The sequence below is a fragment of the Macaca mulatta genome, chromosome 9 (assembly GCF_049350105.2).
Source record: "Macaca mulatta isolate MMU2019108-1 chromosome 9, T2T-MMU8v2.0, whole genome shotgun sequence".
In the NCBI taxonomy this organism is placed as follows: Eukaryota; Metazoa; Chordata; class Mammalia; order Primates; family Cercopithecidae; genus Macaca; species Macaca mulatta.
The window spans coordinates 130,523,475-130,595,563 of record NC_133414.1 but is presented as its reverse complement, the minus strand read 5'-3'; positions in this window follow the sequence as shown (position 1 = coordinate 130,595,563).

The window sequence follows — 72,089 nt, the reverse complement described above, 5'->3', positions numbered from 1 at the left end:
CGTGCAGCCCAGGGCTGATCAGAAGTTTAATTTCCCATTGCTCCATCTGCAGTCTTCCCCTCCACTTTCTTCTCCTCTTCACCACCCCTTATTTCTCATTTCTTACATCTTATTTCTTTCCTGACTGGAGCTAAGTTGGAAATGGAACCTGTCGTGGTGTACAATTAGACAGTAAATCCCCTTGGCTTATGTGCCACTCGATCCTTCACTTGCGATTTTGCTTTCTGTGAGTTACTATGTGTGAATTACATATGCGCTGGATGTGAAAATCCAGCCCGATCAAATGCAGACCTTTCCTGCTCACTGCCCCACCCCCTTTGCTCCCTTGCTTTTATTCATTGCTGTTCTCCCGTCTCCCCCCCAGGTTTGACAAAAGCAGATTCTTCAAAATTATCCTTCTGGGACTGTCTATTTCATTTTGAACTTGATGCAAAATTACTATTTTTGACAGCTGAACTTTTCAGCATGCTTGATAAAAATATTTTAATATCCTGTTACCTGAGCTGAGGGAGAGATAAAGTTTTACACCAGACACCTACAATGGCAAGGGAATACGTTTTCTGGTGACTGATTTAAAGGTACAGTAATAGCAAAATGGTTAATGAGCTAACCATGCTTGGTAGGGCGAAGGTCAACAGGGAAAGTAAACCCTGTAACTCAGCCAGCACTCTGGGACTCACGTGAACAAGGAGATGCTGCCTGTAAGACAGTGCAATAGTTTCACCCCAAGTGCATTCCCAAGAGACTAGAACAAAAAAAATCAGTTGCCATTGAGGATATCTCTTGACTTACCCCAAGGGTTGGAAGGTAGGTGGGAAGATGTGAGAGTAGCCAGGGTGACAAGCAAAGAAGGCTCATGAGTGCTGGTGTGTGGGATGAGATGGAATGACAATTTTTGTCATTGAGGAAGTGTGGTGGCGGTCATCTGGGTACAAGAATAGATATCAAAATATTGGAATAATCTCAAGTCCATATGCTCAGCAAACCAGAAAGCGATGGGGTGGCAGGCCTGGGAAGGGAGTAATGGTGGCAGAGCTGAGTCCCTCAGGAACCAGAACTGACTCAAGTGGCCTCAGAAGCATCTAGAGCAGCCCTGGCTGATAGAATTTTCTGGAATGGTGGAAATTTTCTCTTTTACACCAGTTTGGTAGCCACTAGCTATAGTGGTTACTGAGCACTTGGAATGTAGATAGTATGTCTGAGGAACTGAGTTTTTAGCTATATTTAATTTTAATTAATTTACCTTTAAATGTAATAACTTTACATGGCCAGTGTTACTGTACTGGCAGCAGAGCTCTGAATCCTGGGAACCTGAGAAGCAGTCCTTGATGCTGGCTCAAGCCTCCACTGCAGATGGAGCTTGGCTTCTTACAGGTGTCTTTCTGTCTGTCAACTGCTGTCTTCACCTTCTACTCTGTGATTCTCTTTTTCTACCTTAAGTTCCTGCTCCCTCCTACTTTCTGTACCTTCCTGATTCTGACTTATGTGGACTAACAGTATTATTGCTGCATGAACTTAGTAGCTAAAAATAACACACATTTGTTATCTCACAATTTCGACGAGTCAGGAGTCTTGTGGGCCAGGCTTAACCATGCCATATACTGTAGGGTCTCACAAAGTTGCAGTCAAAATGTCATCTGTGACTGGTCTCATTTCAGGTTTGGTTGGGGAAGGGTCTCCTTCCCAGCTTCTGTGCTTGTTAGAAGGAACTGGTTCCTTGTAGGCTGCTGGGCAGAGAACCTCAGTTCTTGCTGGCTGTTGGCTGCCCTCAGCTACTGTCCCATGGGCCTTCCCAACAGGGCTGCTTACTTCTTTAAAGTCAGCAAGAAAGTCTTCTCCCAAGATGGGCAGTGCAGTCTTACACAACCTAATCACAACTCTGTAATCACATACATGTAACCCCACAGATTCTATCGTCTTTGATCAGAAGCAAGTCGCCCACCCTGCCCATGCTCAATGGGAGGGAACTACACAGAGGCATGGACACCAGGAGGCAGGGTGTGTGTAGGGGTTCTTTTTTTTTTTTTTTTTTTTTTTTTGAGACGGAGTCTCGCTCTGTCGCCCAGGCTGGAGTGCAGTGGCGCGATCTCGGCTCACTGCAAGCTCCGCCTCCCGGGTTCCCGCCATTCTCCTGCCTCAGCCTCCCGAGTAGCTGGGACTACAGGCGCCCACAACCGCGCCCGGCTAATTTTTTTTTGTATTTTTAGTACAGACGGGGTTTCACTGTGGTCTCGATCTCCTGACCTTGTGATCCGCCCGCCTCGGCCTCCCAAAGTGCTGGGATTACAGGCGTGAGCCACCGCGCCCGGCCGTTTAGGGGTTCTTGAAGTTGGTCCTCCACACCAACATTTCCAGCCTATAGGCTTACACCACCATTGACACTGAGGATACCAACTTTCGGGTATTTCTGTGTTCAAATTCCAGAAAGAAAAATAATTGACCCAGCTACGCATTTGCACCTGGCTGCTTCATACATCCTGACCTTGGGTCATGTGGGCCACCTCTCTGGGTTGATCAGCCTCAGCCAGGGATGGGGCCACATGGGGCAGCATGGCTGGGTCAGGCAGTGACGGACTCCCTTGCACACAGAGGCAAATGGGGTCAGGCCAAGCAATGTTGGCCTGTGGTAAGGTCCTGCCCTGCACACATAGAAAGCGTAAGAAATTCTACTCCCAACTCCTGGAAGAGGCAAAGACATTTTCTTTATTCTCCTTCCTTTGCTCATAGTTTTTATCAGAGGCCCCCAGAGAAGAGGAGAACTAGAAGGAAGGAGCCCTTTGAAACAGCATCCAGTTACATTTTAGACAAATTGAAGGAAATGTTACTTCACAGAGTAGAAAGTAACCTTAGTGAATGCTTCATTCCAAAAGCAAAGAAAGCTAGGAATATACATGGATTAAAAAAAAATAAATGACATAGTCATAAATTATGTCTATGAAAATAATTCAAATGATTAGCGGTATGGGAACAGTTAAACAAATGATGGTAAATTAACATCATTAAATGTTATACAGCTCTTAAGAATGATTATTTGAAAACCAAAACAATGGAAAAGTAATTTTGATCCAAAGGTGCAAGAAAAAAATTCCTCAAAATACGAACACTTAAATATGAAAAGATTGCAACTTTGTAAAATTATATAGGCATGGAATGGAACATGGAAAATGTTTGATTAGGAAAGTATGAGTAATTTTTTCTTTGAAAGTTCTTTATTATTATTATAAAACTTCTTATGCAAAGAACATAAAAAGTAAAAACAAATGACTGAAAATAACAGCTTAGATTATTTGAGTGGCTTGCTGCACAGCTGACCCTATGATAAATGCTTTCTATGCTTTCACCAGGGTGGTCCTGGCTATTATCTTTAATTTGCAGATGAGGAAACCAAGGCTCTAAGAGTTCAAATAACTTGCTCAACCAGATAGAGGGCTGTGAACCCAGGATGTCTGTCTCTTACTGTAGGGTTCTTTCAGTCATTTTTAGGCACTCTAGGCAAAGTACATGGGGCCTGCAAGCTCCACAAGGACTTGAGGAAAATTGGAAACCTAAAAAACGAAAAAAAAGCCCACAATGCTTTCAGTTCAAAGTCAACCGTGATAAATGTAGGATGAGATGCCCATAGAATGTGACATTACATTAACTGTATTGTCAAGTTTAGCATTAGCAACAATTCAAGTTTCTCATTTCGCAAGAATTCCTGATTGCCTATGGTGATTTTTGCAAAATCATGGCCAAGTATAAGCCAAATGGGTTCGTTTTAGACAAATAATCTCACCAGTAACCCTGGAAAAATCATCCCAAATATTTTTGTAACACAAATAGTCTACAAAATGGGTGCAATTAAAATATTTGATGTGGTATGGGGTCTAAAGACTCTAGAAATCTTCAAATAGCCCTACCCAGAACTTATCAATTTCAGCTGATATCTATGCTACCTCTTTCCTGCGAAGAGACGATGTTGTACCTCAGTAGGGCACAGGCCTTTGGGGCAGTAGCATGAAAGCAAGAAAGAGAGCAGGGGTGAGAGGAGAGGCAGACAGGGGAAGAGGGGACTGCGGGAGAAGTGGGGGGCTCTGCCATAGGACAGTGGACTCCATGGGTCATGAAGCTGACCCTGTGTGGTCTAATATCTGAGTTCCTGATCCTATGGTCTTGTGAGGGTATATGCTCTGTGTGTGTGTGTGTATGTGTGTACACACACATGTACACCCACACATGCACGTAAGACATATAGGGGTGTTGCGCAGTGGCTGCGTTTGTGGTAGAAACACTCTGGTTGGTATGATGCCCTTACCTTTTTGTAACATTACAACTTTATGGGTCCATGTTTTTCAACAGGTTGCAAACCCAAACTGTAGCCATCTCCAGAACCAATCCTATGCTTAGGGCCACCTGAATTGTGGAATGTTTTAAAATAATGAGGTAGCGATTGTTAAATGGTGAACTCAGGCAGCTTTCCTAAGGTGAATATTTACTAAATTACAGGAGTTGCTTTATTCTTTTCAGGTTTTCATACTCATTTAAAATAAAGTTTTAACCTAGGCTGCTCTCTGTATGGAAGTCACTCTCTGGGAATTTTAGGGGTCCATCCCACAAGCACCCTCAGTTTTGGGGGCATCGATCAGGTCAATTATGATGTTTCCTGAAGCAAGTGAACCAGAATGTTTTGAATGTTGAGTTGCTTGAAATTTCATTATTGGCTTTCCTGTCCTCCCTCCATCCTGCCCCCAGCTCTCTTCTCTATCAAAAGATCCTTCTCAATTTACAGGTGGATTTTAAATATAACCTTTGATTAAGTTACTCAAGACAAATTTATGAGAGGAGGCCTCTGTACACCAACTGTGAGGCAATTATGAGATAGGAGGCTAAGATAACATCTTGGGACTGGAACCTCTTACATTTCTAGCCTTGCAAACTCATTTTTGATGACACCCTTTAAATAACATTTCTGGCCTTTTTTCCTCCATCCTGACCAAGTACTGGGATCTCATTGTGATCACTACGGGCTGTATGTTACTTGATCGGTGTAATGTAGAATAATTACCGTCCCATTGCACTTCATTACACCACTGTAATCGGTGGTGGGTCAGTGTTTCAGCTACAGCTGCTCTGAAAATTGAGCTGACATGGATACTGTGATAGGAATGATAGTATGGGGCCCCCCATGCAAATGACAGAAATTAGCATCCAGTCAATGGGTTCTGAAATGCAATATTCAACTCAGCCCAGGACACCTGCTTTGGGTCTCTCATTTTCTCTCAGATACAATGTGATGATCATGACATAAATGAATCTTTCCACTTGTGTTGTGCCTCATAAAAGGTCACGGAAATGCCAAAGAATGTTAAATACCACGGAAATGTTTGGAGAATAACATTCCTTAGCATATCATCTAATTGTTTCTAATGGTCAGTTTCACCCATGCAGCTGACACCCTGCATCAGTCCAGATCCAATCTGTAGCTAGCTTTTATAACATTTGCACATTACAAAGCAATGATAAATGGTCCAGAGTTGTAAAAGGGCTATGAGACAATCATATAATTTATCATTCAAAATAAGACACTTCTGAGAGTAAAAGGGAACAATGTTAATAATTACACTGGGTCAAGGGACATAAACCAGGACTGTTCCTGGCTAAATGGAAGAGATGGCACCCGAGTCATAAGGCACAGCTATGATCTTTGTTCTCTATCCTTCTCCTTGCAGTCAATGCTAGCATCATCTGAAGATGACAAAGGTCATGAGCTTGGCCCTTCCCCCACAAATCAGGTGAAATGCATTCCACTGGCCCTCTTAGTCCAGAAGGAGATGTTAACACAGACCTGGAGCTTCTGAGAGGAATCTAGGACAAATATAGAGGTTAGGAGTTGTCCCTGCATATCCTGTATATGTATGTATTTATGGGAAAGCCTCACCTTGGAAAATACCATTTTGGAAACCACGGGCAGAAGAGGGGGAGTATGGAAGCAGGACAAGGAAGAGTCTACAGGGAGCAGGAGGAGAACTTGGAGAATGCAGTGTCCTCTAGAGTGAGAGAAGGACTGACAGACATCTGGCAATGGAAGGTGTGGCAGCCAGTCTCCCAGACAGCTCCCACTGGTCCTGCCCCTTCGTAGCCATACCCTGTGTGGTCACATCAACAGGGCTGAGTTGGTGTATTAGTCTCTTTTCATGCTGCTCATAAACACATACCTGAGACTGGGCAATTTACAAAAGAAGGAGGTTTAATGGACTTACAGTTCCACGTGGCTGGAGAGGCCTCACAGTCATGAAAGGCACATTTCACATCGTGGCAAACAAGAGAAGAGAGCTTGTGCAGGGAAACTCCCCCTTATAAAACTGTCAAATCTCATGAAACTTCTTCACTATCATGAGAACAACATAGGAAAGATCTACCTCCATGATTCAATTACCTCCTACTGAGTCCCTCCCACAACACATGGGAATTCAAGATGAGATTTGGGTGGGGACACAGCCAAATCATATCATTCCACCCCTGACCCCTCCCAAATCTTATGTCCTCACATTTCAAAACCAATCATGTCTTCCCAGCAGTCCCCCAAAGTCTTAACTCATTTCAGCATTAACTTAAAAGTCCGCAGTCCAAAGTCTCATCTGAGACAAGGCAAGTCCCTTCTGCCTATGAGCCTGTAAAATCAAAAGTAAGTTACTTCCTAGATATAATGGGGGTACAGGTATTGGGTAAATACAGCCATTCCAAATAGATACATTGGCCAAAACAAAGGGGCTATGGGCCCCATGCAAGTCTGAAATCCAGTGGGGCAGTCTAATCTTAAAGCTCCAAAATGATCTTTGACTCCGTGTCTCACATCCAGGTCACGCTGATCCAAGAGGTGGGTTCCTATGGTCTTGGGCAGCTCTGCCCCTATGGCTTTCCAGGGCACAGCCTTCCTCGTGGCTGCTTTCACAGGCTGGTATTGGGTGTCTGCGGCTTTTCCAGGTGCACAGTGCAAGCTGTCAGTGGATCTACCATTCTGGGGTGGAGGATAGTGGCCCTCTTCACACAGCTCCACTAGGCAGTGCCCCAGCAGGGACTCTGTGTGGGGGCTCCCACCCCACATTTTCCTTCTGAGCTGCCCTAGCATAGGTTTTCCATAGGAACAGCATAGGAAAGATCTGCCTCCATGATTCAATTACCTCCTACTGGGTCCCTCCCACAACACATGGGAATTCAAGATGAGATTTGGGTTTGGACACAGCCAAACCATATCAGCTGAGTAATCAATAGGACATTGAGGAAATGATAGAGTGTGCCTTTTGAAGCTAGGTTATGAATGACATTGTGGCTTCCACTGTGCTCTCCCTTTGCTGACTCATGCTGGGGGAAGATGGCAGCCATGACAGGAAGACACTTAAGCAGCCCAATGGAGAGGGCCATGCAGTGAAGACCTGAGGCCTCCTGCCAAAAACTGTGGGAGTGAGCCATCTTGGAAATAACGTGTTAACAAAGAATATATTCCTTTTAGGCTTCCCACAAGAAATGTTCACTAGATTTTCAAGGGAAGTGATACTATCAGATGTGACAAAAAATATGATTTAAGGCACTATATGCAAACCCCTGCCTTATTACTTTATGGCTACACTTTTTGTTTTCCAGGGAAATAGTCTGAATCTCTTATTATTGTATTTTTATTATAGGTAAAATTTTATGACATAGGGTAACCCACATAAAATGGATCCATAATAATTTTTCTAAGTGGGCCAACTTACAGTACAGGCCACTTGGAATTGCTGGATTACGTCCAAATGGTATAATCATTTTCCTGAAAGATAACTACACTGGCATTTGAATGCCTCTGATTGAAAAAAAATGGAGATGTGGCCACATGGCCCTGCTGGAGTTTACTGACATTCACTTCCTTGTGAAACTCAAACTGCATGTGGCATTTGCAGGGTGAGCTGAGTTTTCTCTATTAGTTTCATCCAGACCCACACCCTCCTTTGCCTGTACTTCCCCAACTAAATCACATCCCTTGATATACTCTAAGTCATGAATTAGTAAAGAACCAACCAACTGCCCTATCTGGAGAAGCACGTTTAATCTTTCATGGCCAGCTCCAGGAAGGATGCCCTTTCAATGACTGTCTTTCTTTTTTTTTCCCCATGCCCCTCAAGAGCTGACCAAGACAAATGCTCTCTTGATTTTGTCAGGTAATTTTTTAAAAAAATACTTGAGCTCACAAAATGAGGAAGGAAGAAAGTCAACATCTAAGGCTGCCATGAACAGCTGTAGAGACTGTGCACTTCACAAGGCATGCAGCAAAGAAGGGGAGAGCGGCTGAAATTCAGACCACTTGCCCAAATGCGGGCTCTGGCCTGGTGGAGGATGTGATATGGGAGGGGGTCAGGGAAGTACTGGGTAGAGAAGAGCAGGGTCCCTGGCAAAGGCCCCATCCTCAAGCCTGAAGACCTGCTGCCCTAAATGAGGACAGGCATTTCTGTTTTCACACCCACAAAGTTGCCTTTTGGCCTGCCACGCCCCCATGTTGCCTCCATATAAACCCAAGACCTTAGTGGGCGCACAAGCAGCTGAATGTTGAGACCAACAGACCAACGGACCAGCAGACCAGCGACAGCGGAACAACGTGGCAGAGAAAGAGAGATGAGGAGAGATGTCTGGATACTGAGGGGAGTTCGGCTGGGGGTGCTCAGAGAAGAGCCCGGCCACTGGGTGGCCTGACTCCAAAGAAAGACCACCTTCCAACTCCATCCCCACTTCAGGCTTCCTGTTCATCTTGCAGAGAGTCACTTCCACCACTCAATAAAACCTTGCGCTCATCCTTTGAGCCCACATTTGATCTGATTCTTTTGGGGCACTGGGCAAGAGCTTAGGATACAGAAGGCCGTCACACAGGCCCTCTGCCTTTGCGATAAGGCAGAGGGTCCCTTGAGCTGATTAGCACACAAGCCAGCTGCAGATGGCAAATCTGAAACAGTTTGGTAACATATGCCCACTTGGGCTTTGAGAGTCGCAGACACCCACGCCTAGATGCTGCCGTGGGGTGGGAGTCCAAAAGTGCGTGCGCTGGTCTCTGCACCTGCCCGTCTGCATGCTCCCCTTAGGGGTTTGAGCTGCAGGCTGATCAAGCAGGCGAGCCACACCCCTGTAGCATGTCCTGCTAGGGGCATCAAGGAACTTTCCCATTTCACAGGGACCATTTTCTGATTCACACAAAGGGCCCTGTCTCAGCCAACACTGTTCCTGCCAACGTTGTTTCTTTCCTTCGTCTTGTCTTTTTCTTCCCTTCTCTTTTCACTTTAACAAAAAACCTACGTAAAATCTCCTGTAATTTGTTTTCCTTCTCCAGGAAAGGTTAATTCTTGTATCTGTAACTCATTTGCAGGAAATTAGACCCAGGAGCAGTTGGACACTCAAGATAATTTGAAAAGCCCCTTTGAAGCTGTTTTCCTTCAGGTTCAGTTAAATAGGCTCCTTCCCCATCCTGAATTCCCAATGGGGTTCAGTGTCCTGAGGAGGGGTTGAATGGGGGTGTCTAGGGGAAACGAGACTGGGCTGGGGTATAGAACTGACTGGACTGTTCCCCAACATTCCCTAGTCTTCCCCTCCTCAAACACTTCCTTCCAAGGTTTTCATCAAGCTTTTCAATGTTTGTATCAATTCGAGACAATGGGCCTTTCTCTGTATCCATACATAATCCCTACCTTTGGTTTATCTGTCACAACAGAGTCAGAGGACTGAAAGCCACAGATAATTCAGAAACACCTGATGAAGGAAAGTTTTAATCTTCTCTTCCTTCTAAATCTTTTAGCCAGGGAGAGCATGAGTGATTGAAATGACAGATTCGAGTTTTGTCCTAGACTGCTCCCATCTCCTGGAATGGTGAGCTCCAAGGACTTATTCATAAAATTTGTTGGATTTTATTGTCTTCCTGGCACTATTTTTTCTTCTACTAAGGGCAGTGTTGTGTAGAATGATCTGAAGTCAATTCCTGGCTCTGCCACTCTAGGCTGGGTGACCTTGGGCCAATTATTTCATCTCAATAAGACACAGCTTCCTCTTTCACAGGATGGGTTTATGGAGTCAAACAACAGGTAAATAATATGTATGTGTATGTGTGCGTGTGTGTGAGAGAATGAGTGTGTGAATGTTTGTGAGAGTGTGTAGTGTGAGAGTACATGTGTGTATGTGACTGTTAGTGTGTGAGTGTGTATGTGTGTGTGAACGAGTGTGTGTGAATGTGTGCATGTGCATGTGAGTGTGTGGTGTGTGCGTGTGTGTGTGGTGTGTGAGTGCATGTGTGTACGGGAGTATTAGTGTGTGTGTGTGAGAGTGTATGAGAACGAGTGTGTGTGAGAGTGTGCATGTGTGAGTGTGGTGTGTGATTGTGTGTGTGCAGCGTGAGTGTGTGTGCCTGTGGTGTGTATTGTGTAAGTGTGTGTGTGACCAGTACAAGTGTGTGTGAGTGTGAGAGTGTGTGTGAGAGTGTGTGTGGTGTGTATGAGTTTGTGTGTGAGAGAGTGTGTGTGAGTGTGTGTGGTGTGTATGAGTTGCGTGTGTGACAGTGTGTGTGAGAGTGTGTGTGAGTGTGTATGAGAGTGTGTGTGGTGTGTATGAGTTGTGTGTGTGAGTGTGTGTGAGAGTATGTGTGAGAGTGTGTGTGAGTGTGTGTGGTGTATATGAGTTGTGTGTGTGAGAGTGTGTGTGTGTCCCTTATATGTTCTGTTTCCTTAAGGAACCCTGATACCTACAGTGATTAAATACCCACTGAACCCAGATCCTTCACCCTCAGAATAGGATTTCCCACCACAAGGAAAGGGGATTTTTAACATAGGACTTAAAGCCAACCAAGGGGCTTGCTGAGAAGAACCAATACACGATGCCATGGGTTTTGCAGAATGCCCTCCTCTTGACCCTGTGATTACACACTGTGTGCCCTGGTCCTCTCACCTATGAAGCATGCAGGGTGACAAGATGATCTCTAGGTACCCCTTAGCTCACACATGCAATGAACCTGAGTCAACTTTTTATTTGTTTTAATTATCATCATTATTCAAAATCACAAAATTATCACTGATTACCTTGCTAATAAAAATAGGTACTGTTTAATTGCTTATTATGTGCTAAGCACTGTGGTACATTCTTAGCAACCATTGTCTGATTTGGTCCTCACAACATCCAAATGAGGTAGGACTATTACCCTCATTTTGCTAAGGGGCTTGGAAACATTAAGTGGCCTCACTGTGATCAGCTGCTGGAGATGGGTAGTGCTGAGACGGTCACCTGGTTCTGCCTCACTCATAAGTCTGACTTAAAACCTCTGCAGTACTTCACAAGGAAGAATAGTAAACTCCAAGCCCTATGCCACATTTCCTCGTTGAATTTATTTAGTCAGCTCCTCCACCATTATCCTGTTGTGAACGGTGCCACACTGAGTGTGGGAATTGCCTTCATGAAGTTCTTATCGTCTTGTACAACACGATGTAGTAGCAATGGTGGATTACTTTAGTCTTTAAGCTAGTATCTAATGTTGTGCTGCCCTCAAAACATACTTTGCAGATTAACCTTACTTGTTTTTCATCTCTTTTCTAAACTGACTAGTGGAGAAATTACTCTTAAAAGTGTCCAAGGAACTAAAGCTAAATGACGTATGTCCTATGACTCAGCAATCCCCACATGTGTATGACACCAGAAATAAGTGCTTATGTCCACCAAAAGACATACACAAGGATGTTCACAGAGGATTTCTTAAGAGCCTAAATCTTGAAACGACCCAAATGTCGTTGACAATAAGAACTTGTGTAGAGTTATACAGTAGAATACTAGATAGCAGTGAAAATGAACAAATTATAGCAACATGCAAAAACACGGAAGTGTCTCATAGGTTTAGTATCAAGCAAAAGAAGACAGACGCTAAAGAGTACATACTGCATGATTCTACTTATGTGTAGGTCAAAAACAGGTCAAGCTAATGTATGATAATAAAAGCCAAAATGGTGGTTATTGACTGGGAAGGGCTGTTAGAGATTTCCGGGTCCTGTGAATGTTCTATATCTCTATCTGCGTGGTGGTTACACAAGTATATGTATATTGTAAAAATCTATCACTTAAGATTTGTGTAGTTTACTATATGTAGGACAGAGTTCAATAAAAGAGAAAAAAAGCAGCATTGGAGGACATGTAGTTGTTGGGAACTGATGTTGGCCCTTGCTAGTTGACTCAAGATCTCTGCTGTTGCCCCCTTCCAGAAACTCCTCCAAGATTGTTCCAAAGTTGGTCCTGACCCAGTGGGTGACCTTGATCCACCAGAAATGCATGGAATTCGTTGCACTGCTAGAGCTTCAGTGTCTGGGGTGAGCCTCATGTCATATTTTGTTGTAAGCAGATTTCCAGCGGGTTTGTAGCTTTGCCTCAATTCTGGACCACTGCTGGGAATGCTGATGCCATACCTTTCTCCTGCCAGCATCTTCATCCCTAGGTGCTTGAATTCCATTTTCACAGCTCCAGTCATGGGGTATAGGATGGACTGATCTTCCAGAACTGTGTTGGCATGACCTGCCTATGAGAATCCCCATTATTGGAGCCACTTGCTTGGGTGGACCACACCCCTTCCCCCGTTGATGACTGACAGGCCCCTCTCCATGTATTGGACTTTTGGATCCCAGAGCAGTACCCCTACAGGTGGGTCAGTTCACCTACTGACTGGCCCCAGCTTCCTCTTCCTCCCCACTGGGTCATGTTGGCCAGCCCCAATCATGAAGCCCATTACCCCTCCTACCCACCCAGACGGAGACAATGAACCCCCTATCAGCTGCTGCATTTCTGATATGCCTCTATCAGCAGACTATTAAAGAAAACAGATCTGTCTGGAAACATCAGTGTACAATGAAACATATATTAACACTTTCTTTTGTGCTCTTTCTTGTGGCATTTCTTTGGAGAGGAAATGCTGTTTTGCAACTGCCCATTAACCATTAATGTCTTGAGGCACAGTGGGAAAAGGAGAAAGGAGAAAAGATAAAGGGATAATGCCTGTGATACAGGCAACCCAAAAGGTTCTCCACGATGTGAATTATTTCAAACATATTCGATCTGTTTCTATAATTTTGTTATCCATGAGACATACAGGGAATGAGAGAGCAAAGTAAACACGACCACTTACGCGGTGGATGGAGCACACAAAGAGAAACTCAGCCACAAAACGCAGCAAAAGAGCAGAGCATCATAGGCAGAAAAATTACATCTGGATTATTCTACTTAAATAGAAGAAACATAAATCACACTGAGGGGCTCGGAGCAATGTGCACTGGAGTGATAATGAACAGACAGCGTGTACTGCCCTCTCCCTTCCTCATGAGCCAAATCCTTTGCTTCCTGTGTGATTCAGCAGAAGTCCCAGGAGCCAGTCTTGCTCCCAATTCTCCCACCCAGTCCTGCTCAGTCCTGTCCAGTTCAGCCCAGTCCACTGTTGTCTTGTCCCTCTCTGTGCTCTCTAAGTCATCACTGATGATATTCTCTCCTTGCTGTTATGCCTTCCTATTTATTTCATTGGTTATGTTTGCATATGCCTTTGTTTTATCTTCTCTCTCAGATGAAAGCTTCTCAAAGGCCCTTGTGTCCTACTGTTCTTTGTACCTTTTTCCGTGTCTTCGGCAAAATCCTTTACATACATCAGGTCCATGATATGTCTATACACTCAGATATACCCATGTGTTTGCTGGTTGATTAATTTCAAATGCACATTAAATTTTCTCTGCAATTTGGACTGTGATCAAAAATTTTGCATGCACAGCACTTTTGGGGGGCAGATGGTAAATTACCATGGAGCCACCAAATATAGGATCCTATTTGGACAAACAAATCCATTTATAGCAGCTGTTTCTCGTAAAATACTTCCAACTGATTGATAAAAAATGTGACAAGTTCAAGCATTTTAAATAGTAAATTGTTTAGTCTAGATTTCTCCAATTAAGCATTTTCAGAGAATCACTGAGATTTGAGAACTGATGCCTATATTATTATACCCAGTGAGAACATCACGAAATCAGTGATCTGTGTGTTCTCTCAATGATTCTTTTCTAATGTCTCAATTTCCTTCGAATAAGAAATAGTAGAAAGGCTGAGCTATATGTACATCGTATTCTTTCTGAGTTCTAAAATCGTTGTAAATCAGAAATATCTCATTTTTTCCCAGCCTTACAAATGATGAGGTTGCATTCATCAACTTTTCAACTTGGATAGTCAGTGTGACCTGGGAGGAAATGGTCCCTCATGTTTGTTAAGTTCCAAATATGAGTCACACACTGTGCACCTCTCCCATGTATGAGGCAGTAACTATAGAACCTTTCTGTGTCTGTGTTTCCACATCCATGAGGGTATTGAACCAACATCAAAATGTGGTCATGATAATTAATTTGGTTAGTATATGTAATATGTAGCCTTAGTTGAATGACCAGCACATAGTAAGCACTACGTAAGTATTTGTTGAAGAAATAAAGATAAAATAAATCTAATTCTCACAACAGTGCTTTGTGGTAGGGACTTGCAAAAAGTCCATCTACCAAAAATAGCTAAAAAACCAGCTAATTCATTTGTTTTTATCCTTAGGTTTACAAACAAAGGATATTATCAGGCAATTTTCTCTTACCCTTGGTGGTAATTATTTTATACAGCCTAGCAGTCTCAACATTATTTGTTTTGAATAAATAAATATAATTATACCCAAGCTTGAGGCCCCAAGATGCATGTCCTCGATACCAAGAGTGAAAAGATACATGGCCATATTTTCTTGTAACATGACTAAGTCAGTTTCACACTTGGCAAAGGAGAAGCTTAGCAGAATGGGAAAATGTCTTAATATATTAATTGTGTATGACTGAATTTCATACAGTTTAAAATTTTCTGAAAGGTGTTAATAACAAGAACCTTGTAATGACTCAGGGGAAACAGTGACACACTTGCATTACATTTTGTGTTTTATGTTTTATTTTTCTTACTTTAAGTTCTGGGATACATGTGCAGAATGTGCAGGTTTGTTACATGGTTATACATGTGCCATGGTGGTTTGCTGCACCTACCAACCCGTCATCTAGGTTTTAAACCCTGCATGCATTAGGTATTTGTCCTAATGCTCTCTCTCCCCTTGCCCCCCACCCCCAAAAAGGCCCCAGTGTGTGTTGTTCCCCTCCCTGTGTCCATGTGTTCTCATTGTTCAACTCCCACTTATGCCTGAGAACTTGTGGTGTTTGGTTTTCTGTTCCTGCGTTAGCTTAATGAGAATGATGGCTTCCAGCTTCATCCATGCCCCTGCAAAGCACACGATCTCATTCTTTTTTATGGTTGCATAGTATTCCATGGTTTATATATGCCACATTTTCTTTATCCATTCCATCATTGATGGGCATTTGGGTGGGTTCCAAGTCTTTGCTATTGTAAATAGTGCTGCAATAAACATACATGTGTATGTGTTTTTATAGTAGAATGACTTATAATCCTTTGGGGATATACCCAGTAATGGGATAGCTGGGTCAAATGGTATTTCTGGTTCTAGATCCTTGAAGAATCACCACACTGTCTTCCACAATGGCTGAACTAATTTACACTCCCACCAACAGTGTACAGTAACACTTCAGTATCTGATTGTCACTGGAAATGACCATTTGCTGTGTGTAGTTTTTCAAACAACTAAATCTTGGTCCTTTAATCACAAAAGCTTTGAACATTTTAAGCTTTTTTAAAAAATGATGGGGATATAAAACCATTCACTATCTTCTTAAGCATAGTCTGATTAACACCATACTCGAGAATATAAAAACTGCTGAACATGTTGACTTTTTTGTTTATAAAGCAAAGGCCAACATTTGCTTCACTAAAGAGTATTACAGTAACGTGTTCAGAGATTTTAAGACATTGAAGGATTCTGTGCCTCCCATCCTGAATGGCCCCACTGTTGATGACATTAAATATCATGTCAGGGTTTTATATTTTTATTAGTTCATAAAGCACTGTAGGACTAGTGGGCTTCACTTCAACAACTATTGGAAACAATTAGAACTAGTTTCTGAGGCTAAGGATAAAAAGGTAGATCAAGCAGGCGCTATACGAGTATATACCTATAACCATCTACTCAGCAACATGAGTAATTGTTATTGGTGCTTAAAGAAAGAGGAAGAAGGAAGAGAGAAGAAAGGAAAAGGAGAAGAGGCACAGGGCATCCAGGAACTTTTTTCTTTTGCACTTGAGATTGGTATAAAATGGAGGTTGAGCGTGTGCAAGAGCTGGGAGGGCATATTAGTTCATTTTCACCCTGCTGATAAAGACTTACCCAAGACTGGGTAATTTATAAAGAAAAAGAGGTTCCATGTGGCTGGGGAGGCCTCACAATCATGGTGGAAGGCAAAAGGTACATCTTACGTGGTGGCAGGCAAGAGAGACTGAGAATCAAGCGAAAGGGGTTTCCCCTTATAAAACCATAAGATCTCGTGAGACTTATTCACTACCATGAGAACAGTATGAGGGAAACTGCCCCCATGATTCAGTTATATCCCCCTGGGTCCCTCCCACAACATGGGGGAATTATGGGAGCTACAATTAAAAATGAGATTTGGGTGGGGACATAGTCAAACCATACCAGAGGGTCTGATGGATCCAATGTAGGGTTTCTGGAGAGACTGTAGCCTGAGGGGACACTGCAACATAGTCTCAGTTCTTGGGACTATTCTGGCTGCGGGGGTGGGGGGTGCGCACATGGAGAACCCTCTCGGATGACACCACACATATTAGGAACATGAAGTTACCTTGCACCTCCATCATGGGGGGAGCCCAAACTATTTGAAACATTTCAGATGTTTTCACAAAAAGAATAGTCTTTTCCAGAAAAGTCAAATTCTGCCAATATTTACAATATGATTGCTCACAAAACTATTTATTGGTCAGGCTGAATTTTGAAAGATAAGAACAGCAATGCCTTTGGATTAGAAAAGACACAAAAATAATGGATAAAGGGCAAAGGGCCCTAAATATTATAAGATAAATTCTGAGCAACTAACCTTGCTGTGCCTAGTTTACAGCATTTGGTGAGCAGCACCAACCTGATCGTTGCTCTGGGATGCTTGGCCACGTGTTCTTTTTTTATCTCATATAATTGTCCCTGGCTTTTCCCAAGCCTTGGAATTTAGCTCCCCAATTCAGGAGCCCACAGGCATTGCTGGTGCCTGGAAAGGTGTCTTGCATTGAGTAACATCTTCAGACAGCTCTTGGAAAGAAGTGTATGTATACGGAGTTGATTCTAACATATACTTTTGTTGGCATTGTGATTGTTATTATTGTGGTTTTTCCTTGTGTCTGATCTAATAACCTCCCAGCACCCTCCCTGAGAGCTCATCTCAGCAGGAGGCAACTGTGGGTGAGAATCAGACTGAAGTCTTCTCCTCATCCCTCCAAGAAGGAGGCAGGATATTTTCATAAGACAAGATGTCGCCACATCTACTCTAGGCGTATTAGAGCTCCAGTGGCCATATCAGGGCTTCGTGATAAAGAAACTGCCAGGTATTGACATTCAATGAACTCTTCTAATAATGCCAACAGCTGACGTGTGTTGAGCGTTTGTTGGTAGCAGGCACTACTCTGAGCAGGATGTGCATTATTTCATTGAGTTTTCCAGCAACTCTGCCACTTGTGTTGCCTGAAACAAGGATCTAGAACAAGCAAGCAGCGGGCTTGGGGTCCTAGAGTGAGTTAGTGGTAAGGCCCTGGACTGCCCTCTTACCAGAGTTACAGTGCATCATTACCGTGTCAATCAGGAAGTGAGTTGTGTCTCAAAATTCAACTAGTCCAAGGTAGCACTGAGAACCGAGCTAAAGTCTAAAACTACGCAGGATATGGGGAGGGATGGTACACAGAGCAAACTGAACCTCTTAAGGACAGGCGCATTGTATGAAAACTATGTGCTAAGTTAAAGGAGCCAGTCGTAAAAGACCACATATTGTCTGATTCCATTTGTATGAAATGTTCAGACCCTGCAAATCCAGAGAAACAGGAAGTTGATTAATGGTTGCCACGGGCTTGGGGAGAGCTTTGGGGGAAAATGGGGGGTAAGCTTTCTTTTTGGGGTTATAAAATGTTCTAGAATTGATTCTTGTGATGGTCGTTCAACTCCGTGAATATTCTAAAAGCCGTTGAAGTAGACACTTTAATTGGGCAAATTGCATGGTATGTGAGTTACATCTTAATACTGTTAAGATATATTAGTAATAACAAACCTTGAAGTTTTGAGTCTTGGCCCAGATAATTCAGGGCAAGAAAGAGGCAGCTTGAGAGATCTCATGCACACGTGGGATTCATAAAATTCCCTTATTAGAAGAAGAAATGGCTGATTAATTAAATTTGTATAAATAATTCATGTTGAGCATAAAAAATTTAAAGATTTAAACCATAATCTTGATGCTTCGAAATAACCATTGTTAATATTTTAGGGCTTATCCTTGAGAATTTTTGTCTATGCATATGTAAGTTACATATATAGAGAAACGATCCTACTGTGTCTGCCGTAATTTGCTCTTCTCACTAAGCAGTGCTGTGTCACAGGGGCTCTCAAAGTATGATGCGTGGAGCATCAGCATCACCATCACCTAGACATCTCTTAGAAATACACATTCTAGGCTGGGCGCCGTGGCTCACGCCTGTAATCCCAGTCCTTTGGGGGGCCGAGTCGGGTGGATCACGAGGTCAGGAGATCAAGACCATCCTGGCTAGCACGGTGAAACCACGTTTCTACTAAAAAATACAAAAAACTAGCCGGGCGAGGTGGCGGGCGCCTGTAGTCCCAGCTACTCGGGAGGCTGAGGCAGGAGAATGGCGTGAACCCGGGAGGCGGAGCTTGCAGTGAGCCGAGATCGTGCCACTGCACTCCAGCCCGGGCGACAGAACGAGACTCTATCTCAAAAAAAAAAAAAAAAAAAAAAAAAAAAAAAAAAAAAAAAAAGAAAGAAAGTAAAAAAAGAAATGCACATTCTAGAGCCCCATCTCAGGCTTACTAAATCAGAAATTTAGTTGGGGTGGCGCCAGCGATCTTGTTTCAAGACGCTCTCCATGTTATCAATGACATACACTGAAGTTTGTACAACCAAGGCTCTCCTATATCTGTTTGCATTTAAATACATGTAGGCCGTTGCCATAATTTTTGACTAATATTCCGGTATTTTGCTACTATAAATAATGCTGCAAAGATCATCCTTATACTCTCCATGTGCATTTGCTTAATTATTTCCTCAGATATATCCCAGAAGTGTATTTACTGGGTCCAAGTCTCAGGCTTTAGATACTTCCAAATTTCCCTCCGAAAGACCATCTTAACTTACATTCCTACCTGCAATATATGAGAATGCCTGTGTGTTGCTTCACATTTTTGGCAATTCTGGCCATAATTTTTAAAAAGATCTTATAATAAAAGAAGTAAGTAGGAGGGACCATTATGTTTAAGCTTTTATTTCTTTGATTACTCATGATCTTGAACATTTGTATGTGGTTATTGACTATGTTTCTTCATTTATGAGTATTTTGTTCATGTCCTTTATCAAAATTTTTATTGGATTTTCCATATGTATATTTCTTGTAGAATTTAATATGTCTTTAAGTTGTAAGGACACCAACTCCTTGAATATCATGTTTATTGAAAATATGTTTTCCAGACTATTTGCCTTTTAACTTTGTGGTTTCTTTTTTCATTTAAGAGTTTAAATTTTGAATTTTATAAATTTTGCTTTGGTGTCATTCTTAAAAAGCAATTCCCATAAAATATTACATAAATGCTTATATATCTTTTGTTAGCACTTTTATATTAATTTTTTTAATGCACATGAAATTTATGTCGGCATACTTTGTCTGAGTTTTTTTCCCCTAGATTCTTTATGGAATAGTTTTAGCTTTCCTGCTTGATTTGAAATCTCAGGTGGGGATGGTAGCTATATCAAAATTTCTTATACGCTTGGGTCTGCTTCTGAGTTTCCTACTCTATTTAATCTGTCTTTTTTGGATTCAGTTTTAATTATCAGAGTTTTAATATATTTTAAGAGTTGGGAAGGCAAATGCCCTCTTGTTAGTCTTCGTTTTTCTCCCATTTTCTCTGGTTATTCTCACATATACAGTCTTCAGATAAACTCTCGTCAAGTCTGAAAAAAATATATTGGAATCTTAATTGAGATTACATTCAATTCACAGCATGATTTGTCAGTATTAACATCTTTTAAATACCAGATCTTCTCAACATAGGACATAATTTTTTTTTTTTTTTACAATCATTCAAATATCCCTTTGTATTCCTGAGTAGTTTTGTGGTTCTTTTGTGGGCTTTAGTCATTTATTGAGAAGTTGTGTCTAGGCATTAACTTTTTATGGCTCTTACGAAGCATGTATTTTCTAAATGGTTATAGACGTGTTATTAATTTTGTGTGTTGATTTTATAACCACCTACCTCATTGAAGCTTCTTATTAATTTCTAATATTTCCTCATAAGTTTTGCAAGCAGACAGCTAGATCATCTAAAAATGATGATGAGGCTGGGTGCAGTGGCTCACGTCTGTAATCCCAGCACGTGGGGGGCTGGATCAGGAGGATTGTTTGAGATTAGGAGTTCGAGGCTGCAATAAGCCATGATTATACTACTGCACTCTAGCTTGGGTGACAGAGAAAGACCCTGTCTCAAAAAAAAAAAAAAAAAAAAAAAAAAAAAGATGATGATTTTTCTCTGAATTTTCCAACATTTATCCCTGTTATTTCATGTTCTTTACTATTGTATAAGCTGGTACTTCTAGAACAATGTTAAACAGTCATAATAAGTAGATATCCTTGTTTCATCCCTGGATTTTAATGGAAGTGTTTTCCATGTTTTATGCATGATGCAGCTATTGGTTTAAAAAATTATGTGTGTATGTAGGTGTGTGTATGTATACATACACATATACACACATCCACACATCCGTCATGCCTATGAGTAGCTTACATTCTTCACTTACCAAGAGTTTTTCTGAACACGAATGTTTATCAAATGTCCTTTCAGAACCTATCAAGATGATAATGTGTTTTTCCATTGCCCTACTTAACAATTATTTTCAATTCAACATTGTTGGCCATCTATTATATTACTAGTAATTTTACTAAAAAAATGGAGACACAAAGAGAAGCTAGGAAAGTTACATTATTTCGTTTCCCAGCTCTTAGCAAATCAGAAACCACCAAAGAGAAAGAAGGATGCTGGACAGAGGCAGGTGCTGTCATTCAGTTGTGGCCAGCAAGCACCAAAGAAACCACACAGAACATGGGTCTCCAAACCTGCGCCGCTCACTGGGGTCATTTGGAGGAGCTCCTAAAAACCAAAAAACCAGGACCTATGCCCTAGCAAATCAGAACAGTGTGAGTGTGTGTTGGGGAAATGGGGATAAATCAGGCATCCAGGTCGACAAACATGGTAGCTAAAATGATGCTGCAATTTAACTGAATGATGTCCTAAACTTTGCTTTAGAAGAGTCCGGCAGCTAGTTATTTGGCAAAACTGGAGTGGCTAAAGTCTGCTCTGTGATATTGCCATAATTGTTATTATCATTATTAGGTCAGTCTGTATAAAACTGCCATTTTTGGCAGATAAAATATTGTCAACTATCAATAATTTCATATGATACAAAGTAATATTATTGTTAATGATTACAATTTTTTATCTATCACATACCAGCAACTGTTTTGGTATTTCCTACAAGTGATCTAATTTAATTTCCAATAACAACTCCCTGAAGTACAGAAAACCTTCAGATGAGAAAAGAAGCCCCAAGAAGTTAAGGAAGTTGTTTAAAATCACAGAGCTAGTAAGTGGTAGAGCCAGGACGCAGATTCAGGTGAGTCTGACTCTAAATCTTATGATATTTCTTTGACAACAGGACAGGCTTCAGTCTGTTTCATTCACTGTTTTTTTTGTTTTTGTTTTTGTTTTTTTGGCCATTGATCCAAGCAGGGAAGTAAAGTCTGTTTACTTCTCAGTTCCATAGAGCAGGGACTCTCAAAGTACGGCCGCAGACCATTAGCATCACCTGGGAACTTGTTAGAAATGTAAAATCTCAGGCTCCACCCAAGACCTGCTGGATCAGAAACTCCAGGGGTGGAGGTGGCAGTTGGGATGATTCTGGTGCATGTTAACATTTGAGAAGCACTGCCGGAGGTGTCAGTAATAATAGCTAACTTATACAGAGCACTCACTGCGCACCGGATCAGAACCATGCAACTGCCGTATGACTTGGGGGTTTGTAATTATCTTAATTCCTATTTCCACAGAAGGAATATTGGAGCCTGGCAGAGAGTAAATGGATTGCCTGAGGCTCTGCCGAGAGCAGGTGGTCAAGTCTGGGTTTGAGCCCGGCTCTGATGACTGAGTCAATGGCTTTAACCACCACACTCTGGCACTCATCTCATTGCTGTTGAGAAGTACCAATGTCTCCTTCTCTGGGAATAGCGGATGGATGGAGAAGAGATGGTACTGAGGTAGAACAGGGCATCCTTAGGATGGGGAAAAAAGGGAGCCATTGTTTTGGCATAAAAGTTCCCTTTCAGGGGACCAGGGCATTCCAGATAAGGTGCCCTTGTTTTCTTTCCCACAGGACAGATGCCTTTATTCAGGCACTTTGCAACAACTGCACTTCATCTGCAAATGCCCAGTGTGAGTCGGGGGCTTTGTATGTTGAGGGTCTTACTGGGGATTATCGTAAGGCAAGAATAATGGTGATATTGTTTGCAGAGGCAAGGTGGAAAATCAGACCCGGGTGGAGGATTTATTTTTCTACCATAAAGCGGTTGCCGGGGGTGGCTCTTCAAAAGTTCACTGACTGTGGCGCTAAGTCTTTCTGTGTGGAAACACGACTGGATGACATGGGCAGATTCCTGGCTAATGCTGTGCACATGCCTCTATCACCAGGCATCCAATTCCCAGCGAATTTTGCAATATAGTGACAGTAATGGAAAGCAAAATGATCTCTAAATAATGGTTTAAGATGGCTACTTGATAAAGGGCCCTGCAATAATTATGATCAATGGAGCATGGATTCAATATATATTGCCCATTTAGATGCACCAGATTAGCTTAACAGCTTTCTTTAATGTTCTGAGTATTTTGCGTGTGTGTGGGTGTGTGTGTTTGTGTGTGTGTGTGTGTAAGAGAGGAAGGAAGGAGAAGGAGCAGAGGGGAGGAGGGAGGGAGAGAGGGGGCAGGCTGCAAGCTGCTATGAGCATTACTCTCCTTCATATTGATCAATGTGGTTGAGGTGACACCGTGTTGAGGAGGAAAGGAAATTGAGCTTCAGAAGTTGTATGATCCATTACCAAGAGAAAGCACTCAAGTGTCATGTGTCACAGACAGGGCCTTTGTGGAGGGTGGTGGAGGCAGGGGAATGGGACTGGGGAGAGACACTTGATATGAGTTTAGTCATTTTGCAGAGGGCACTTTCTGGATGACTATTTGGTGTAGGCACGGAAATTAGGCATGCAGCCAGCCAGCCAAAAGAATCCCTCCACATCCCAGGACACGAGCACCATAAACTAAGTGAGCTCGACAGCTGGGCCGACCATGGAAATGTGTTTTACCAGGAGGGGTAATGGTTTACTTGACACTGGTCCTAATCCTCCCCTCTGCAGCCCCCCAAGGAGGGAAATTTTCCGTGACAGCCTGTCTAGAAATCTGGGTCCGTTCCCTACCTTTTATGTTTCTGGGCTGGTCCCAGGTAATGTACAGGGTCTGTGATCAGCGTGTAATGATGAGGGCAGCATGCCATATGGGCTGAAATTCCTTGGGATAATGAGGATCAAATGATTGCAGTCTTAGTCCTGACTTGCTTTGATTTGTCAGTTAAAATAACAACCCCTTCTCCGCCCTTTCATGAAAGGGCATCAGTAGGAAGTGTCACTGTTTCACATGATGAGAAGCCAGACCCTAAACCTGCTAATCTCCCCCAATGCCCCTGCTGATTGTGAGTTGCTAATTGACTCAGTGATTTTCAGGCCTGGAAAGGCAGCTGGAGTTTAGATGATAATAACACGACTAATGCTCACTGAGCATGTACTGTGTGCTGGAGGCTTCCTTGTGGTGTTCTCAAACTGTGACGTGCACATCAATCTCCAGGGAGCTGATTAAAATGCAGATTCTGATTCAGTAGATCTGGGGTGGGGCCTGAGGGTCCAAGGTTCTTGTAAGGTTCCAGGTGGTGCCAATGCTACGGGTCAGCAGCCCTCACTTGGAGTAGCAGGGGTCCAGTGACAAATCTCATTTGATTTTCACATGTACCCTATGAGGGGGTACCATTATGAATCTCATTTTATAGGGGAAGAAATGAATGGAAGCTTAGAGAGGTCAAATGTCTGCAGAATCCTTCACAGCTCTTTAATGACAGAATTGAGATGCAAAACTGGGCATTTTATCCTTCTGTCCCTCTTTTCCCCCTCAGCAGTAACCATGGAGAAATGCATAGTATGATGCATTGCAGAATCACAAGCTGGAAGCAGCCTGGATTCCTGAGTGACTGTGTGGAGGAGAGATGTACCGCAGAGTCATCCAACCTAGATGGCATGAGTAAGAAATGGACTTAGCTGTGTAAAGCCATTGAGACGTCAGGACTCGTGTGTGGCCACAGCTGGCTGCATTATCCTGACAAGCACAGACTCTTGTCCGCTGTGCTCAGGCTGATGTGTGCACTTCACGATGCCGCCCACTTGGTCATCAGGCATCCAACTTTGTCTGGAGCATCACATTGTGAATGAGCTGTCCCAATGGGGTCCTCCAGGAGTCCTGGGAGAAGGGAAGGTGATTTGTGTGGCTTTTGAGCTTTCAAAGTAGAAAAGCTCTGTCTGAGGGCCTTACCTGGAGCTCATCAACACCTCAGACCCATTTTCAAGTGCTCCAGACCTGATTAAACCCAAACGGCAGTTTGCCAAGTGCTTCCTCTCCCACCTTAATTATTTAGATTGTGTAGCATTTGAGTAAAATCTAATCCAGATGTTTCTGATTCATTTACGTTTAAATCACCAGAAAATGCTCTTAAGTTGCTATTTGATGTTGAAGAGGTTTTTCAAGCATTTTCCTCCCTTCTTAATACGAGAGGTCATATTTGGGTAGGGGCAAACGAATCCCATGCACCTAGAGGCTTTATCTGATTTGATTTGAAAACCCATTTTGGTGAAATCTGAGTCAGAACTCAATTTTCCTTTGACTTCCTTTTCAAATCCCTACCATGGCTGTCTCAAAGGGAGAGCTGGAGTAATTTGCATGCAGTTGATATCAGGGATTCTTGTTTGAAAAAATAATACCCCCAGACCTGGCCTTTTCTGGCCCTGTGGTCTGATTGGAGCTGGCAAGTGGCCACTCCCATCTTGAACTACAGGAGAAACGATTCAGGCCAGGTGAGCATGTCTGATTTCACTTTATTTTGCTACCTCGGTATTTGCTCAGCCGAAGCAAATCAATCTGGCACCAAGTGTCTGAGAGCTGATAAATGAGGCCGGGCTCGGTGGGCTCACGCCTGTAATCCCAGCACTTTGGAAGGCCAAGGTGGGATGATCACTGGAAGTCAGGAGTTCGAGACTAGCTTGGGCAACAAAGCGAGACTTCTCCCCCACTCCTGCCCCTCCTCACCACCCTCTCTCTATCAAAAAAAAAAAACAAAAAAAAAACAAAAAAAAAACTGATAAAAGAGTTCTTAATGCAAGGTTATCATCAACAGTCCAAAGGCAGTGATTTTCAAAGTGCAGTCCCCAGACCAGCAACGTCAACATCGCATAGGAACTTGTGTATTCACTGAAAAAAAAAAAAAAAATAACAGAAGAAACGCATCTTCAAGAGCCCTATCCTGGACCTACTGAATTAGAAACTCTGGAGGCGGGGCCCCGCAGCCAGTGTTGTAATAAACCCTCCAGGTGATTGAGATGTGCCCTGAAATTTGAGAATCACTGGCCTAGGCCCTTGGGTAATGCTTGTTATCTTACTCAGCCATACTTGTTACTTACTTTGAAGAAATTAATGAGATAACATTGTCACATGATTCGAGACACTCAGACCCAGGTTATATTTACACAGGGCTGTGAGAGTGACCTTTTTGATTGAGTTGGAAGACCAAAGAAATCAAACAACCCCTTGAGTTGACTTTTCCCCTCTTGGAATTGACTTTTTTTTTTTCTTTTTCAGTGTCTGCATTGAATGATTGTGTAGAGGCAGTGTGATACAGCCAAAAGGTCTGTTTTAAGCAGCCGCAGCCTCGAAGTAAACATTCTTCTGATAGCCACTGTCACTTTCTGGAGCTTGGAAATATAATTTCCTCAGCAGTCTTTTCTGCACCACTGGGTTTGGCAGGTTCTATGAGAGAGCCTTTTCTCCCTGAGTTCATTCATCCAGCCTTACATTCCTCCAATGGCGATGGAGCTGCTGCTACATTCTGGTGCTATCTTAGAAGGGCTTGCAAAATCAAACCAGAGGCCTAGCTCGTAACCCCTGTGCTTAGCCAAAAAGTTCCTAGACCAGAGGTTGTCAAGGACAGGTGAATGAGTGGTCAATAACACAAAGTTCTATGTGAGCGATTCCCAGGCTGGCCTGGGGTGGGCAGAGGGATAGCTGTGCAGGGCTTCCCAGAGAAGGTGCCACCTGGGTCTCAGAGGACGAGGAAGGGTTTCCTGGGTAGGCAGGGGTGGCACATAAAGAGGCATGGAGCCAGGAGGGAGGACTACAAGTGTTTCAGGATTTCTTGCGTTCAGGGAGCTTGAGGGAGAGAAAAGCTGGAGACATTGTTAGGACCAGGTCACGAAGGGTGTTGTACAATATGCTAAATTCCCTCTGGTCCTTGACATCCTGTTCAAGCATATCCTCCTCAAGGAGCATCCATGCTATCCGTGTCACCTGTCATCCCTCTCTCTCTCTCTTCTGGCAGTCTTGGAAAGGCAGTAAGGTATAGTAGAAAGGAACAGAGTCCAGAATCAGAAGACCTAGGATTGAGTCTCAGCTCAAAGCAGTGAAGATAAGTGCCCTATACACACCATACCCTGTGGTGTTGGTGGTGGCAATGATGTCATCACCCTACTTACTCATCCACAAGGTGGAGATCAAAACCCTATGCTTTGCATCTGACATGCTTGCACCCTCCTTTCGACTTTCTCCTCTTGCTGTTATCACTCACTAGGATGAGACAGCTCAACTGCTTCTCTGTGCTGTCATGATCATTCCCACCTCGCCCTGTGCTCAGGTCATTTCTCCTGCCCATCTCAGGATATGCCACCTCCATGAACCTTCTCCGGACACCCCAGTCCACAGAAAGCCATCCCTCTAATGTTCAGAATATCTTGTCTGTCCTTTCATCGTGTGGGACATCAGGGATCTTGTTTTTATCTGGGTGTTACTGGGGTTTATGTTTTCTCTCCCCAGCTTGAGGAAAGATCCTTCGTATAGACTCCAGTGAAATCCAGGCACCGAATGAATACATGGTAACCCGGGAGGTTGGCACCCCACTGCGTCTTTGGAAAGATTGGTACTAATAACTCAGTGTTATTTTTCACAGGGAAAATAAACCATATGTCATATACTAACCATAAACCATTAGGACTTTTTTGGGAGGTGGAGTATAGGAAAGATGAGTTCTTTGAAATGTAGGTGTTTATTTCTAGAATGCAAATCTGATCACCTGACTCCTCTGCTGCAAACCTTCAGTAGCCCCATGTTCCTCTTGGGATGAAGTTCAAATTCCTCATTATGACCCCAACCCTGAGCAGCATGGGCTCGTCCACCCTGTGATTCCCTCTTCTACCCCTCTGCCTTGTGGTCCAGGCTCCTGTCATGATAAAGGGTTCCTGGGATCCTGAATGGGCATTTTCTTTCACCACTGCACCTTTGAGCAACCACCACACTCTGTCCCTCGCTCAGTTACTTGGCTAACTCCACTCCTGAATGCCAGGAGCTTATGCATCACCTCCTGCAGAAAAGGGCTTCCCTGATCCTCTTGATCTAAGTGCTCTCCTGTGTGTCTTACAGGGCCATGGATTGCCCCTCTCATTGCACCCATTGCATCTATATTGTGCCTGTGATTATTCTCCCTTGACGATGTCCTCCGTGAAGGCAGGGACCCCGTCTAGTTCATGATGGGTGGGTGGGAGGCTCTTGATTTTTGGTTCCATGAACAAGTGAATGAACGCATTGCTGAAAAGATAAAACCAACAGCTTACAGGTTAGAATAACATTCACTATGCAACACTAGTAGGTAAAGTCCCCGCTTAAGATCGTCAGTCACTTTTGGGGACTAGAGCAGGGAGTGCATTTGTACCTGTAATAAAAGCACCTTTGACCGAGAGTCCCAGCAAATCCTCTTAAATGACTCCATTTCTATGCTTTTGTTGACATATATTCTTGCTACTGAAAACCTGTCATGACAATTTCACATTTCAAAGTGCTGAAAGAATGTGCCTAGGTTGAAACTTTCTTTCGTTTGCCAGGATGTCAAGTTTTATTCTTGGGTGCATTTTTTCCCAGCCGGCTTTTCTGTCCTCGATAATGGAGGGCTGTAATGGAAATGCTGCGGATTCATCAGCTGCAATGTGGTGAGCATCACTGTTATAATACAGCCAGCGATAGGTGCCTGCAGTCCATAGAATGACTCTTGACTGAACAGAAGAAGCAATTTTGAGAGGTGATAAGGCTCTACGCTATGCTTAGGGACTGCATAGTCCCCCCTGCAGAATAGTTAAGGAATTATAATAAAGAGACAGGTCCACAATCATTCTTTCAAAGTGGCTCTAAACAGTCATGATAATATGGTATCTGAACTTTTAATGACACCGAAAGAGAAGGCTCTCTGTTGTCGTTGCGAATGTTTACAAAAGCACTTCGAGACAAAATCCCAAAGAATTTGCTTCGAAATAACCTGCCAGCCACCCATTTGCCAAATATCCTAATTAGACACATTTACAACAACACTGTCAGGGTAAGAAATGGGATGAGGACTTTTGAGATGATAGAATGGGTGATATACAAATATTTTGGGTGAGACATAATCAGTTAATTGGTTTATTAAATTATAAAACCATTGTTTGCCCGAAAGAGCAATAAAACTAACGAAATGAATAGTCACCCCTTTGAAGACTTCTTACATTAATTATGTTTTTGCATCACTTGCAGCAGCGGTGTTAGACAAAGGGCTTTTTATCTTTACATGCCATAGCTACAATGTATTGTGGCACAAATGATGGCACCGACTTTATGTCTACATAATTACAGAAATCTTATCCCTTTTGTGTTTGCACATCATTTTCGGTTTTTTGGAATAGTTAAACTCCATTTTACTTTTTAATAACATTTTAAAAATCATTGTGATTCAGGTAAACAGAATTTGATTGCTTTGATGGATTGAAAATGGTTAGCTCAGCCCGAGTTTATTTGATTTGTTTCTTCAGGGATTACAAAGAATAGGATTTTATCTCCAGACTGACAAAAGAGACAAACTCTGCATTTTTGCCTATGCAGTGGCAGAGCCGCTAAGCCACAGCTCCCCCACAGGGAAATACATTAGGCAGGGGCTGGATTTTTATTCACGACCTGCATTTTCATTCCATCATACATTAGGTGGGCGGGGAAGAGGCGTACTTCACCCTTATTTTGCTTAGGATTTTTTTTTTTTTTTGTAGTAAGAGAAAATCTGGGTGATTGCATGGCACTAAATATAACACATCCCAAGGAGACAATTTGATGAAACAACGCCTGTCCTTCTTACTAATAGTCACTTTAGGTAAAGGCCCATCTGCTAATTGAACGAGTTTCAAGAGGCAATGTGCTGATTACTTGCCAGGACTCACCTAGAGACAGGTTGCTGTGGGTTTCCTGAAAGCTCCGATCCAAGACCCAAGCAGATTGTGTGGTGTTCCTGATGCTGCTCTTTATTTTATCTGGTGTGACCTGTGACCTGACATGGGTGTGGCAGCAGGAGACCAGGAACATGAAATGTATAATGCAGAGAAAAGCTACAGTGCATGGCAGATACCCTTGCTCAACACAGCCTTTTTGCATTAGGGAGGATGGCATTCCCTTAATTTTTGGCTGTTTAGGAAAATGTCTTTACATCCTGACTTCCTGGGGGATGGGAGCTGTGGTTAGCCAACTTTGAGTTGTTGGGTTTCAGAGACCTGCGCTGATCCTGTCATGGGCTGGTAACAGAGTACTTGGAGAAAAAGCAGTAGGATTTGGAAAGAAAATCTGGATCCAGATTTCTAACAAATCTCATCACCTGTTTGACCTTGGACAAAGTTTTGAAACCCACTTATCTCAGTTTTCTCCTGGAATCACTGGAGGGATTAAATTAGTCCATATAAGCCCCTGATCCAGTGACTGGCATGGAGTGGAGGTCCAATGTGTGTTTGTTGATGCTGCTGTTTATTGAGGGCATGGTCATCACCCTGAATATCTACCACGTGGTTGAGAAGGCTGCACTCAGATGAGGAACAAGTGTTTGAAACACACTGGCACCTTTTTGTACTAGAGGTCCCTAATGAGGGATAGCATTTTAATACAACCTATATAGGTTTACAGGAAATCTTGTTATATCACGATGGGGTCTTTTGATTGTGATTGAAACAGACCAATTTCATATAGATTCCCTGCTAGAAACAATTGCAGATGTTCAGCAAATACCCTCATGCAAATAACCACCAGGCCAAATCTCATTACAAGAAATCCAGTATATAGAAAGCAAAAAGCAACAACCCAAACTATCCCTAATGGCACTAAAACGTCCTCCAGTCTTATTTGCTGCTTAATTGATTTTAAAAAGGAACTGATACAATAAAAATAATAGTTTGTGCAATCCTTTGAAATCTTCTACAATGCCATTAGACCTAATCCTGGAAACAAGCAGAGTCAACTCATAATGAGGGTTAGGAGATGCTAATCAAAGAAGGTTATCAGGGGGAAGTGATTTTTTCCTTCCTTCCTTCCTTCCTTCCTTCCTTCCTTCCTTCCTTCCTTCCTTCCTTCCTTCCTTCCTTCCTTCCCTCCTTCCTTCCTTCCTCCTTCCCTCCCTCCCTCCCTGCTTCCCTTCCTCTTTCTCTCTCTCTTTCTTTCCTTTCCTTTTTTCTTCTTTCTTTCTTTTGAGGCAGGGAGGAAAATTGAAGGTGGGAAAATAGTCTATGTATAAAGGCAGAAGTAATGCAAGTCATGATGGAACCAGAGGACAGCAATCTGAGAGGGGAAAGAGAAAAGCTGGCAGAAAGGATCTCTGCCTGAGGGTTAGTTCTTAGCTGAGAAATACAAATGATATTTGAGGAAGAGCAGTTCTTACTCCAGTAAGGACTTACCAAACACTCAAGAAATTAGCCCTCAAATGATTTTCCATGGCCTCTAGAGCTTAAAATAGATCCCAGGTCCCCTGAATGTCCTAGCTAAAATGGTTTCTTTTGGCATCACTCACAAGGAGTTAAAACCATTTTGCAGATATTGGAACATAGAACCCAATTCTCTTTCTCTCACTGTTTACCCCTGATATGGTTCAGCTCTGCGTCCCCGCCCAAATCTCACCTTGACTTGTAATTCTCACGCATCAAGGGAGGGACCTGTAATCCCCATGTGTCGAGGGAGGGAGGTGATTGGATCATGGAGGTGGTTCCCCCATGCTGTTCTCGTGATAGTGAGTGAGTGCTCACGAGATCTGATGGTTTTGTTTGCTTTTTTTTTTCTTTTGAGACAGAGTCTCACTCTGTCGCCCAGGCTGGAATGCAGTGCACCATCTCAGCTCACTACAACTTCTGCCTCCCAGGTTCAAGTGATTCTCCTGCCTCAGCCTCCCTCTTAGTTGGAATTACAGGCACCTGCCATCAAGCCCGGCTAAGTTTTGTATTTTTAGTAGAGACAGCGTTTCACCATGTTGTTCAGACTGGTCTCAAACTCCTGAACTCAGGCAATCCACCTGTCTCACACTCCCAAAGTGCTGGAATTACAGGCGTGAGCCACTGCACCCAGATAATCTGATAGTTTTATAGGGGGCTCTTCCCCTTTGCTTTCTCTTCTCTCTCCTGCCACCTTGTAAAGAAGGTGCCTGCTTCCCCTTCTGCCATGACTGTAGGTTTCCTGAGGCTTCCCCAGCTCTGCAGAACTGTGAGTCAATTAAATCTCTTTCCTGTATAAATTACCCAGTCTCAGGGAAGTTCTGTATAGCAGTGTGAGAATGGACTAATACAGCCCCACAATAGGTCTGCCCTGTGGTTGTAACCATGCATTTAGATGAGCCTAACTTGGCTTCCTGCCCTGGAAGTGATCTCTCTTCCCATCTCCTTTTTTCATTTTTTTCCACTGGGAGTTCTTCAGGAAGATCAGCGAGAAACAGACCCATAGTACAGGCAGGACTGTTCAGAGGATGGGATAGTAGCGGGGGCGGTTAGGGGCGTGCATGAGGGGAAGGGGTGTAACTGGACCACATCTGGGCAGTGGGGTTGACAGCAGAGCTTCCCAGTATCTGTGTCTCCCAGGCGTTAGCGTGACAATCATAAGTTCTAGGAAGCTGAGTTGTCTTCTATGCCAGAAGTCAAGAGAGTCTATGAACAATGACAGAAGCAGATTGGAACCCTAGGCAGGCAAATGTGTGAGGTCAAAGTCACCAGGGGTCTGTACTGAAGATAATAGGTGTGAGACTTGAAGACACACCCCCCAGAACCGCAAATAGGGAGTGGGATCAGGAGGCAACCTCCTCAGCTGTAGATAGCCGCCTTGCCCAGGGTCACACCCTCCCTTAGAGGAACCCACATCCCATGACTGAGCGAGGATGGAGGATGAAGTCCTGGCCATTTTGCCTAAACGGGGGACAACTCTGACAGGCCACATTCATCTAGAGCTCCGCGCCGTATTGGCAGACTTCTCCCTCTGCCCAATCCCAGATTCCTCCTTCCTTCTACATGTGTGGATCCCCTATAAACATCTTGCAGCCCAAACTCCATTACTGCAGCAGCTTCCAGAAAACTCCACCTATACTGACAGGAAAAGACTCTGAACATGATGCCCACATGGCATCGAGAAAGGTTTGCAGACAACAGGTGCCCGTTTGGCAGCAGCAGAATTAAGAAATCTATGGGCATCTGCTGGGTAGTAAAGCAGGCAGGATTCTGGATGGAGCCTGGAAGTCAGGGAAAGGTGTGGGTCACCAGGAGAAGGCTGACGAGCCTTCGTGGAAGTCCCTGGGTTATCCCAGTGTGCTCCCTGGTAGGGCAATATGTTCGGGCTGCTACAGCAAAGTACCATAGACTGGGTGGCTTATAAACAGTCATTTATTTCTCACAGCTCTGGACATGGGAAGTTCAAGATTAAGGTGCCAGCAGATTTTGTATCTGGTGTCTGGTGAGGGTTCACTTCCTGGCTCATAGCCTGCATCTTTCTGCTGCGTGCTCATGTGGTAGAAGGAGTGAGGGGTCTCTCAGGCCTCTTTGATAAGGACACTAATCCCATTCATGAGAGCCCCACCCTCATGACCTAATCCCCTCCCAAAGGCCTCACCTCCTAATGCCATCACCTTGAGGGTGAGGATTTCAGCCTGTGAATTGTGGGGGACATGAACACTAAGACTATAATATGTAGGATGTCATGTTAGGGTCTGGGCAACTTGGTACTAACAGATCGGAGAGCAGACAGATAAATTCACCTGGCTAGAAAGAGGGATGATCAAATAACTCAAAGTAAACCCTGAAGTTGTCCTGAAAATTCCCTTCCTTCTTAAGCCAAAGCATCTTATGGCAGGTACCTTACCTACTGTTTGCATGTAGAAGATGCTTTATTAATAACTGCAGCATAAATGCATGAACAAGTAAGTGTTGAAGCGTGCCTGCAGCCCGACCCAGAGAGCAGTGGAGGTTGGCACAGCCCAGGCCCTGGGGGAATGTGGATACTAGCTGCTGTGAGCATTGTCCAGGGCTGTTGAAGAATTAAATTTGTTCTGGTTCCCCCAGTCTTGTCTATGGTTCTGAATACCTTTCAGCATTCAGGCCACAAAGTGATGGCTGACAGGCACAATTCCAGCCCATCTGCATATATGTAAAGTTATTTGACTTGGTACTGATTTCTTTGCTTGTCAGGCATTTCCCTCTTACATTTGGCATGCCGTGTCAAATTCTGCATTCTTTTAATCAATCTGCTCTTACAACCTACTCCACCAACTGTCCCGCAAATGAATTGACCAATGGCCTGACCAATGGCTAACAGTGCATTAGACAGTCCCTGTAGAGGAATAGCTGTCTCGAGCACCTTTCATCTACAGGGACATCTTCTGTCTCTATCTTGCTGGAAGGGAAGTTGTATTTTTAGGTTTTAAGGAAGGAAAATAACTATATCAAGGACAAAGTTATGAAATTTATAGGTCTTAGCACCCATTATTCATTACCCAAGCTAAGGATTAATTCCTCATGGAAGCTAGGCTCGGCAATTTTATTTTATGTTTCCATTTTGAATTTCCCTTAACTGTAATTTAAAGGGGATAGTGAACATTTTGGAGACCTGGAGAAAGCAGCTCACATAAAATCTGATTAGGTTCAGTTTATGTCCTAGGAAACTTTCTGGTGAAGACAGGTGAAAGAGTTCTTTAATTTGCCATTTCTTATATAAATACATTTGTGAGTTTTGGAGGGAAATTTCTTTAGAGTGTAAAGTACAGTTCATTATGCTATTTCTGTGTGGCTTTCACATCCTCTGAGGTCTTTGAGCTATTTTGTTTTAAAATCTGGTTTTCACCCTTCAGATCTCAATCCTGTAGGCACATGCCAAGCCAGCCTACTTCATTAGATAAATCTGACTTCTTGGTCTTCCCCTTGGCTGGGTTAGGGGTTGGGCATCACGACAAGGTAGGACTTTAGTGAAAAATGGGACACCTCACAAACTTAGTGCAGGTACGTTATTGATAAGCAGAACCAAGGGTGTCAAGTTGAGTGAGAGAGTCTGATGAGTTACCACGTCCCACCAGTCTCTACTGCCAGGGAGAGGGGGCCAACCATAACTGCTCTGGGAGAATGATGACTTGGGGTTGGTGAGACTTTGGTTTATAATCCAATGAATGGTGAAACTGTTTACACACCTCTGGTTATTTCACCATTTGAACACTCTGACTGCCAATCTTGCTATCCTAAGAATATATCATTGGACATTCTTTCTTGATAACTCTCTTCCTAGTCAGAAAAAAATATTTCTCCTGAGTCATAAATTAGTATGAATGCCCAGAGAGGATAATTATAGTAATGATAATGAAAACAATAGCAACCATTTATCTGTGCCAGGCACTGTGCAAAAATACTTTATGGCCATAAAAATAGCTCTGCCATTTAAATTTCTCAACGATTTTGGGACAGAGACCTCACTATCCTCACTGTCAAATGAGCAAACTAAGGCCCAGAGAAATGGTGCTATTGCTGGAGGTTACATAACTACAAAGTATGAGAGCCCCCAGGTCTCTGTGACCCCCAAAGCCCATGCTTGTAACCACCATGCTGAGCTCTGCCAGAAGTATGACAGATGCTCTGGGGTACCTGAGGCTGACTGTACCACAGTGGCCCATCAATCCCATTATTGCCAGCATATCTCCTGGTGCACATATGCAAAAAATGCTCTAGACCTGGAAGAGCTTGGCTGTACAGAATGTGTGTTATCAGCTTCGTAGACGTTACCTAGATGTTCATTATATATTATATATTTATTTAATACATACTAGTTATTATTATTAAAGTTCAATTGATTAGGTATTCATTATTAATTAGTAGTTTGTTAAATATTAAATAGCGACTGTGCCAGTTCAGAAAAATTTCCACTTTCTCCACATCCTTGTTTTCATCTGGATCTGGTATTGCCAGATTTTTCTAAATGAGTGATATGTTGGGAGCTGAATACTGTCTCATTGAGATTTTGATCTGCGTTGCCTTCATTCCTTATAAATCATGCAATATACTGGCCATTTGGGCTCTCTCTTCTACGAATCTCCTGCTTGTGCTTTTTTCTCTTGTTTTCTATTGGGTTATTTGCCTTTAAAAATAGATTTCTAGGACATCTTTATAGAGCCTGGATACTAAGATTTCATTGGACATTTGTGCTGCTAATATCTTCTTTTCTGTTGACACTGTTTAAGGTGACTTACAAAAGTTGTATACAGGATAATTGTATACATCCATTATTGCTTGCTTCTAGGTATTTTTGCATCCTATTTATTATAGATAGTCTCCTTTTATGTTGTAAACGTCTAAGTTTGTGTTTTCAAAACGAGGCCTATATTACATTTGAGATATGTTATTATTTTTCTATAGTTTGACATATGATCTAAATTTATTTTTGCACAGAATAATCAGTTTCCCCAGTACCACTTATCACGAGTGAGTGCCTTCTGCTCTGATTTAAAATATGCATCGCTCCTATATTATTTCCATGAATATGTGGGTTTCTGAACTTTATTCTTGTGCCAAAACTGATTTAATTAATGTATCTTTATAATAAGCGAGTCATGCTTAATTCTCGTTCAAATGAATTTTTTTTTTTTTTTTTTTTTTTTTTTGAGACGGAGTCTCGCTCTGTAACCCAGGCTGGAGTGCAGTGGCCAGATCTCAGCTCACTGCAAGCTCCGCCTCCCGGGTTCCCGCCATTCTCCTGCCTCAGCCTCCCGAGTAGCTGGGACTACAGGCGCCGCCACCTCGCCCGGCTAATTTTTTGTGTTTTTAGTAGAGACGGGGTTTCGCCGTGTTAGCCAGGATGGTCTCGATCTCCTGACCTAGTGATCCGCCCGTCTCGGCCTCCCAAAGTGCTGGGATTACAGGCTTGATCAAATGAATTTTGTTATTCTTAGTCATATAGATTTTAGCCTCGGCATGTCAATAATCTACGAAAAAATGAATTTGTTGTTTGATGAATTAAATTCACTGATCTTTCAGTGTTTCGGGGTTTGAACACATAGTACAGTGGGTTTCACTCACCAGGTGAATTCGTTCATTAATATAATTCATGTGCAGTTCACCCAAGCTGGCTTAAAGCTGACCATTGACCACATTTTTAACCCTCATTGCGTGTTTAATTAAATGCATGTCAGGATTTTAGTCAATTTGATTACTAAACTGAATCTGAAGTCTATGGGTCAGAAGATAGTTGGGCATTGTAATTGTAGATAAGAATCACATGAAATCGTATGAAGAAGAAAGTCATCTCTGCTTATAATGTAGCCTTTCCGATGCATTGTACAAAAGATGCCACCAGAGGGCAGAATGAGCACGAGAGTCCCACTGGCTTCCCTGGACAGAGGAAGACAAGCCCTCTTGAGTTCCGACCACCGCATGTTCAGTGTATTGAGCTGGAACAAACGTGTTTTGCGAGGGATGTTTTTCAGCTGCTTCTCAGGATGATGTTTGCTGCTGGTCTTGTCTCAGCTGAAGTATTTTCCCCTAGCACACCGAAAGAGGAGCTCACTTCCTAATTGTTGCCATCAAACTTTTGACTTTTGTCACAAGTAAATGCTGTTTAATGAAATTTAAAAAGGAAAAAGAAACAAGCAAACACCACTCCCACCACGTTGCACTTCAGTGCAAAGCCAGGGACTCACCAAATGGTATAGGGTTATATTTCCAACTGGGCTATTTTCTAGCTGGCAACACTATTTTGTTTCCACTGATAAAAGGTCCTGTTTATTGGAGGGCAAGTTGATGGGTGGGTATTTCATGGCCAGGGAAGTTATTTGGTGGCAACGCATCCACTTTTGCTTATATTGCCAACTCAAACAGCATGATCTTCTGGAGTACTGCTTTTTTCACAAATAGAAAGGAAAACACATTTTGTAATTCTCTTTGCCAAGGGAAACATGCCAAGGTATAATGTAGTTGTTCCTTTGGGGCTAGGTAGAAGAAAGGAGGAGCTGAACCTTCTGTGGGCACATGCCTTCCATTCAGCATGTTTTGCGGAATGCCTGTTAGGCGTTCTCCCTAGTTCGAGATGCCTTGCAGGTCACTGTCCTGTCTTGATTTAACTGAGCCTCATTGAAAGAGATTCCTTCACACTGGGGAAGTCGTTCAGAGCAGCTAAAAGATAAGATCCTTCACATGAAAAAAAAAAGTTTAATATGGATTTTGAGTTTGACTACATCCACAGTAGCTGTGATTATCACTTTTGTTATTTAGTTCAAAACTTCTTATTAGAGGCTTTCTTTGGTTCCCCGTGAAATTCTTCCATCTTTATTTTCATGGCAAACAGTAGCTCAGACGTTCCCTCCTCTGGGATGCCTCCCTAGATGTCACCAAGCAACATCAGCTACTCTTTCTCTCAGTGGCTCTTACTCTTGTCACTGGCATGGCCAATGAGTGTTGAATGTTCATGCCAAGGCTATTGAGAACAGACACCATGGGTCCCAGACACCAGCACAGAGTTGGGCACATGGCATAACTCACCAGTGTTTGCAGAATTGAAGTGAGGGTCTATCCTCTCTCCCCAGGCCCTGAACAGAATCTTTGGAAAGCACCACCAAGCTTTCACTTAGCCATCTCAGTGTAACCCAGCAGGTTGCTTTGATGCGAGGAGCTTCAGCCACATGGCTCTGCTCTGCTAACATTTGGGTGTGTGTTCTCCAGAGCTCTGTAATATCTGAAAACTGATTTACACTAGCTTAAATCCAAGGCTTTGACACTTCAAAAAGTTGAATTTTTCTTATTCAACATAATAAATGGCTTTCCTGTGCCTAGGAGTTTATGGTTTACATCCTGGGAGGGAAAGAAAGGGTAATAAAAAGAACATGGCCTTCTGGGTCAGTCAATAGGTACTCAAATATTTGCTGTATGATGAGTCAGTGATTCACAGAGTTGAAAATATTATATACACTACAAATAATGCATGCATTGAGTGCTTTGCTAAGTGATTGACAGCGATGCTAAGTGCTTGCTTTAAAGTTTTATCTTGTTTAATCTTTAAAACTCTTTGAGGTAGATAATCTAGTTAGTCCCATTTTACAGATAGGAAAACTGAAGTTCAGAGAGGTTAAGTAAGTCTCCTGATGCCACACAGCTAGTAAGTGTCTGAGCCATGATTTGAACCCTGCCATTTTGACTCCAGCAGAGTCCCTGCACATGGAATGCATTAGCTAAATAATAGATGTGCTCCCCTTCCTGGTCCTGCTGCAATGGCCTCCTAAAGTCTTTGTAAAAAATAATACTGTTATGGAATACACAGGTCTAAAAAATGTGACATATATTTCTATTTGGCTCCTGCGCCTTCTGATCTTTCTCTAATAAAGAAATGTCTGGGAGCTACTGTATTCTATGAAAACAGAACTCCACGTCTCCAAGGGTACAGGCCTCCTGAAACGGAGAAGAGACCCCAAGCAAAGTGGTCTTTCCAGGAGACATCACATTCAGTCATCACAGTGACTCTCCTCTCATCTCCTCCTCACAGCATTGGACTTGCCTTTAAGATCTCCAGTTAAGAACAGCTTCAGTTGGAGGGTGGCACTGGGGGATGAGATGGAAGCCAGAATTTGCCCTCCTAAATCTGGCCCGAGCGATAGAAGGCATCTTTGGCCTGAAGAAGTGTTATACAAAGAAAATCCTAATTGCTACAGCTAAGTAATTAGAAGATCCAACCTATAAATCATAGGGCGGCCACCTCTTTAATTATGTGCACAGTTCGGTCGGTGACTAATGCATCTTTTTTCCTAGATGAGCGTATTTAATATCCTGTGATGGCAACAAGTTTCAAGCTGATTTGTCGTTATTTTGTTTGGTCAGATGATTTTTCTGCATTTTAATGTGTTTTGTGGTTACATATTTGCTATGAACAAACAATGCTTTTCCCAGGTAGTACGCTCTAAAATGTGGGCTGCATGATTTGTTTACTATTCTTTTAGGCCTCTCAGAAATCAAACAACATTATGTACTTATTTTTAAGTAGCTGCACTAAAATCTTAAACAGTCTCCTTAGAGCCCTTCGTTCTCTGGCAGTATGTACACATGCAATAAAATATTTGAAAAATTATCAATTTCCTTGAGTCTATTTCTGACACCTGGATAGGAAGCTTTGATATGAAACTCTAATCACCATAAGACCAGCAGCATCCACTAACTGTGAGATGGTATCTGACTTCAGAGGTGCTAAGGACAACACATTCTAGAATGCACATGGTATTACATTAGGCATTCCACTGAAATTTTAAAAAGTAGTAATAATAATAAACAGAACATTTTAAACATGCACTCTAAAGGCTTATGCTTGGATCCGGTGAAGTGGTGGAAAGACTCCAGGCACTGGAATCAGACAGACTTGGGTTCAAATCCCAGCTCTGTCTCTTATTAGCTGTGTGGTGCAAGGCAAGTTTGTCTAACTTCACTGAAAGCAAATTCCAGTAAAAAAGGAATCAGCTCATCTTCTTTGCACGGTTTCTCTGAGGATGAGAGACTTCGCCTAATGAGGCCGCTAGCCTGGTACCTGGGATACAGTGGGTGCTCAGTGAGTGCTAGCTCCTAGTGAAACTGTAACCCGAATAAATTTGGGCCTTCCTGCTCACAGAATCCAAAAGAAACACGAATCAGATTTTGAAAGCCCTGGTGGTAATGTGCACATCCCTGCAGCACTCTTTCTTGAATGGCAGTAGAGGGGAAATCGCGCACACACACACACACACACACACACACACGCAGTCAAACTTCTAAAATAGCCTCTATTCCTCTTTCTCTCCAAAGTGCCCCAAATTATTTTTCTCCCTTTTTAATTTCAAAACTCCAGCCCCACACCAGTTCCCCAAGGCCCCTCTGATCCCTTTGGCTCCCTTCTCCCCATCCCCCTCAGGGGCTTTCTGTTTTCCGGCCAAAACTCCGCCCTCCCTGGCACAGGGAGAGTCTCCTGCTCTCAGCTCTGCAACTCCGTCCCTGGCCTCATCTCAGCAAAAGCAAGACCAGGGGCTGAGCATGAGAAAGCCTTCGTCTTTAGAAGGAGAGAGGGGAGAGGCCAGGAAGTCTCATGCCCTGATACGTATTGTCCAGGAAACACTCTCAGGTTATGTTCCACAGACATGATTTTAAAAAGCCAGCTACGTGATTACAGTGTATGCTCTTTTCTGGGTTGTTGAAGAGAAGTGAATGATTGGAAAGTATAAGAAAAGAGTAGACCAGGGAAGAAGGTGAGAATGACAATAGAAGGGTTAGGGGGCTGCAAAGGGGAGGAGAGGGGAGAGGGATACGTTATGGGGAGGCCTGAGAGTCACCAGCCGTCTGGGAGCCCACGGCCGTGTCTTCTGCTTCCATAACAAATCGCTGACTTGTCCAGAACATTCAGCACTTTCTCAGTACTTTCATGTGGATTGATTTATTTTCACAACAAATTTATTTACGTGTATTGATTTATTCTCACACCAACCCCAGGAGGTAGGAACTTTAGTATCCCCACCCTCCAGATGAATCCAATGAGGCAGAGCAGATCTAAGTGACTTGTCTGAGGTCACCAAGCCAGAACCCAAAGTCAGGCAGCCTGGCCCCAGGGCCCACATTCTTACCTGCAGTGTTATCCAGCACCCCGGTCACAAAGAAAGAAACACAAGGACAACTTCAACACCGCAGATTAGCCTGCACCACAGGAAGCCTTTTAGAAGAAAAGAAAGGAGGCCTGTGGCTGTGCAACTTGTTCCCCAGAGGTAAAACTGTTCTGGAACGTGGTCAGTCCTTAGTAAACATCTGGGGACAGGCAGACAGGTGTGTCCAGTGGGACGGGAATGAATTTTAGCATGAGAGGACAACGGTAGGGATCTCTCTGCCACCAAGCAATGGAGAATTTTCAACATGCAACCCTACTATTGGCCGATTTAAAATTCTACTATGAAAATGGCAGAGTTTTCAATATGAAACCCTCCTATGATAGGTCATAGTAGGGCTTCGTGTTGAAAATAACCAACCAGCCAGAAAGACACAAAGCCAGCAAACGTTTCATGGTGGTTTGGGGTAAGTGGAAGTTGCTTTTGTGTTTTTCCTTTTAAAAATATGTCCTGAAAGCATAAGGGATATTTCTTTAGAATAAACCCCCTTATGAATTACACGAATATCTCAACATCAAAGGATGTGAGCGTCAGGGATGGCACCTGGCATACGAACAACATCTCCCAGCAGGATATTGCAGAGCAAACAGCAGAGAATGTCCAGATACTTGAGTTTTGATTTTGTTTTAAAGAAGCTTATAAAGGATAAGGAGGACTTTTCTAAGGTTCTCGTGTAGGAGCCCAGTTTAAACAAATGCCACTGAAATCCAGTAATAGAAACCCTAAATCAGCTGTAGCCTCAGGGGACCTCTTTGCCCCTGTGGACTTCAGAACTGTCACCGTGCTTCTTGATGGAACTTGAAATAAAAGCAGAGGAGTCATTGCAGAAGGTCCATTTAAAAAAAGACGTTTGTGTGTGGTTTTTCCTACCCAGTGCTAGGTTTGGGATTAGCATCCAGAAATGAAGGTTATTTCTTTCTATCCAGCTCTAATTCTGAATCTGTCAAGGGATACTCATCCCATTTAGTGCTGAGAATTTCACAGGCGGTAAACAGCATCTGGGCATCACTTACCTCCTTTGATGTTGAACACAATTTACAATGAAAGCTTTGGGAGACATTTAAAACCATGCAAGGTCCTAAATCATTAAAGGAATGTGGTGCTAGACTTTAAAAATGATAATTGAATGCATTCAACAATAAAGCTGCCAAACCTCAGTGGCCTGTTTGCTAGAGGCTCTTTTGGAGAAACTGAGCTACATTAAAAAAAAGCACGTGGCAGAACTTCTCAAATAAGAAATTGTTATTACTTGAATTAAACACAGATTGAGGCAGGTAAAAATAAAAAGAAAAATAGATGAGCTAATAACATCCAAAATACCAGAAAATCAGAATGTAATCATACTGGACACCTTTTGGAGTGTGACCCAATTATCCTTCTACTTCTCTGAGTCCCTGTAACTGTCTGGCCCATAAATCTATCACCTCTTTTCCATAGGCCAAATGCAGCCTGGTTTGCTTGGGACAGTCCAAATTTATGTCTTTTATCCTGATGTAAATTTTTAAAAAATGTATTATGGAAAACTTCGAAAATGTATAAAAATATACACAACAGAATAATAAAACTCCATGCATTCTGATTTCTTCTCCTGTACTATTTTTGTTTGTTGGGTTTTTTTTTTGGTTTTGGTTTTGGTTTTTGTTTTGTTTTTTTTTGAGACAGGGTCTCAGTCTTTCACCCAGTCTGGAGTGCAGTGGCACGATCACAGCTCACTACAGCCTCGATCTCTTGGGCTCAAGTGATCCTCCTGCCTCGGCCTCTTAAAGTGCTGAGATGTGCCACTACACTTGGGCTTCCTGTACTATTTTTAAACAAATCCCAGGCATCATTATTATAAAAGATAAGAACATAAGAGAAAGCATAACCATAATACTATCATCACACCTAAGATAATGAGCAATAATTTTGTAATATAATGAAATATCAAGTGCTAAAAATATCACTTTTCTCATAAATGTTATAAATGTGATCTTTTTAAAGTTTTTTTGTTTGTTTGAATTAGGATTCAAACAAGGGCATGCATTGATATGTCTATTAAGTCTTTTTTCATCTTTAGGTTTCTTCCTTATCTCTTTTTTCTTTCAGTTTATTGTTTTTACATCATAATTCATGAATTTAGTATATTTTATGTGTTTTAATTTATTACAGCTATTATCCTTATTGGTACTGAAATTGTTCCATGTTTGGCCAGTGGGCATATCTTCATGTTGGCTCTTGCGCTCTTTGACAAGATCCCAATAGTCTTTGATAGCTTCCTTGCTTCTAATAGAACAAGATGGTCCAGGATTATCTTGTGCATTTCCTGCTGCAGTCCTGGAATCAACTATTGCTCCGACAAGTCCTGTTTTCTTTTAGCAAGGCAGTATTTAGAGACCACAATCTGGGCACTTGGGATGTTCATTCATTGGTCATGGTTTCTATGCCTTTTCGATGGATATAGCTAAGAAAATTTTGAAGATAAAGCATATCATGAGTTTATGCTGATACTTCCACCTCACGTTCAGGAATACAAGATTTTTACTTTAAAATTTTGATCTTACATTTGTATCTCCATTTTCTCATGCCAAGACTTGAATCACCAGTCCTTATGTCGCTGCCTCTCCTGACATTTCGATCACATGAAGCTTATCATTGAATAGATTCCTCAGGAAGAGCACAAGAGAAAAAAAAATGTTGAGTTTTTAATGTTCTTAACAGTTTACACTCACTATTTATACTTTAATATAAATTTGGCTGGGTACGAAATATAAAATCACATTTTCTTCCCTTCGTTATATTAAAGATATCACATCATTTTCCTTTGCTATAAAGCATTGTTGTTCAAAAGTCTGATGATAATCATATTTTCTTTCTAAGTGACTTGTCTTTTTTGTCTGAATGCCTGAAAGATTTTCTTCTTAAAGTCTAGCAGATTTTCAAAACTACATTTCGGTGTTGGTTTTTCTGAACTTTCCTCCCTCCCTCCTTTCCTTTTTTCCTTCCTTCCTCTGTCCGTCCCTCCCTTCCTTCCTTCCTTCCTTCCTTCCTTCCTTCCTTCCTTCCTTCCTTCCTTCCCTCCTTCCTTCCTTTTCAAATCCATGGTATGTCCTTTCAATATGCAGTTTCAAGTGACTTTTTATTTCAGGAAAGTTTTCTTCAATTCTTGATTTCAATATTTGATCTACTCCACTGCTTTGGTTTTCTTCTTCAAGGTGGGGGGACTCCTATTATACCTATGTTGCTTTTCTTTTTCTGTCCCATCTCCTATATCCCTTATTTTCTTTTGAGTCCTTTTCATCTCTTTATTTATTTGTAATTTTAAAAACTTTTGCCTTTTTGCCTTTACATTTCGTAAGGCATTATATGTTGTGTTCATTCACTTACGTATTTTGTACCATTTATTCTTCATTTATGAAGTAATTTATTACTTTATTTCTAATTTTTTCCTGAGTTCTATAACTTCATTTCTAGATTTAAAAAATCTGACCTATGATGTTTAAAATATTTTCCACAATTTTATTTCATTTTCTTTATTTATTTTAGCTCATTTTGAAATAGTAGCTGCATTTCTTATCAATTTTGTGGGCATGTTTTCTGACATGCTACTTATTCTCTTCTTTATTCTCTTATTTAAAATAAAAACTTTGTATGAGATTCAACCACAATTATATTTTCTTTGTCATTATTATGTAAAATTAATTTTCTTTCACTTTAAGGAGGGGATGGGGGAGTTAGAGCACATCCTCAATATCCTCATTTCAAAGCTCTGGAGCTCTGTCTTCCGATTTTTTTTTCCATGGAGTGATTTAAAAACTATGGCTTCAAACTTCAGAGAACTGCCCCTGATGTTGCCTGCCCACAGCTTTTATCTGGATCTTATTTTTTTCTTTGCTGTCCCTGTCCTATTCTGGATTAACTCCCAATGTTTCTTCTAGGTGAGGAGCTTTGTCCTAAAAGGAGACATTGCTTTGTTTGTTTGAGAGTTTATGGGACCCAGACAGCAGCCCTCTGGACATCTTCCACAAATCTTTGCACTTGCCTGAGCACTGGAGTGTGCAAATATCCCTCTCATGTTCGGTTGCTATTTTCAAGTGGACCTGCCACATTCTCAGTATCTGTCTATGGGGGAATCTGTGGATTCTCCTGTTCTCAGGTCCTCTGAGGCCCCATAGTTTCCTTTTGCTTCCACCTACATGGATGCCATGCAGATCTTGTAGCTCTCCTAAAGATTTAGTTGCTTTTGGAGTTTATGGGGATTCCTGTCACTTAGGTTTTCTTTAATTTTCTTTTCTTTGGTAGATATTGCTCATGGGTTTTGATTTTACTATCCTTGTTGCTCTAACTATGATTATGGGAAGGTTGGGATATTAAAAAATGACACTAATACTACTGCAGATTCTCAGCGATTGCTCCCAATGTAATTCTTAACAGCACCCACTTTACTTTCAGAAGTGAAGTTTGGATGACAAATTTCATGGTTACGCTACACATCCTCAATCAGGAATCCAAACAACTCTTGAAAACCAAAAGATTTTCTAACTCATTTGGGGCATATTCCAACCTGATCTGAATTTATTTGACAGCAAAACCTGTGCTAGCCTGACCTGAAGATGTTTATAATTTTTTAATTGTCCCATTTATTATGAATATTCATACATTTTCCTGCAGAAATGTTCATGTCTTTAATTTTAGAATGTGACCTCAGACCCAGTGGTGATGTTATATAATACAGAGTATATGAACCATGTTGATGTTGTAAAACATGAAAAGCTATAAAAAACAAAAACCATTTGTATCCAAATATTTCAGATAAGGAATTGCAGACCTGTAAGATACCTCACCCCCATTGCCACTGAAAATTATATCAGGATAGACGTCAATCCCAAGCCAGGTGATTAGATTTTTCTCTCCCTGGAATTAGGAACAGGAGCTCTGGACTCCTGCTGGTGCTGGCATATAGACAAGTGCTTGAACTGAAGAGACCACAGACTCACCTGGGGAGACAGTGTCTAACTCATGTGTGCAGAGAGACAGAAAATGTTAACTGAAGACACAGAGAGGTGAACAAAACAGATCTAAAAAGGTCAACTGTGAAAAGAAACCATAGGACTGGAGGCAGAGAGTAAATATTGCTTATGCTAGTTTTTTCCTTTGCGATTTCAATCACTCATGAGTGAATTTCTCATTGCTTCCCCCACCTCCACCAGACACTTTCCTCTAAGGCAGATGTGAACATCTAAAAATAGTCTAAAAAGGCAGCTGCAGAAGTGATAAGAGGGGCTGACCAGGATAGTCTCATAGAAATTTCAAGGATCCCTTAGTTTGAAAGAACTTGCAATTCATTCATTCTGCCGATAAATATTTACGGAACCCCTTCACATGCTAGGCACTGTTCGAGACTCCCAGATGGTGGCAGGGAGGAGAAAAGGACAAAATCCTGGCCTTCATAGAGCTGCCATTGCCCCTGGCAGAAGACAGAAGATAGATAAACAGTCAGATGGACACGAAAGATGAAGAACAATAAATCAGGAAGGGGGAGAGGGGATTGATTATGTGTGGGGTGAGGTTTGAGTTTTTAAACAAGATGGTCAGAAAAGGGGAAAGCATTCGAGGACCAGGTGGGACAGGTAGTAGGGCCGGTCAGGTGATGGTCAGGTAAGACTCAGGGAACGGTTCTCCTAGGCCACTGCAGGGACTTGGGCTTTCACTGTGAGTATGCTGGGCGGTGAATGGAGAGTTCTGAGCCCAGGAGGGCCATGATCACTCTGGCTGCTGGGTAAGGAACAGACGGAAGGAGGTGGGGCGGGAGTCAGGAAACCCGCTGCTGCAGGAATTCCAGAAAAAGGTGGTGGTGGCTGGGTCCTGGGTGGTGGAGTGGAAGTGGGGTTCTGTGCTCAGGACCACGTGCACTCCTCTTCCTCCCCTGCAGTCAGATTTGCCAGGGTCTTCCTCGGAGTTTTAACAGTGTGTGATTTTTATGATAATTACGTGCTGCAGGTTTATAGGCGTCCTGTCCCATGTTTGATGTAGCAATTTAGGAAACTATGACACCATTTCACACCTTTCATCTTCAGGTTCGAAGAGGATGACACATTTTCTGCTCTGCCGAGGCCAATTAATTAACTTGATTCCAGCCTCTCCACAGAGGAGCGTGCTACCATTCCCATTTCAGAGCTGGTAAACCGAGGCCCTGTGCTGCTCTGTGAAGTCCCTATTGGCCCCCCTGTTCCTTCCCCTGCACTTCATGAGCAGAATTTTGATTTCAGAATATCCTCATCCAAATCTTTTTGAACTTTTGGAACTTACATGTAGCTAGCAATGGGAATGATTTCGTCTGGAATCTTCATGGGGGGGAACGGAGTAGGAATTCTAAATAGGAAGTTGAGCTCCCTTCCCAGTCATATTCAGGAATGAAGATTCCAGAAACCCCATTCAGTGGAACTACTTCTCATGCACATTTAACATGTGGGCAAATTTCAGCTGTATGTTGGGACAGAAACGACAGAAGAGAGGCGGCCGGCAGGGGGGTGTTCCCCGGGGAGGTGAGTCATGCATGTCATGCATGTGTTTGCCTGGCCTGGCAATTCTGTGTTCCATCCACCTGTGGACATCGGCAGTGACACCGTGTCCTTAGTGAGTCCCAGTCCCAATTTCGAGCTTCTTGCTTAAATATAAGCATTTTGGGTCCCTAAGTCTAAGCCAACTATTTCATCTGGCGTCCAGTGAAAGAAACAGTGATTTGTTCCTGTGCTGGAGGAAAAACTGCCTATGCTAAATGGTCTGGTTAGTCTGTGTTTCCCAGGAGAGGCTTGGTACAATCTTGCACTCTACGGGCAATGTGAGGCATTCTCAAAATAACATGGGTTTGCACTGCGTGCCCCTCTCATTCCTAATTCTCTGTTGTGGCGTCGTCAGCTGAGGGTCAGGAGCCTTCCAAAGTGGATCTAAGAAGCAGTGGGTGCTCCAGAAGAGAGTGGCCCTTTGTGTGTCATTGGAACCGATGCCTACTTGTTTGCCAAGAAGCAGTCAGGTTTACCTTGACACTTTTCTTCCAAAGTCCTGGTCACAAGTAACGATATGGACTGATGCATGTCTAGGGACTTAGGACAGCAGGGTAGGCAAGGATTTTTCTTTGGATTCAGGCCAGATTTAATCATCTTTCCTTCCTGAGAATGAGAAGTTGCCTCCTCCAGCCTGTATCTGTTCCCTTGCTTTCTTCGTGGAGGAGGAAAAAAGGCAGTATCCGTCTCATATACATGTGTGTCTTTTCTGATTGGTCTTGGTTTCAGCAACAGGCCAGCTGGCTGTTTTGGAAAAAAAAAATAAAGAGCTCAATGCACATTGCCTGTGTGGGTCTGAATTCTACCCCTCTGCCAAGGACTTTGAAGACGCAGCATCTGCATCCACGGCTGTCATGGGCATTCAGGCTCTTGGATAACAAGATAAAGGGCAAAAGCTGAATTTTCTTGTGCCAAGAGGAGGAAGAATGTCAGAGCCAAGAAGATCAAACCACTGCTGCCGAGAGTGGCTAAATGGTACCCATTAACCTCTGTCAGTGCTAGAGTCCTGGAAGGGGAATTTTGCCAGAAATCAACCCTGAATGTAAAACAAGGTTTGGCTGGCTCAGGATAACCATAGGACCGAGGAGGGGTATGGGAATTTACGGTGAAAGAAGCTAAGCTGTTCCATCCCTGTCTGCAAGGAGGAGCCCCAGGGTTGGAGTCAAGCATATTGTGAACTGATGGGATGCAGGTCTGTCCCTCGTCCCATGGAGGAAGTGGACAAAGGGAGTTCCTGCTTGTTGTGGTCACGCTCCTGGCAGGCAGCCACTTCGGATGGGGCTGTGCCTGTCCTGGCTGGCCGGGAGCTGGCCACGTCGAGTGTCTGTCTTCTGCGAACTGTTTCCATGCTTCCCGCTCCTGGCATCTGGGGGACTTGCAGTTTTCTACCCCCGCTCAGATTTGTTGGCTCTGTTCTTCACTCTGGCGAGAAAAGAATACTTGCCACATGTTAAATGACGGATATATTGAAACTAGGATATCCAGTCCTTTGCTAGAGAGAAGACTGGAGGAACAGATCACCTGAGGATATCATTTGAAAGGCCGTAAGCAAGGATATACCCCAAAACCACTCTGCCAGAGATTCCTCCTCCTTATTCTTTGATGGGCTGTCAAGCCTGGCTTAGCTTCTTAGCAAAAACCACCTTTCCCCCCGGCTAGTGAAACTGGACTGATAAATTTGGGTGTTCACCAAAGCCGGCCAAATAAGCCAAAGTACTGCACTGAGCTCCATGCAGCAGTTATTAACAAAAGCCACTTATTCCAAAGCAAAGAGCCCTGAAACTAGGCCGAGAGCAGTGCACTTCCACTGTCTGAACAACTCCCCATTTCGTAGAGTTGTTACTTCTGATAAGTTCTGGATCTTGTATTATTTGGGCTTTCTTTTTCTAGTCACTTAGTTTTTTAAAAAGCTGATAACTTCTTGTAGGAGTCAATTACGTTTTTATCGAATATGGTAAATCTGCAGAATCCTCGGCTTGGATGAAGTCTTCCTGTTCCATACCACCCTACCTCTCTGACAGGGAAGGAAAGTGGGAGCTCATTATTAGAGGTATTTTCTTTTCTTTTTTAGAGATGGGGTCTGGCTTTGTTGCCCACACTGGAGTGCAGTGGCATGATCATAGCTCCCTGCCACCTTAAATTCCTGGGCTCAAGCAATTTCCATGTTCCTCCCACCTCAGCTTCCCAAGAAGCTGAGACTAAAGGTGCATGTTACCATGCCCAGCTGATTTTGTCACTTGTTGTAGAGACAGTGTCTTGCCTTCTTGCTCAGACTGGGAATTCCTGGGCTCAAGCAATCTTCTAGTCTATGCCTCCCAAAGTGCTGGGACTACAGGTGTGACCCACTGTGCTTGGCTTCAGAAGGTTTTTAGTAAAGGAAATTCAATCAGCAATTTTTGAGCATAGTATTGTAGAATAGTGTTGTTAAAATCGTAGGTGAGCAATTCCATGAGCAGTTCAGGACCAGCATAAAAAGAAGTCAGTGAACTAGAATCAAGCAGAGCACACAGATCAGCTCAAATCACACACAATGAAGATCAGATTTGCTTCTTGAAATTTTGTTCTAGTTGCTTGTATATAAGTATGACTGGAGCACAATGGAAAGTATGCTGCTTTCCATGAGCAGTTCAGGACCAGCATAAAAAGTAATCAGTGAACTAGAATCAAGCAGAGTGCACAGATCAGCTCAAATCACATTCAGTGAAGATCGGATTTGCTTCTTGAAATTTTGTTCCAGTCGTTTGTATACAAATGTGACTGGATCACAATGATAAGCACGCTGCTTATAGCAATTCGTAATCAAGACAGCTCAATAGTCATTGTGCATAAGTGACTTGGGTTCTAGCCCCAATTCTGCCACTGCTTCTGTGACCTTGGGCGAGACTCTTGTGGGTCTCTGTCTCTCATCTGTAAAATGAAGCAATTGTCTATGACATTTCCTCAGTTCTAAAATCCAATGACAAAGTAAAATTCCCAAAGAAATCAATTTCAACATTCAATAATTATCAGTCACAAAAAAAGAAATTACTCCACATTGTCAATGTCTGTCTTTCAGGCTTTGGAAAGACATGCTTCCCCAGGAGCTCTGAAGTGTGCAGACCATGTACATGAACGAAGCCCAAGATGGGGAAGCCATTTCATTGAACCAACTTGGCTCAGGGACAGTCTCTTTGGACTTCCAACAGAAGTTTTGTACCAGATTTCTCTGGTTACACTACAATTATATTTTGGTTATATTTGAAAATACACACAAATCTTCTTTGGGATGATGGGGGAGGGCGGATGGAGAAGGGCAAATAATTGCTCAGGAAATGCTGAACTTGGTTAATTTGGAAACCACTCCCAGCTAATGTTGAGCTTTGGGCCATTCACAGTTCCTGCTTTGTATTATGACTAATAGAATGTCAAAAAAAAAGCATTGATCTAATAAGAGCAACTAAGGAGACCAAGAGTAAGCCAGGCCTCTGGGTGGAGAGTGATTGAAAGCTTCTTATTTCTAGGCCAAGGTTCTTTCAAAGCAATCTTTAAAACTACTGATTCCTTCATTTATAAATTCATAAGGGCCTAAGAGCATAATTTGGAAGGCATCTCACACTATTACTTATATCTCATAATGCTTGTTGGGTATCATCTTCCAAATTAATATATCCCTGAATTCACATAGAGAAAAACCAGGGTGTCTCAGGCACAGCTGGGAGAAATCAGCTGTGTTCTGGGATTTAAAACATGTATCTTTAGGAATGGGTTCTGTTATGTAGCTGGTGTGCGGATTCCAGAAATGAAAGTGGGTTCGGATTCTTAAATCTTAGGTCTAAATCTAAACTTGAGGTTTGCAACAATAAAGCAGGACATGTTCATCAGTATCATCTGCGTTCATTGTCCTCTAATCATACCAGTGAATTTTGTAGCCACCAAAATGTCAGAATGGGAAGGAAGCCTGCCAACAACCTCATTCAACACCCTTATTTTCAGAAGAAGAAAATGAGGCACCTGTTTCTAGCCACTTTTTTGTTTGTTTGTTTGTTTTTGAGATGGAGTCTCACTCTGTTGCCTAGGCTGGAGTGCAGTGGTGCCATCTTGGCTCACTGCAACCTCTGCCTCCCAGGTTCAAGCAATTCTCCTGCCTCAGCCTCCTGAGTAGCTGGGATTACAGGTGCTCACCACCGCCCCTGGCTAATTTTTTTGTATTTTTAGTAAAGACTGGGTTTCACCGTGTTGGTCAGGCTGGTCTCGAACTCCTGACCTAGTGATCTGCCTGCCTCAGCCTCCCAGAGTGCTGGGATTACAGGTGTGGTCCACTGCACCCAGCCTCTAGCTGCCTTTACTATGTGTGCATGCATCAAATGCCTTTAAGGAAATATTATTTTGCTCTTGAAGATCGAGTTGTCAGTAATTAGTTGGCTAATTGTAAATGGAGTTTTGCTTTGTGTTGACTTTTGCAACATTGAATTTCAGTATTGGTAAAACACAGTGCCTACCAATGCCATAGAAAAATCGGACACCTTCTATCCATGACCCAGTCCCCTCAAAACTTAAAGCCAGAGATGCCTTAACATATACAAGAAACATTTGGGGTGGGGGGTGGGGAGTGGGGCAGGTGGGAGCTTTATTAGCTTTGATTTTGACCCTGTTCTCATAAGTTATGCAAAATGTGTCATTTATATGAACAGCCCAGAAGAGCAGTTGCCATTTGTAATATAAAAAATGATACCACAGAAACTGAGACCTGGTTGTGGCAGATACTCTGTCAAAGGAATGATTTATAATCTGGAAATACAACCAGCAAGAGAGGCCCACCAGCTAGGGCTGTATCATCTAAAGCAATCAAATCCCGCAAATATAAAGCAATTTTGTATTACCATTTCCAAGTGCTCCCCACAATAAGGACTCTTGTATGCCCAAGTTTAATATTCAGAGCAGAAACCACAAACTCTAACAGCCGCTCCTGGTCAAGATAGTTAATAACAGTTCCCAGGCAAAGGCAGGCTGTAATAGCATCACTCCAAGCAGCTGGGGATTTGCTTGTATGTCAGCCTCTCTCTGAAAACTAGAAAACGATGGTAGGTCAGACATCCATTCGCTTTATATATTGATATAACTTCATCAGAATTTATGATGTGGGAATTATTGCACAGGCTAGAAATGTAATCTATCCTTCATCTCACACAATGCAGAAAAGATATTATGTTTTTGAGAAAAATATACTGACTTGTTGAATCAGATTATGCACGTGCAACCCTAATGGATTTCAATATTTCCTTGGACAAGTCATTGCTATTTGCATTGTATGTATTAAACTGGCTTGTAAATAAGACGTTTTTACAAACAATAAAGAATTCCAATGCCATTTCTTCTTTCATTTTCTCAAGTTGTGGCATGTGTGTTTATTCTGGTAAATTTTAAACATCTGTGCATGTGTAATAGCTTATTCTAATTTCTCTAGCCCATATTTAGACTCTTAATATCTAAATATTGCAATAACATATATACTTCTCTTTCATCTCTGTGAAGAGTTTGTGAAGCTTCAATTGTCAAGTCGAATAAATGCTGATAGCCTTCAAAGACCATTTCAGAGATGGCCATCACAGTGAGTCCATTAGCCCTTCTATTGTTTGGCCCTTGAAGCAATATTGATTACCTTCAATTCTATAGTCTCCTTCCAATAGGAATCCGAATATAAAATATATTTTTAAATTAAGTGCTTTCAAGGTGGCACTTATTTCATCTAGAACTAAACATTCCTCAAATCCAAAATTCTTTATATGTATTTCAAGGAAGAGATGACATCTTACAAATTCAGAGCGGTGCCCCAAACCTGTATGCATCCAGAAGCGTCTTTTTCATAATCCGCCCCCCCCTTTTTTTTTTAAATTTGAGACAGGCTCTCTCTCTGTCACCCAGGCTAAAGTTCAGTGGCATGATCTTGGCTCACTGTAACCTCTGCCTGCCTGGTTCAAGTGATTCTCCCACCTCAGCCTCCTGAGTAGCTGAGACCACAGGCACACACCACCACACCTGGCTATTTTAAAAAAATTTTCGGTAGAGATGGGGTCTCGCCATGTTGCCCAGGCTGGTCTTGAACTCCTGAACTCAAGCCATCTACCCACCACGGCCTCCCAAAGTGTTTGTAATACTTTTTGATTTATGACCATGGTTAATCTAGGCAATCAAAAGTCACTGTTATAATCATTCTACAATGGTTCTGTTGAATCGCAAATACTTTGTAGAGTTAAAATCCACATAATCTGGAACTAATTTTTTTATAATGTGTACCTAAAAGAAGGTGTATTTAATCCAAGTAGGAAAAACTGATGTTTAATTGGCTGGTGTCTCCAAATAATAGTAGCTACTCTTCATTTTGTATCTACTGCCACACACCATTCCAGGGGCGTAATGTACGTTATCTCTGGTCCTCATCTCCCTCTACTTTGAGGTCACCATTTTGACCCTCATTTTGCAAATGCGGGGCTGAACATTGAGAAAGATTAAGTGCCTTGCTCAAAGACACATGGGTAGTGAGGGGTAGAGCCTGCATTCGATCCAACATGGATCCCAGAGCCTGGGTTCTTTTCAGTGTTTCTTGCAGCTGCCCCTTTCTGAAAGCTGGCCAGTCCTTTCGACTGTTTTTTGAATACCCAAAAGCCACGACCAACTCTTCCTTCCTAATTATTTCCCACTGTGGAAACTCGAAAGTCTTTTATGTGACATAACCAAACGTCTGTGGAGGTGGGTAGGGTTCAGGAAGCCATCTGCTTCCTTAAGGAAGGAAGACTAGGATCAGGAGCAGCTCAATGGCCCTACTTCTTTGCCTTCTTTTTGCCTTGAACAAGAATGCAGTAGCTGGTGCTGCAGCAGCCAGCCTGCAACCATGAGGTAGAAACTGAGAGCATTTCAGACATGTGGAACTTGACATCACTGAGCAAAGAAAGCAGTGCCTGCAGCCTCCCACCTCCACATGTCTTATTATGCAGGAAAAACAAACTCCTGTCTAAGATGTTTTAAGTAGGAATTTTGTAACCAAATGTCCACTAAGGTACGCACACCACCATAAAAAATTTTCCACCATGTGGAAAATTCATTCAGTCCCTTGTTTCTCACAGGGGAAACCGAGGGAGGGTTTTCTTATCCCTGAGTCTCTGGAGGGTAGGATCTAGTGAGGAAGGTTGTGTTACTGGCAACTAGGCAGAAGCCACATGTGGGATGTATAAAAGTTCAGGTGACCCTAGACACAGGTGTGACAGTCTCAGGAGGAGAGAAAACCCAACAATATTTCTGTTCCTTGAGAATCACCTCACCATCTCACTCCCTACATCCGTTCTTGTCTTTTGAGAGGATCCTTGATCACTAAATAATAATGTGTTTGGATACAGTTGCCGAGGTATGAAGCCTCATGGGATTTAACTTTTCTTAATCTCATTCCACTAGTCTTATCCATCCTGATTTCCATCTTGGTTGCTCCATGAAGACAGGGTTGCCAGGTTTAGCAAATAAAACGTCAAGATGCATTTGAATTTCAGATAAACAACAAGTACTTTTTTTTAAAGTACAAGTATGTCCCATGGAGTATTTAGTGTAAGTATAACCCATGGCATATTTAAGACATATTTTATCTGGCAATTCTCCTTGAGGACTCTGTCCTCAGCACAAAGAATTTGTACCAGGACACGCCTCAAGGCCCTTTGTCATTCCTGTATTCAACCACTCCATGTCATCTGTTTGCTTTATTTTACTTACCCATCTTTACCAACTGTTACTGAATTTTATCTTTTTTTCCTATTAAAGCAGTTTTTATAAGTAAAATTCCTCTTCCAAGGAAACCAATAATTATTTTCTTTATTAAACAGAATAAGCTGGTAGAAAAATGCTTTGCATATTGAAACGTCTACATCCTAGAATGTGGCCTTAATGACTATATTTTACCAAGAATTGTTTGTGTATAAAAATAAAAAACATAAATATCAAACTGCTGAAAATGCAACACAGTGTCAAAATTATTAGTACACAGTGAATTTCCATGAATATAAAAGCAAAAAAAAAAAAAAAAAAAAGAGAAAAGTTGGAAAACTTGGCAAGGAGCATGAATGGCAATTTAGTAAACAATAAAAAGGGAGGTGCACAAGTGATCAACGAACATAAGAAGAACAAAAGTGCAAATAATAATACAGCAAGAAAGAATTAAAGAAACAAAAATGTAAATAGCAATATGCCATTTCTTTTACCTTTTTTTTTTCCTTCAACTTTTAGTTTAAGTTCAGGGGTACTTGTGCAGGATGTGCAGGTTACAGAGGTGTATGTTTGCCGTAGTGTTTTGCTGCACAGATCATCCCATCACCTAGTTATTAAGCCCAGCATCCGTTAGCTATTCTTCCTGATGCTCTCCTTCCCCCAACCATCTCTTACTGATTTAAAAAAAATCCTACTTCTGCTGAGCCCCTCCAATTCTGATGCCTGATGGGTGATTTCCATCTCTCAACCTTTGACCCTTTGCTGTGGGTGGATCTACCACGAATCCCTTCTTCCCATGCATGTGAGTCCTATGAAACCCTCCTCCAGCAAGCATGGCCCTTGAGGACAGTTCCCGCCCATACAAAGGTGGGAAGCCAATCTCTCATATATTAATGGACATGGCAGCTTTATTCTCACTTTGATGATGAAACATTATTGTTCATCCATTTATTTATTGGACACACAGCGATTGAGCATATGCTACATGCCAGGCACTATGGGGAAAAAATGAGTAAGTCATGGTGCCTGATTTTGAAGATCCCACGATGACTTGCAGAGACGAACTCAAAACAAATGATGATGATGCAATGCTACCAACAGACAATGGCTCAGAGGACCAGAGAAGAAAGGGCTCTCTGCATTCACTGGGGATGTAAATGCTGCTCCTCTAGCATGGCTGCTCTTCTCCTGTCCCCTACCCAATTCTAGTCTTTTCCAATGGCTGGATTTGTATACAGTTTCCTGCTGACCCACCACCTGCCTTATTGATTCATGGTGCCACTCTGGCACCTACTCTGGAAATTCCCAGAGGGCAGCACAGAGCCCTTCATGCCTGCCTGCTTGCCTCAGGACAATGAAGGTCCTCAAAAATATTTGAAGAGTGAGACATTGATGTGCTTTTTAAAGCAGGGCTTTTTTTTAAAAAAATGGAGGAAGTGAGAGGATTACATGGCTTTTTAAGGGTTATGGCACAAGTAAGTTGCTGAGCAACAATTAGAGGTCACAGCTTTGAAATTTATGGTCGCTTGGTACAGTCAGGCAAGAATTGAATACACATAATTTCCAACTCCATCTAAAGCAGAATATCTCTAGGCCATTTCCTGCTAGTTGCCTTGAAACAGACCTAATGTGTTGCTTTTAAGCATTCCTAAGCCTCACAGTATGTATTTAAGTACTTGCAACATGGAGAGCCTTCTTCTCTCCTGCAATGTGTCATCACATCTCTTCAGGGGTCCCTGTTGGGATCCTTTCCACTGGCCAGGGTCTCTGCACACTCTATGTATTTAGAGAAGCACTTCTGCCTGTTTGACTATTCTGTAGGTCTGTTTTTACTTAACAGCACACAAGAATGGAAACGCAGCTGTTAGATTCATCTGGCCTTGGTGAAATATGTCTACTTTATGAGTAAGATGACTGAAATTTACATTTTTGTTACTCTTCAATGCAGGCAGGCATTTAACTCCTATTTGCAAGATCTTTCCAAACATATCTCAAGAGACCCAACTACTCCAATAATGATGCTGGTAATATTGGGGCAATGTGAAAAGAAGAATTAACTCCATTACTGTAGTTTACTTTTAACAGTCATGTAGGGATAAGGGGCTAACGGTGGACTCACAGTAGACCAGGCAGGGCTGCAAAGTGTGATTGCCTCCCCTCCTGCAGCTCAAGGCCCTAATCACATTGTCCTGTTGAGTTGTGTGGCTTAGATGACGGGTGCTTGCACACAGAAAGCTGATGAAAAGGCAGCTCTTATAGATTTTCTTCGGGGAATTGTGCTTTACTTACTTCAAGAATGCTCAAAAACAATACTGATTGTCATTACTGCCCAAGAACATTGATAGCTGTTAGCATTTTAAATTTGTCCCATGTCAAATGGGTTAAATGACAGAATGATTCATTGATCTAGTTCATGCTGCAGAACACCAGATTTGGATGAAGTCAGTTAGAGTATGTCTCATGGTCAGCCTTTTCATGTTTGTTTCCCATTGTTATCGTAATCTAAGCTTGTATTGCTACAGACACTGTTTATTGCAAACATCCTAACTGCTCTGTTGCCTCCTTATCCATCCTCCAAACAAGTCCTTTAAAAGTATCTCCGCCCTCAGTGAGCTGAGATCGTGCCATTGCACTTAGAGGGAGACATTTAGAATGACAATCACACAAGAACAGTAGCAAACCCCTCCTTTAAAATTCTATTAAAAAAATCCTCAGTGTTACGTGAAACATAGGCCACTTTCAGAAATTTCAGCAAAGAATGGAAGCCGAAATTTAAGAATGCATGAATAATCAGAAATAAAAGTAGCTTTGAAGAAAAGGTTTGAGGCTGGGCACAGTGGGTTACACCTGTAACCACAGCACTTTGGGAGGTTGAGGTTGGAGGACTGCTTGAGGTTAAGAGTTTGAGATCAGCCTGGACAACACAGTGACACTTCACCTTTACAAAATTACAAAAAAATTAGCAAGGCACAGTGGCTTGCAACTGGCATCTATAGTCTCAGCTACTCAGAAGGCTGAGGGAGAGTAAGGTTGTTTGAGCCTGAAGTTTGAGGCTGCAGTGTCATTGCACTCCAGCCAGGGACAGAGCAACAACCTGTGTCAAAAAAAAACCAAAAAAAACAAAAAAAAAAAAACAAAGAAAACTTAAAAAGAAGAAGAAGAGGAAGAAGAAGAAGGAGAAGGAGAAGGAGAAGGAGAAGAAGAAGAAGAAGAAAGACCTGTAAGGCTACACCTGAAATGCATATTTATAAAAAAATAAATCAAAATATTTCTGAGAATAGCTGGAATTTATATTCAAAGATACAACCAAAGATGCATGGTTATTAAACATCTTCATATTATTTATCCTGATATGGAAAGAAAGAGAGAAAGGGAGGGAGGGAGGGAGGAAAGGAGAAAGAGAGAGAGAGAGAAAAGACAGAAAACTGAATTAAAAAAGAAAACAGCATTAGCTTATCATTGGAAGTAATAAAAATTAGAATTAAAATATGAAAATTAGATCAGTATAGTAGAAGATAAAATGAAGTCATATAAGCTGAATATACAGCAAACAGTACATAGAACTGGAGGATAGAGAACGGGTCCAAGGTGGGTGATAGGAGTTCCTGAAGAGAGGAATATGTGTGCACGTGAGACTGTAAATTGAGAAGGCTGTAGGGTTGATGTGCTATAGACAGAGAAATAACACTGAAATATAGCTTCATGAAAAGAAAAGGGATATTCCTTGTTTACAAGTAAAAAATTGAGGTTTCTTAGAAGGGGGAGCAAACTGGAGAGGGTTTTTATCTTTTCCCATTTAAATGATCAAAGTTAGACATGGTGGAATCACGTTTCAAGGAGAAAGAATGTGGCTAAGGAATGTGTTTCATTTATAAAGACAACTGAGTCAGAAGTTCATGTATTCATTTAGCTTAGAGCGCTCAGGAAACATGGAGGGTTTTGGGTGTGATGTTAGGGCCAGGGGTGGAGGTGGGATTGGGTAGAAACATAGAGGCTGGAAGGATGGGAAGGGATCATCCAGGGAAAGGGGGTAGAGTAGGAGAGTGCAGAGGGATGGTCGGAGGCAAGGCTGGATGGGCACATGGTGGACAAACCAAGTTAAAGACTCTTGACTCTATCCTGAGGACACTGGAGAGTTACTGAAGTGTTTCAACCAAAAGAATGAGAAACAGTTTTACATTTAAAAAATCCTCTGGATATACAGGGGAAAATAAATCAAATATGAGCAAAGCTTGGTGGGAGAGGGTTGAGTAGGGACTTTGTTGCCATTGTTCAGACAAGAAATGATGGTAACTTGGACTGGCGTGGTGGCAATAGAATTAGAAAGAAGCAGATGTACTTGACAGATATTTAAGACACAGGTGGAAGGAAAGGAATGGAAGAGTGTGAAGTTGAAGTTGATACTGATGTTTCTGCTGGAACAACTGGACTAAGGAATTTAGAAGAAGCAGCAGTTTGGGGGAAATATTGGGCACATGCCAGGGAAATGTCCTGTAGGCAGATAGTAAAAGCAATGGGTTTGGGCTGCAGAAATAGATTTGAGTGACTTCAGTATGAAGAGGATCATGATGTCATAGAAGTAGATGCAGTTGACTAGGGTCAGTATATAGAGTAAACTGAAACTAAAAGGCATTCTCAGAATAGCTGTCTTAGAACATGTAAAATCCACAAACCCTTTTCCTTAAGGATGCTGGTGGATGCAACAGGTATGGGTTAATAGATGGTGAAAAGTAAATAAGCAACACATATTAAGGAAAGGGTTGTTACTGCTAAGTTTAATTAGTTGAAGCTACCACTAAACTAAAAAAAATTCTTTAACTCAAGAAAACTGAAGAAGTAAAATAGAGATATTTCAGGATTTTAGGTTAGATGAATGAAAAAGCGAATGAATGAAGGAAAAGGAGGGAATTTCAAAATGCCAACAATCTTTGTCTGCCATAAAAATCAGTCCAAAGATATTAACAATACATATGTGACTTAATGTATAGGCCAAAAAGGGAAAATGAAATCTCCAATCAGAGTAATCCCAATGTATATCAGATACACACAAACAGGAGGTGGGGGCTTGTTTTGTTGTGGTGGGTGTTATTGATAGTTCCATTTTACAAATAGGAAACTGGAGCTCAGAGAGGCTGACAAATTGAATTACATTGTTGATTTTAAATCTGATGACCTTTCTACTTGTGTATTTCATGAAAAACACACAACATGATAACGGTATTAGTCCGTTTTCACACTGCTGATAAAGACATACCCCAGACTGGGCAATTTACAAAAGAAAGAGGTTTAACTGGACTCACAGTTCCGTGTGGTTGGGGAAGCCTCATAATCATGACCTAAGGCAAGGAGGAGCAAGTCACGTCTTATGTGGATGGTGGCAGGCAATGAGAGAGCTTGTGTAGACAAATTCCCATTTTTAAAGCCATTGGATCTCATGAGACTTATTCACTATCATGAGAACAGCACGAGAAAGACACACCCATGATTCAGTGATCTCCCACTGGGCCCCTCCCACAACACTTGGGAATTATGGGAGCTACAAGATGAGATTTGGGTGGGGACACAGAGCCAAACCATATCAATAACAAAAGACAAATCATGTAGTAGTAATTATTCCACTGCAGTAATGACCATCCTAAGCACTTAGAGTACTGCCTGGAACATAAGGGGTCTTCAAATAAGTAGATTTCAAATGACTGGATTAATTAATTAGCTAATTAATTAAAAAATAAATGTAAATGCTCAAACTTGCTTGCATTAAGAGGCAAACTATGAAAATCAATTATGTAATTCAAGAGAAGAGACACCTTAAAAGGAGCATATGTATATACACAAATATAGTAAAACAAAAGCACAGGACAAGAGGTATTGCAATGGAACAAAAAGAAAGCAGGACCCAGATAATTAACAACAGTAACATGGACTTTCATATCACAAAGTATGAAGCAAGACAAGGATAAGTCAGAGACAAAAGACAATTAACAAAGGCATAAAATACTTAAAAAAACCTAAAATTAATATCAAATAAGTAGACAAAAATATATCGAGGAGGTTAAAAAGATAAATAATGGTGAAATTAATAAATATGTGTCAGATTTTTGTTTTATAACCATGGAACAGTCCTTGTTTGTATATCCTCAGAATATTTAAAAGCCAAATGCAAAATAATTCCGCAAAGAAAAATCTCAATAAGCTTTAAATCACCAAACTACAATTTGTTAAAACTTCACTAAATATCTCAGGATTTATATATACATTAAATATGCTACAGCTGGTTTAAGAGCAGACAAGAAAATAATGGTAATTTAAAAACCCATATAGATATAAACATGTATACATTCTAATAACTGAATTTAGACTTTTAAATTAGAAGTCCTAATTTTAAGAAAGACAAAGTGGCATAATATCTAATTTTACGATTGTAGACAATAGAGAAAAGAATAAACTGAAGCAAATGAGTAGAAGAAAATAATAAGGGTACAAGCAAGAACAAGTAAATTATGATTACAAACTGGAAGAGTTGATAAATTAGAGCACTAAATCTTTTAAAAGATTAATATATTAGAAGAATCTCCAGAAAATGTAATTGGGAAGAAAAGTTGAGAAACAAAATTCTAAATGAGAAAAATATCATAATAAAAATGAATGTAATATTAAAATAGCAATATTATGCCTCAGTATGGTCAATTTTGAAACCCGATAAAATAAATGAAGTTCTGATCATTAAAACTTGAAAATGAGCACAAGAAGTCTTGCATAGATCAATACATAAAGAAAGAATTGAAAAACTCTTAATAATATTATTGCTTTCCTACAAATACCAAAAGGCAAAGAGAACCAATAGATTAATATAAGGAATAGAAAATTCCTATTATACAAAGCTTTTTTGAACATAGAAAAATATGGTAAATTACCTAATTTGGTCTCCATGAAAATATAGCTTAATCTAATCATGATATAGTTCTTATCCAAAACAAAACGAAGATAACAGAAAACATGGGTGGAAAGACTTATGAATATATATGTGAAAATTTTCAAATAAAGTGTAGTAAGAATAATTCAGCAATACTTTAAACAAATAATTGTTCAATAAATTTACTCCTGGAATGCAAGGAAAGTTCAAACTAAGAACTGAGTGTAATTACTAAAAAAAAACTTGATGAAATAATTCCCAGTTGTAGGTCAAATTTTTAAAAATGAATAATTCATCTTAAATATAACAAAATACAAATTTGACAAAAGTTACTCATTTCTAACTTAAAAAATTTAATTGGAATAGGGTATTTTTAAATTTGTTAAAGAGAACCAATTTAAGATACAAATAACGACATTGACAGACATTGTGCAGGAGAGAGTTTAAAATTATAAGCTCTAAAAAGTACCCAGGGTCAGGTAGTGTATGGCGTTGGTTAAATATGCTTAACAATCAGCTCTTCTGGGGGAATGCTATAGTTCGAATATTTGTCCCCTCAAAATGTTATGTTGAAATTTGATTCCCAATATTAAATCTGGGCTGGGTGGGAGGTGTTTTGGTCATGGGGGCAGATCCCTCATGAATGTCTTGGTGCCATTCCCTTGGTGATGAATGAGTTTTCACTCTATTGGTTCACACCAGAGCTAGTTGCTTAAAAGAGCCTGGCACTTCCTCCGCATCCCTCTTTCTTGCTCCCTCTCTCCCCATGTGACACCGCCTGCTCTCCCTTTGCCTTCCACCATGATTGTGAGCTTCTTGAGGCCCTCACCAGAAGCAGATGCCAGCACCATGCCTCTTGTACAGCTTGCAGAACTGTGAGCTCAAAATACACCTCCTCTCTTTATAAATTACCCAGCCTCAGGTATTCCTTTATAGCAATGCAACATGGACTAAGACAAAGAAGGACTGACATAAAGATTGGTAAGCTTTGAAAGTATACATGTTTGAATAGAAGGCCATCTTGACTTGCCTCAGGTCAAAGAATTGTATTTTGTCAGTGTCAAGATTCTGTGGCCCAGACAGTTACCTACCAAAGAGTTATTTTCACCCTTCTCTCTCAAATTGAAAAAAAAAAAAAAAAAAAAAATCTAAGTTTTAGCTGGGCACATTGCTGCTGGGTTAAAAAAAAGAAATTACATCCTCCAGGCTCCATGACAGCAGCTAGATTTGATCATGTATCAAAGTTATAGACAATGTGCCATGAAGCTTCTGGGAAGTCTCATTAAAATGGGGGAAGTGTACCTTTCTTACCTTGTTCTTCATCCTGCTGCTTGGAAGGAGAATGAGAAGATGGAATGGGAAGATGATGGCTGGTACTCCAACAGCCATTTTGGAGCATGCAGATGAAGGCTTTCGTAGGTTGAAGCAGAAAGCTGTTCCATCAGACTCAGCTTGAAGAAGCCTGGGCCTTGATGACTGTGAATCTGTGAGACTCACTTGTTTTAGCCATGGCTTCATGAGTCTCTATTACTTGCACTTGAATCTTACCGTAAGTGATAAAATTCCCAAGGAATAATTTTGAATTGGCTCTAATATAGAGATAAATAAGTGATGTAAGTCCCAAAGGCCATAACCAAGATAATTTTAGCTCAGTTAATTTTTAAAGGATTAGTAATTTAACATTCACATTGACTATTAAAAACTAATCTCCTATATATGTTTCAAAAAAGCTATTTGCACAATCAGATAATTAAGGTAATTTGACATGAGAGACTTTTGGCTATAAATAGGTTAAAGGTGAGGAATGCCTAAAATAATGACTGAGGTTTAGGTTTTATAATAGTTAATATACAGCCTTTCTTTCTAGAAATAACTAAATATATATTATAAATGTATATTTCTCTATATAGTGTTTAGCTAAATAGATGTATATTTATTGCTATAAATATATAAATGCATGTTATAATATATAAATATAAATTTATTTTATATTATCGCTAGAACATACACATTATAATTTCCATAATTTTCTAGCAAAATATATAATTTTAACTAAATACAAATGAAACATATGAAATAAATTACATTCTTTTTTATCAATGAAAAGTAATTAGAGGTTATGCAAGAGTCTTGTTGACAATAACATTCAGAAGTATTAATATAAAAACCTAAGAAACAGCATAATAAAAGATGTCAGTGACTTACATAAAGACATCATTATTGGAAAATGTAAGTTAGAATAAATGGTCTTAAAAAGGTTAGAATCAAGGAAGCATACAATGCTAATTTTTCCTAAGATTACGTATAGGCCAAAGCAATCTCACCTGAAATTTCAGAAGTTTATTTTGGATAAAACAAAAGTCATTTATGACTTCACTTGAAAAAGTAAATGGTGTGACTCTCAATAATGTTGTTGAAAAGAAAAAAGCTAGTCTTATCAAATATAAACCCATACTATAAAACAACAGCAGTAAAAACTACAAGACTAGAATACTAACAAATGAAATAGGTCAGTGGAACAGGATAGAAGCTCATAAATTAAACAGAAAGATTTAACATGTAATACAGTATTAAAAGCAATAGCAAAATGAAGAATTCTTTTATAAATGTTGAGATTGAGGAAAATTCATTTATTCCTTGTTTTCTATGTACCAAAACCAATCTCCATATGGGAAAAAAATTAAGCTAAAAAAGATCAAATCAATGAAAATCAGCCAAAAATAAAATAGAGTATCAGGTAGATGGAAGGATGAGAACTTTCCAAAGATTGAAGCAACTGAAGGAATTGCAAAGTAATAAATTGCAAACAAATTTTAAAATGCCTCTGCAGTAAAAATATAAAAAATAAAAATAAATTCAAGTCAGAAAATATATTTATATAAAAAAGACAAACTGTAGTACTTTTTCTAGTGCTATTTATGTAGTGCTGTATATTTATAGCGTATAAAGATCTTAATCGACCTTGTAAGAATAATATTAAGACTCCAATGAATAAATAGACCAAAGATTTGCCCAGACAATTTAAGTTTGAAGAGATACATTTGTTTAAAAAATATTTAAATTAGCTAGTAACAAAAATGCAAATGAAAAGTACCACTTATTTAATTTATTTATTCTAACTTTTAGGTTCAGGGGTACATGTGAAGGTTTGTTACAAAGGTAAACATGTAACATGGAGTTTTGTTGTACAGAGTATTTCATCACTCAAGTATTAAGCCCAGTGCCCAATAGTTATCTTTTCTGCTCCCCTCCCTCCTCCCACCCTCCACTCTCAAGGAGACCCTAGTGTCTGTTGTTTCCCTCTTTGTGTTCATAAGATCATATCATTTAGCTCCCACTTACAAGAGAGAACATGCAGTATCTGGTTTTCTGTTCCTGTGTTAATTTGTTAAGGATAATAGACCCCAGTTCCATCCATGATCCTGCAGAAGACATGATCTCATCCGTTTTTATGGCTGCATAGTATTCCATGGTTTATGTGAACCACATTTTCTTTATCCAATCTGTCATTGATGGGCATTTAGGTTGATTCCATGTCCTTGCTGTTGTGAACAGTGTTGTAATGAACATTCACATGCATGTGTCAAAAGTAGCATTTATTTTTATTAGGTGAAAGTTTTATTAGCATTTATTTTTATTAGGTAATAGTTGATGATCATGAGATTTTTAGTAAAATAAGCAAATAGTAATTATTGGAAGTAGTAGAAGTTAGTATAACACTTTTGGAAAACAATTTGGCAATAAAATTCAGGACCTATGTAATGTTCCTACTCTCTGACACAGTCTAATCACTATTGGGAATTAATTCAAAAGAAATAATTAGAAAGTAAATATGATATGTAGAGGAACATGTTCACTGAAACATCATTTGTAATAGCAAAAAATATTTTAACTAGAAAAAAGGAACTAAACAACAACAATTACAAATTATAATTATAAATATTATGTGACAAGAGAAGTTTTACATGATAACATTAAGTAAAAAAGAGCATATCACAAAATTGTATAATAGTTGCAGTACAACTATATAAAATGTGAGTAATAGCCCAAAAGACAGTATGAAGAAATTGTAAGAGTGGTATCATGCTGAAATTATGGCTAATTTTGAAATGTTATGTAATTTTTCTAGGAAAACCATTTCAATCAGTGTGTGTCCGTGTGTGTGTGTGTGTGTGTGCATATAGTGTGGTGGTTGGTAATTATGTGACCTTGAACAGGTTACAGGAGATCTTTAAGCTTCACTTTGCCCATTTGTAAAAAGAAGATAATAATAGGATGCACTTCGTAGAGTTGTTACAAGGGCATAATGAGGTGATGCATGTAAAACACAAAGTACTAATGCCAGAAATCTGGCACTGAGTAACAGTTCATCAGGGTTAGGGACACAGCAATGATTTTAGGTATGAGGCTGACGATCTGATTGTTGTTCCTGTATTTTTGTATATCTCCATTGATTCTCCACTAGTCACAGAAAATTGTTCAAAATTCTAATCTCGACATTTAAAGATTGCCATTGTTTTGCCCATCCTATCTGTCTACTTTCATTTTCAACCCCCTAAGATGAATTTTCTGCTCTCGTCAGGCCAATCTGAGATTTTTGTGTACAGTTTTGTAAACATTCAGCCGCTGAACAAATAGGGAGAAACAGTCATACTCGGGCAGTTCTTCGTGTGCTGCAGGTACATTTATATTCTAGGGTAGGGAGACAGACAATAGGCATGCCAACAAACAGAACAAGAAAATACTGAACAATCCCAAGCCAGGCTGCTATTTCAGCGTTCTGCACTGTTACGGTGCATTGGTTGTTAATGGCAGGTTGCAGCCCTCTGATTGGTTAATATCTGTGCCATACCTGTTGTCAAATATTTTAAAATCAGGAAAATCAGTGTCGTGCCCACTCGTTTGCTTGGTTATTATCTTAAAAAATCACTAAAAAAAAATACAAAAAACTAGCCGGGCGCGGTGGCGGGCGCCTGTAGTCCCAGCTACCGGGAGGCTGAGGCAGGAGAATGGCGTGAACCCGGGAGGCGGAGCTTGCAGTGAGCTGAGATCCGGCCACTGCACTCCAGCCTGGGCGGCACAGCGAGACTCCGTCTCAAAAAAAAAAAAAAAAAAAAAAAAAAAAAAAAAAAAATCACAAAAGTTCTCTTCATCAACCCAAACTCTTACCAGCCACCAAAGCTCAACCCAAACTCATCCCTTCTCTGCAAAATGCTTTCTCCCAGTGTTCTATTCCACTCACCGCTTCTTTCTCTAAACATTATTATCTGTTCTACTCACTTTTCTTTAGCTGGATAGGAAGATCCCCAGGGCAGAAAAAAGTTGTTGATTGGTTAGGTTTTTTTTTTTTTCCCTCTTAATAATTTGTCAAAATTTCTGTTACGATGCTGAACATATGTACCCTATAAATATGCTTTTGAATCAATGAAACATGTTAACTAAGAAAAGATCAACAGAAAAGATCAATCGTGATTCTGATTTGCTTCAAGAGGAGGTACCAACATTGACCCATCAATAACTCCTAGAGGAGATTTTCTGAGATGACTTTCCCTAGGCCTTAGTAAGGGACCAGTTCTGAGAGCAAACTGGGGCCTTGGTCGAAGGCTTGGCCAGGAACACTGTCACATATACAGTTCTGCCACACTGGGGGATTTTCTTACAAGGCCATTTAAAACTAACTAATATGTAAGAAATAGCTGAAGTCTTGGCGCTGTCTTGCCTAATTGAAGTGCCTTTTTTTCTAAGATGGTGCTGTGTTGCCAATACCCAGACATCCAACTCAGAGGAGGAAACAGAAGACGTAAAGATGATAGCTGAGTGCTCAGCTTGGATCGAGAGTGTAACTCAGAGAAAAGGCTGTGTCCTCACCTCGAAAGTGCGCTGTTATAAAGAAATCAGTCAGCTTTATGCTGGCAATGCCCCAGCTCTGTATTAACTTCCAGATTAATGTCAGATCATACCCCAGGAATTATTCATGAAGCCCCTCTTTACAATGTAATTGCAGATTTTGGCATCCAGAGCGAAGTCTCATTGTTTTATAGATTAGCTCCTCTTCCTGTACTGCGGAAGAGACAATGATCTGACACAACTTAGTCTAGGGGGAAAAGGAGTTCATGTATTTCACATGAAAAAGCGTTTGTCAAGTGAGAGATCCTTGGTCTCACTTTCACTCCGCCTTGAGAATGGGAACCTGTGGCCACACTGAGAGGAGATGGCTCCGGACCCATGAATGGTGACTTTCATTGCAGATCTTTCCCATGTGAATGGAATGGCTCTTTATCTATGCTTAAGAATTAGTTTTACCAAACCAAAGCTCTACTAATCTCTGCTACAACATCACCAAATGTAATTTATGCATGTGGATGAAGAAACCTACTGGTTTCCAGGGAAGGGTACCAACCAGCAAACAATCTAACTACAAAGAATCATTAGAGACTAGTCAATGTAATCAAAATATTAATACATTGCAAAAAAGATTCAATATTTTTCTGCAAATGTCAAGTTACCTTGGGGATCAGCACCCCTTAATTGTGAGATCTTAGACTCTAAGATCCCTCAGACTGTGACTTGTAAATGTGAAGAACCGGAGCTTGTTTCTTAAGTGGAGTTTGCTTATTTTACTATGTTTATAACAAAGATAATAATTTTGAGCCAATCACTGTGGGTCCACTTGGTACATGGGTAGTTTGCTTTCTGTGGGATAAGTATGTGTATGTGTGTGCTCATGAATGTGCATCTACAGATGTGTGTTTACATATATATATATATATATATATACACACACACACGTGAATATACATGTATATATAACTTTTGTATAAAAATAAATATATTCATCTGGATCATTTAATCCACTGATTTAAATATTTAAGCAATAACATTCTCACGTGTCTCATCTCTACTTGACTATATGTTTATAGCTTTGACTTGAGCATGATTAGTTACTGAGAAAAAAGATTAAGGGAGTGGGAAAAAGCAACAAGAGTTTTAGTACAGCAATTTTGAAAAACTTATGGAGGTTCCTAAAAAAAACCCCTAAAAATAGAATTACCCTATGATCCAGTAATCTCAGTTCTGGGTATTTTCCCAAAAGATTTGAAGTCAGCTTGTCAAAGAAGTGTCTGTACTCCCATGGTCACTGCAGCACTAGTCACAATAGCCAAGTTATAAAATCAACCTGTGTCCACTGCAGATGAATGAATAAAGAGCATGTGGTGTGTATACACAATGGAATACTATTCAACCTTAAAAAAAGAAGGGAATTCTGACATTTGCAACAGCATTTGGAGAGCCATATGCTAACTGGAATAAGCCAGGCACTGGAAGACAGATACTTCATGTTCTCATTTATAGGTAAAATTGAAAACAATTGAATTCGTAGAAGCAGAGAGTAGAATGGTGGTTACAGAGGCTGGAGAGTGAGAGGAAAGGGGAGATAATGGTTGAAGGCTACAAAATCTCAGATAGGAGGAATATAGGTTTTTTTTTTTAGTTCTATTGCACAGTGTGGTGAATATAGTTAATAATAGAGTATTGTACATTTTAAAATTGCTAAAAGAGTATATTTCAAAAGTCCTCACCACAAAAAGTGTTAAGTATTTGAGGTGATGGGTATGTGAACTAGCTTGATTTAATTCCACATTGTATTCATAAATCATAACATAATTTTGCATCCCATAAATCTATACAAGTATAAGTTATCAATTTGCAATAAAAAGGAGAAGAAGGTAGGTTACTAAAAATAGTTTCACACACGGTGATGAAGAACAGGCCATCATCATGGGCTTGTTCTGTGACCTGTGAATTGACCTCAGGTTGTTTTCTCCCATGGAAATTCATTAAAGAAAGATGCAATCAAGTATACAGTAGATTCTAATAATAATTTAACTTGAAGTTTCATAAAGATATGATTTATCGTAGCCTGATGAACTAGATGCAGTTATTTCCCTCTTATATCACTTCAGCTATTTGGGAAATTGGATAAGAGAGGAGATTCATTATATACAGTATACACTGTGTATATCTGTATCTTATACCTACAGATGCTCCACTTTTTAGCAGAGAAAAAATATCTTCTGGCAGATCTGCAATATCCCCAGTTGCTCTTCAGCAACCCTTAAGAGTGTTTGAGTTAGTACCTGCCAACCCACTTTAATTCTGAGAACCCTTCAAGAATATTCTGCACCACTGTGGCGTGGAGCTTTATCGAGCACTGTATGAAATAGAAAACGCATTTCTATTTCATACAGATGAAACATTGAGCATAAGGATGTAATGTTTTGCTCTGTGTATTACTGAATTGGCACTACAACTCCTATGTTATTTTTTGTGGGCAAATATATCCTTTCTATTTGTGGATTTTCCTAAATACAAAGTCTCCGGACCCTGGATAATGAGGACTTTATAGCTCTTCTAGCATTCTTTTAGATTATGACATTTTCCAACACAGAGATCTCTCCGTACAAAGGAATCTTTTGTAAAATTAGAAAGTGGGAACTCCAGGTGAGGTTTTGCATTCTATGATGGTCATTTTAGACATTCTTCACCTTTAATTGCTTGTTTACTGTCTGTTTTCCCCATCAGTATGTAAGCTCCACATTGTAGAGACCATGTCTGTCTCGTTTACATCTGCATCTTCTCTACTCAGCCTCTGATCTGTAGACACAGGGTGGGTGCACATTAAATATTTGTTGAGTAGGTGAATGTGTGTCTACTACATAAAATCTGTTTCAACTATTAGCCTTCTTTTATGAGGTCCTACAAAGAAGATATCAAAAATTCCTGCAAAGCTAGCCCCTTTACTCAAGAATCAGAATTTATAATACTATTTGTCTTACATGGGTTAACTGTAACAACCTCGGGAGACAAATAGTTTATAATATATATATAGTATATATATAACATATATAGGGTTAATCATAGCAATCTATATAATATATATTAACTATATATGTGTCTGTTATATATACAACACATATAGTTAACCTATACATATATAGTTTCATATATGTTAACAATATATAAATACAGTTATATATGTTAACTATATAAATACAGGTTTGTTAACTGTATATACAGTTTTATATATAGTTAACCCATATATATACCGTTACATATGTTTACTATATGTACTTTTATATATATATATAAAACTCCGAGTGTGTGTGTGTGTGTATATATATATATATAAACTATAACAACCACAGGAGACAAATAGTATTATAACTTCATATTACAGAAGAGGAAGCTCAAGCTTGGAGAGGTTATTTAACTTGTGCAAGGCCTCAGAGTTAATAACAGTCAGAGAAGTATTTATACCCAGGCAGTCTGTTTTCACGGTCTTAACCCTCATCATATTCTGCTTCTTCGTGT